This window comes from Siniperca chuatsi, linkage group LG12 (genome assembly GCF_020085105.1).
Source record: "Siniperca chuatsi isolate FFG_IHB_CAS linkage group LG12, ASM2008510v1, whole genome shotgun sequence".
NCBI lineage: Eukaryota > Metazoa > Chordata > Actinopteri > Centrarchiformes > Sinipercidae > Siniperca > Siniperca chuatsi.
Window position 1 is genome coordinate 10,566,286 of NC_058053.1, and position 72,089 is coordinate 10,638,374.

The window sequence follows — 72,089 nt, forward strand, 5'->3', positions numbered from 1 at the left end:
TTCACTCACACATTCATTGCAGTATATATCAATTGGTAAATATTTGTGATATTTGCTAAATTATTTAAATGATTATTTAAACAGTTAACATTATTTCAATAGTTATTTTCCAAAATAACTTTCAACTGTGAGATTCAATTGAAATCTGCATATGGTAGAAAGTAAGTGGAAGTTTGACTTTGAGAATATTTTGATATAACTCCAAAATAAGACTTTCTTTCCAGTCTGCAGGACACAATGACTTCCATTTTCACTGTGAAAATCTGTGGAACATTATTGGCCAAATCCCCTCCCTATCAGGGATTGGCTTCCAGTTAATCCACCTATTGTTATTCATTAGGCTGATCTCTTATCGCAGCTTCATCTGTGACCTTTGACTCCTCTGTCGAGATAGATTAGCTCATTGACTCTGATTAGGACATCATCTGCCCCACCTCGGGGGTCAAGTGCATTTTGCACCATCCTGATTACAGATTTGCCTTGTTTAATTGGATACGTTTGGTTGAGCTAACAAGGGGCATCTGAAGATAGATTAACAGTTAGATTCAAATAAGCAACCAAATCTTAACAAAGTAAGGGAAAGTCATGAAAAAGATCATATGGGTCAGTATAGCTTTGCTGATTTCAGTGGTATTGTGTTGAAAGGATGAGGATGACATTTTAGCTTGCAATAAGTAAGTCTCCACAGAGCACTACTGGGGCTAAATGAGTGTCATTGTGAAACATTTCCTTAGACCAATCATCAAAATAATTTAACCTTTCATCGAAGTGCTTCACCCTGGTTCCCTCATCTATTTCCAATTCCAGTTGCAAAGGCCCCCTCCATTTGGAGTTGGTAGATGTGAGTGGTGGCTATAACTCAAGGAGATGGAGTGAGAGGAGAAGAAAAGGAAAGGAGAGGGGCCCCAGCCCTTGTATGAACAGTAAAGTGAAACATACACCTGACGTTCAGAAAGGACCATTTCTTTTTTTGAATCTAGCTGGTAGAAATGGAATATATAATGAGGCTATATTTAGGGCTTGATAACATGACTGCACTGAGTAATGAAATAGCGAAGGTGGAGATTCATTACCTGCCACATTATGAGTTAATCAAACTGCATAAAATTATATTAATTCTTCTCGAACAAAGGGCTCCTTCATATCTGGCCTTTTCCTCCTTGAGCTGCAAGAGGTCCGCAGTGTTACTCTTGCCCCTATGGCTAAAGGTCTGTGGCAGGAAGAAGAGGGATCTTCTAATGAATGTGGTGAAAAAAGATGATTGAATTTTACTATGTAAAGTGTTGTTACACCAATATTAGTTTGCCTAATCATCTGGTTGTGTCAGCCTTTCATTACAAATCATACATCAGCCATTTAATACCATCAACCTTTGGCAGTACACAATTGAATCTACTATTTAATTACTGAATGGATATAAAAGTGGTGTATAGGAAGTCCATTACCTCCATTTGGACCTGATTCCACACAAGCATGTAAGAAAGAAACACCCTTCCACCCTTCTGTTATTACTACCAACGTTCATAACCCAGGATTGGTCAAAGATCGGCTGTTTCTCAGCCTACATTGTGTAAGCCATGTCTGTTTTGTTTTAAATCATCTACACAGACATACATTAGATATGTATAGACATGAACATGAATCTAGCTAGCCAGTAGCTCCTTGCATAGGTCAGCAGGGCAAATAGCTGGAAAATGGGTCTCACCTGTTAATGTGCTTAAGGGTTTCATTATTGCCCCTGTACAGTTTCCGTGACTGCTTGCTTTACTTTAATTTGACGGTAGATTTCTCAGATATGAATGACAATAAGTAGATTTGAATTAGCCCGGTAATCAGACTGAATTGACATTTTGTTTTACTATTCTTTCAGCCTGACATTGTGTTCATGTTAACCAATTTCTTGTTGGGAGGGGGGCTATTTTGTTAGATTTTGCCCTGACCAGTCACTAGTGAGTGACGTTTCCATCCCGTTTTTCACCATAGAAATATGTAAATGTAAGAGCTGTTATGTCTGTAAGTCAACGTATAACAACTTGACAACAACGTATAACTATAATAATTAGAGTGCATTAGCATCAGTGGTTCGCCCGCTCATTGACATTAGTTACTACAGCCTACAGGTTGCTAGCTAGCTATGCCTTCATCCAGCAAATGCATATTCCATGGATGCAAGAATTTACAAAACAGCTCTGTCTCCTTATTTAAATTTCCAAAGAATGATGAGATCATAAAGAGGAGGATTGATTTTGTGAAGAGCCACCTTAATGGAGACAACTGGGATTTACTGATAATCCACTGTTACTGATGAATGGGGCCAAACCAACTATCCCGCCCCAACCTTCATCCTCCTATCCCTCAAACATCTGGTTATTGTCAGCAGACCGGACCGACTATCTCCTGCTTCAGCCTTCATCCTCCCAACCAGACCGACTATCTCCTGGCCTGGCCTTCACCCTCCCATCCCGTGCCCACCAATTAGTGTAAGTTGTCTTGTGTGCTTATGTTATATTTATAGTAGGAAGTCCACAGTAACTCTAAATTTTGTAACCCTCTAACGTGATTTTACATCGTGTAACGTTAGCTTAGCAAAATTTTCATTTAAGCTAGCTAACGTCACTGCATGTAATGTTATATTGCCCTTGCCCTCAGCAGACGTGCCCCCAGCATTTGAGAGCAGAGAATACTGCTTATTTTTTCCACATTTTGATAACTTATTTTATGTACTTGGCGATTTTTTTAATCATTCAAATTTGGCTGGGTGGTTAATAACACATTTTTTTCTGTGGTGTGACAAACTCACAACACATTTTTATTATTGCTTTACACAGAGTTTAACTAATGGGACGGCTGACACTCATAGCTTGAACTAGCTGTTTCAGCTCTTAAGAAACAGCCACACCAGTAGCTGAGAGCAGTGTATAACTTGTTACTCCAACTTTATGGTATATAACTGCCGTCTTCCACATTAGACAAATACAAAAGTACCTTGTTACAACTAAGCAAACTACATCTCCTGATGAAGATCATGTGATGCAACCAAAAGTTCCATAACTGCCACTAAATGGACCTTGAGGTTGGATTGTTCTGTCAACTACGGCTTCCAAATGCCTGTTTGTTTCAGAATTGCCTGCAAGGTCATGGACAAAATTTGTCATAGTATCATATCATAGTGCTCTATAAATAAAGTTTATTATTATTATTATATCAAGAGTTACACGCTGACTCCTAGCCCTACATGTATGTATCAGCATGCCTCCTTGTGCCGAGTAAAGATATCTGCCAAAGAAGGTTGTTTGTTCTTACAACTGACCCTGTTATGCTTGCTGCCACTGCAATACCTCATTGAGATGCACACTTTGCAAGGTAAACAACGTTTTAAAGGATCCTAAATGAGGTAATCCAAACTCGGCCTCTCCTCCTCTTGCCCCAGGCAGGGTTTTGAATGCGAGAACTGTTACACACCCTCTTTTATGTTAATCTGCTCCTCTGGCTGCAAAATAAGAACCACATGTCTGGCAGAGAGTGCTTCAGAGTGCACTGACAGACTGGTCTTTCATGGAGTGGATGCAGTAGGACCTGGCAGGGACACCATCAGACTGACTGAAAGGCTGAGGCAGACAATCTTATTTGGAGAGATCTTCCAAGATATTGAAAGATGTGGTTATTTAATAAACTTGACATTTGGCAATCTTGTTTAAGAGGGCCTTGTAGCAATCAAAACAAGGGCCTTGTAGCAATCAAAACAAATCTATGAGAACTCAGAGAGTGCTACCTCTTTCTCCCTGTTACCTATTCACTCTCACACACCTACACAGACACTCACTCATACTTTCTCCCCCTGACTTTCTACCCTCATTGCATTTTATTGAATCAAAAGAAACACACCATCACCTTGATTTGACACACACTTTGTTAATGTCCAAACTAAACAAAGTTTATAGAAGGGGTGTGAATGGGCTGCCCCTCCCTGGACTGTGGATGTACTACTCAAGTATCCCACATGTCATGTTACAGACCGAGAGAGAACAAAATGGAAGGAAAATGGTGGTGCTGACAAAATACTGATTAACAAGATTAAGAGTCTGCAGTCATGTTAGCAGCACTGTTACCCCCATTCCACCTATGCAAACCTAGTGCTAGTTCTGGGCTGGTGCCAGCTCTGGAGTTGGTTCAACTTGCAAAGCTTCTAAGAACCGGTTTGCTATTCCACAGGCTAGAGAGCGACCATACAGCCACGTCATTATGTCACACCTAAGAAATAGCTACATAGCTGGCTGGCAACAAGTTTAAAACACAGTTTTAGTTGGTCTTGTTGGTCACGATAATCCCAACTCAAGCCCCTGACGTAAGAGGTTCTTGGTTCTAGACCAGTAAAGTGTTGGTGCAGCTCTGGAACCAGTTTTCCTGGCCGAGAGCCAGTTCTTTGGCTGTCAAAACGACAACCTGCCTTGGTGGAAAAGGGGTATGTGACGCTGTACTAAGGCACAGTGGTGCTTTGAGCTAAATGTTAACATCAACCTGATAATATGCTCACAATGATAATGCTAGCATGTTTAGCAGGTAATGTTCACCATGTTCATCATCTTAGTTTAGCATGTTAGCATGCTGACATTTGCCAGTTAGCACAAAACACAGCACAGCTGAGGCTGGGAATGGCATCAGTTTTGCATTAATATGGTCATAAACTAAAGTATTGGACAAAATAAAAAAATTACCTGATGTTGGTGCTAGACAAAAAGTCAGAGGATCACCAAAATGATGACAATGCATCCTAAAGGGGACATGAATGTTTCCAAAATTGCATGGCAAACCAACATTGTCAAGACATTTTTCTCCAAAAACAAAAATGTAAACCTCATCGTGGTGCTAGAGGAAGATCACCAAAGACATTAGGCTTCATTCTCTGGGGAGCATGAATGTCTGTACAGCAATTTGTGCCAATCCATGTGAATGTAAATGCTGAGCTATATCACAGAATAAGTGAAAACTTTAACCTGCTGGTGGCACTAGATGAAAAGTCAGTGGATCAACAGTCATTAAAATTCCTCCTTTGTGCACCATTGTTATCTGTGCCAAATTGCATGGCAATTCATCAAATAGTTGATGACATTTCACTAAAATGCATCAAAGTCAGTAGGATTAATCCTACGCAATTGATCTAGTAGTTGTTGAGATATTTCAGTTTGGACCATACTATTCAATCACTAGAGCCATGTGGCTAGTGTTTTCTCTTTTTTTTAATCATTGGGCAACATTTGAGCCCACACCACCCGTCCTAGACCAATGTTTTATCTGCAGTTAAATTACTTATTGCTTATATTTTATTAGACAGACAAAATGTGTCATTATTGCTGTGTCACAGAAATGCATTGGATTTGAACATTTATGTGTGATGGAACTATTTTAGATACAGGGCATTTAAGTGAACTGACAATCCTGACTGTGACTCTGTGACCATTTTCAATAAATCTGTCTTTCTCCTCGTCCCTCCATCTCACTTTGTCTTTCAACGCTTTTAAACGAACCAGGCCAAAGCATTGATTTGCCATCCACCTGTCTGTTACGACGGAGCCTTGTTCAAGCAACTATAACCAACCAGATGTGTTATTCTAATTAAATCTATAGTGTAGTTTACTTCTTTGACAGCCCATTCTCTAAGTTATCCATCTTGCCCTCGAAACAGAGTGGTATTCACTCTGTGTAATTGAAAGATTTCCCTGGAACTGCTCCAGACTTTAATGTGTCTGGTATTTGCAGCTCGTGGCTGTTTGCCTATTTATTTTTTGCACTTCTAATACATTAGTCATTTTGTTGTGATTCAGTGAGCAATAGAGCTTTCAAAAGGCCAAACAATTGGCCATTACAGTTATTGTTTCCTTGAATGCTGTGCACTTGCCATATATGCTTAATGACTAAAAAGTGGAAAAACTGTCTACTCTCATGTGTTCTTAAAGTGGCACATTAATAGCTGTTATTGTAAATAACTGTTTTATAGGTAAGATTTTACAGTTTGTTTCTTGTTTTATTCACTTTACTTCATTGAATAGCAGCAATAGTGTACATTATATATTAGCTTTATTTCTATTGAAACATGTTGAAAAACAAATGTCTTATCCTCATTAACCACTTTTACACATTCCTACAGCTAATCACTGTCTGTATTGTGAACCACTAACCAATTGTGTCAAACAGAAGTATGACAAATTCCTTTCCAGGTAATTATGAGACATTTATACAGTCTCCTATATCTCAGTTAAAACAGCATCCAACCACTCAGTGATGCACAAGGGAGGGCAACGCAGCGCAACCTGATCCCTACTGTAGGTTTACTTAACCAGCACTATAAGCACTGTGCAATTATACCTATTTTCATGTGATAATACCATCTGTAACGCTCATACAGGCTCACTGTTTCCTGAGTCCTCTCACTTAAAATTATTACCAGACCAAATCGACAAATTCAAGGAAGAAAGGCAATACTGTTTGTTTAGCCTGCGACCAACCATGGCCAACTCTCTGTGCACCGAGCGTGGAGCCACATGAGAAAGGAGTGGGAGCTAATGGAGAAAGGGATCGCCGATGTGAGAGGGTAGCGGTAGGCTGAGAGTATACATATGTAAACCATTTCACAGAGCCACGCCATGGGAAATATCTACCTTACTCTCAGCTCCTATTTCCATAAGATTAATTCAGGGAGAAATAATAACAAAAGTGCAGCACTTGTTAATTGGGTCGTATTTCAACACTTACACAAACCCGTCCATTAATGATATTAAAACACACAAAAGTGAATGGTTTTTCTTATAGCAAGCCAAGGTAGGGGCTTCCCCATGTGCACAAAAAAAGAACCTTGGGGGTGAAAAAGATTGTCTTGAGTCCAAAACAACCTGCTCAAGCACAAGCCTAAATCCAGTCCACAGAGAAGTTAGGAAAAGTATTCACATCTTTGTGGGAATGTACAGTAGAAAATGGAGTGGATCACTTGCTCATTTCCTCTTCCTGTTTCTTTTCCTCAGGTGTATGTGTGTATGTGTGTCACACTACGTCCCTGTCTGAGCCTGGGTAGTGGTCATTAACAACGGAGGGCGTTATTGAATGGATCAGTGGTCATTTCCCTTCCTAATACCAGCATTTACCACTTGAGCCTTTAATTTCCACTCCTTAGCCAAATATACACTCACCGACACACACAAACATACACACACACACAGACACACACAGAAAACCACCTGTATTAGAATGCATCCACTTTTTTGTTACAGAAAATTGACTTATACAGTGAATATATGAACCACCAATGCATTACACATAATGAGCACACTTTTTAAAAATTTCTCAATAGAAAAATTCTATTTTTACACACTGGTTGGTGATCAGGACGGTGTTTTCTCAAGAAAAGTTTTGCAAATATGAGAACATGAGTGATTGGACTCTAGCAATCCAGCCAGCCATGCAATTACTAACCAGTGAGCCATTCTTTTATGGCTGGCCTTTACTCTGCTATAGCCATGAAATGTATTTACACGCATTTTTTACATCTCTGTTACATACATTGTCAAATGGTGTGCACATGTACAAGGGATTCACAGGAAACAACGCATACACATGCTGGATGAAATTCGGTGGTCAGCAGCCTCCTCTGACATTAAAGTCTGTACATTTGCTCGAGCAGGGATTAAAATACTGTTCTAGAATGGGGCTACTGTACCGTACTTGTTATGCTGGGGCTAAGTTTGGAGTTCTGGAACTCAGGGGTCAGTCTCATCTGACAAACAATAGGCCTAAACTCCCATTAGCCATGCAAATCCAATCTGTGAGTGTTGATTGTCCAAAGAAGATAAAGAAGCTGGAGGTCTTAACCAGGATCCAGTTCAGCCTTCAACCTTTCTTTGCCTCTCTTTCTCCCCCTCTCTGTCACCCTGTATTGCTCATCTCCTACATTGTGAGTGTCTCTGTGCATGTCTCCCCTCACTGTAGCCTGGTTTAACCGAAAACATTGTCCTGGCTCCTAAGTAATTTCTCTCCCTGCCACAGTCACACAATGCCCCCATACCAACAACTGTGTTACGGCTGCTCAACTGTACAGGCACTGCAATGCCAGCACAGATTGAGACCATGCTACAAGAATTAGGCACACACACAAACACACAACGAGTGTTACATGCACGCACACAAGATGCACATAAATACACACACAAAGAAAAGCCCACTATTACTGCCAAGTGAATCGTTGGATTTGCATCTCATTTCACCGGTGTGTGTGCATTAGTTTTAGTGTGTGTGATTTTTTTATAGCTCTTTGAATACCTTGGTGGCACACAAAGGATTTCTCTCTCTCTCTCTTTCTCTGGAAAGGCCTGTACCATTGCAATAGGGAACAGATTTAGATGCGCAGTGACAGCTTAATAAACTGGATGTCTTTGAATGCCTCCATCTGCAGGAGGAGGTGTCTGGATGGCTCGGGGAGCTGCTCAAAATGCATCAATAGGAGGAGGATCTTTCTCTGGTGGTGCTAAGGCCTACACAAAGCCCACAGTGGCTGACCTACAAAATGGTGGTCAAGATGGGGCTTTATGTTTAAGGGCTGAAAGGGAGGAGAGGTCTGATTAGTAGGTTAGGGAGAGTTCAGTGGCTCTGTAAGGCTCTGGAAGACCTGCCGACTGGGGTTTGAATAGGCCTGGTGGCATGGCAAACAGGCTGTATAGGAATCCAAGGCGATGGGAGTGGAGCAATAGCGGTAGGTGGGAGGGGAAACGCTTGTCTGGGTTCAGGGAACCCTCACAGGATCTGTGTAGAGGGCACTAGCCCTAAGTCTGGGGCCCATTGAGGCTGGCGCTCTGTGAAAATGGGGCTCCATGGCATGATGTTAAACCAATCCCACTTCACAGCTAACCTCCCATTTATTCATCATGAAAGCAGGAGAAGAGCTCATGATCATAAGAGCCTTGGAGCAAACTCAGATAAGTTGTGTATCATTTTTATTACAGTAAGTACTTAGAACAAGGGAGTACACAGGAAAACCCTCTATATCAAATTTGAACACATTGTCTCCATTGTCTCTGTTTTTTTACATCTATCCTGTGCATGCTTACAGTGCTAATGAGGTATGGACAAAAGAGAAACCCAAACCAAAAAACATCAACAATGTCGGTCCTTTATAAACTGTTCAACTTATTGGTCGGTGCCAACCAATTGACAAATTATCCTGAATGAAACCTCATTTTCTCTTTCCAGCCCTCTCTCTCAACACTTTTACTCCTCTATCTGCCTACATTTCATCACTACTGTACACATCTCTGGTTTTGTTTTTAACATTGTCCAACAAAAATTGGTCTGGGACTCTCTGGGGTCCCGTTTGAGTCCTATGCAATGTAGTGTTTTCTCCTCTTTCATTAAATTCAAAATAGGACCCACCTCAGGAGGAGAGGAGGGTAGAGGGAGGGAGAGAGACAGAAAGACTGCTTCCAACTATTCTGCTCAGGCACATATGGAAGTGGAGATCTCTCTCTCTCTTTCTCTCTGTCAAGCATTGTGATACTGGGAGGGTCAAACTTGTTGTAAAACTTCCTTATTAGGATATTTATGAGTAGCAGACATGCGGTTGTTCTCTCTACAGTTGCCATATTCATTTGCTTTCTTCACTCATTTTAATCTAACACTGAATAATTGAAGTGATCATTCACTGCAGTGCAGTCGAACTAGTGCTGCTGTTCTTCATCCATGCAGTTCTGTATCCTCTCTAACCACTTTACCAAGAGATCCCTCCATCCTCTTTCCCCATCCCAGGGCCATTCATGGAGTTCAGCACCAGTCCTCCCAGCTCTATCAGAGTGAATTGGGTGAGCTGGAATGGGGATTGCTCAGTACCTTCTGCTGTGCTCCGGTGTCCAGCAATTAAGCTAATGCTAAGCGCTGGCCCTGTATGTGTAGCCCCGGGGCAGAGCATGTGGACCACTCCCCATTCAGGGGCTTAACCCCAATCTAATGCTCCATTAGTGCCACAATACTATTGCTCTCAGTTTGAATGCTAACTGGCTGTTTTTTATATTTTTTTGCAGACATGCCATAAGCACACACAGAAGTCTTTAAGTAATCCACTCACTTGGTCTCAACATGTGTTTGTTTGAGTGGGTTTCCATGAGATGAGAATGAACAATAGTGTGGTACCATTCACATTTTAGTTCTATGCAACTGAAGACATATTGAACAAGGAACTGTGAATGGAAACTTCAAATTTGGGCTTGATTTTTCTCATACGTTTTTTGGAAAGTGTCTGTTGGGGGAAAAAATGTAAAAAATCCTTTTACAAAGTATAAAGATACCTATATCCTTTGGCCCTCTGTGTGTGTGTGTACTTGTGTATTTGGTTGTGTGAGTACACTGGCCTGTGAGTTTGGTGAGAAAGATGTCTGTTGTGCATTATGGGTATCATGCCTCTGTCTAAGCTTTGTTTGAGGGAGCATGGTTTGCTTCTCACTCTTTACTGGAACAACTGAATCAGTCAAAACACTTCAATGTCATAGAGCTCTATGAAAAAAAATAACTTGCAGTAATCTGCTCCCTTCAATACAGTACATCCATTATTCAAATGAAATTTTATCCACGCTGCCTGTGTATTAGCATTGTCATGAATCAAAAATCTCAGCCTGTGTGGACATCTCCTAATGAGTCTGTCTGGGCCTGTTTTCCCATAATATCCTTGGATGCTACCTAACACTGTGACAACACCAGTCTGGAGCCATAGCTTTTTCTACAGAGCGAGACAGAGTGGAAACCGTTATTAAATTCCAACAGAGATTCTCATTCTGAGCCATACTTAGCTCATTAAATTAAAACGACGAGGATCTTTGTTTGCTGCAACAACAGAAGAGCCTGCTAATTGCCTTTTTGATATGAGGAGCACTCAACTCCAAAATAAATCAATCCCACTTTTTAAATAAGCCACAGGAGCTGAGAGACACTGATTTTGAACACAGTATGTGAACTTGCACCCATGTAGAAGAGTAAATTGATTGTTGATGTTCAGCTTGAAAAAAGAAGCGTAGTGTCTTCTGCTGGCTCTGCCCGGTGTTCATGTGAAAGGTTCTCACCAGTGCAAGTCTGATATTATTCTGACCTCTGCAGCTCAGAGAAAGAAAAAAAAAAGATGCTAAACCTTTCATAATAGAAGACGAAGGGTAAAAGATAATACTTGATAGTGTAATATGTAAGTCTGATCAAGCCTGTTAAAAGCCTCACCCCTGCACGGCCTTCCTCGTTTGTTTTGGACGAACCAGAGTTCACTGTGGTTAAGCTGAACCCTCTAGCCCACATCTCTTGGCTCACAGAGCACTCCAGTGTGTGTGTGTGTGTGTGTGTGTGTGCGCGCGCGTGAAAACAGGATTTATCTAGCATGCCGTACACAAGGCTGTGGTGACTGGCAATCTGGATGACCACAGTGGGAAACTAAGCCTCACAATATAGAGTAAACTCTCTCTCTCTGTACACACACACACACACAAACACACACACAAAAGACAGTGAGAGAAAGATGCTAGAAAATCCTATTTGCTTTGTGCTTGGACATGGTATCCTAGACCCACACAAACACACTGCTACAAACACTAAGCCTTCTTGTTCTGCCACACACACAGTGATAGTCAACACACACAGAGACACACTATGTTGGGTCATGTTCAACATCTTTAAACCATAGTGATTATATGGTTAGCACCGCTGATAATGAGACAGATTGTGAGGAGTGAATGTGAGAATGTTAAAGCAGACGAGGTGTGCAGGTATGCTTTATTGCATTCTATTTACGTTTCCATAAAAATATTTATTTTCTAATTCTGACACATTAGAGAGGCTGAAAAGTGATATATATTTTTCTCCCACCTATCTGATGTAAAAAAGGTGAAAAGCTGGATGTATTTCTTAATTTTACTTTTCTTGTATAATATTTGGCTAGACAGAAAAAAACAACTCGCACATAATTAATGAGTTCCTAAGTATTTATTTTCTTTTTGGTGGATGAATTTTGAATTTTGACCCATTTCTTTGTTTAGGAAGCTTCTACTTAGCTGCTACAAAGTCATTATTTTTCCACTATTTCAAGAATCTTCTCAAAAACTCACTTGACAGCTGGGTGGAAACATACTCTCTGTCTCGCTATACAGTACCCTGACTTCTCTATTTGTCCGACTAAATATATGCCATGTTTATAAGAGCAGCTCAAATCAACAGTCATCAATTACCATTTCAGTCTTCCCTCTCCTCGCTCGCTGTCTCGCCCCTGCAGTCAGCTATCTCACACACACACACACACACACACACACACACACACACACTCTTTCAGAGAGTTTTGGCCAACGCAAGCAGAAACGCACCTCTCCACAAGGACAAAGTAGTTGTTTTCCACCCTTTCCTGCTCCAGTCAGCAGCAAAAAATTGATATTCTCTCACGTCAAGCCGCACTTTAGGAACATGTGAAAGGAAAAGGGTGTATTTATAGAGACGGCTTTGACATGCAATTTTTTTTTTCAGTTCCTTCCTATAGCCATATAGCTCTACCACTCATTGTCTTTAAATCCAATTCTGTCTCAGGTGATCTATCTATCTATCTATCTATCTATCTATCTATCTATCTATCTATCTATCTATCTATCTATCTATCTATCTATCTATCTATCTATCTATCTATCTATCTATCTATCTATCTATCTATCTATCTATCTATCTATCATATATCATAACAATGCAAATAAAAATGGCATCTAAATATCCCCATTGGGAATTACATGGGCTTAATATCTACAACAAATTCATGAACAAAGCAAACATGATGTAAACCATCTCAGTTTAGCGTCTTAGCATCCTAACATTTGCAAATTTGCACTAAACACAAAGTTCAGCTGAGGGTGACGGGAATGTCATTAGTTTTGTAGGTATTTGGTCGTAAACCAAAATATTGGACAAATTGTTCACCTCATGGTGGCGCTAGAGCAGGGGTTTTCAGTGTGCCTCGCCAGGCGGTCACGGGAGAGTTGCATGGGCTGTGCAGAGGGAGAGATGGGAGGCAATGAGACTGCATGAAGCGAAAGGGACAATGGGACGTTAGTTATTGAATTTGTCCCATTCAATAATGCAGTTGTCTTGATTTTGTCTGAGGGGAGCCAACAGTGTCTGACTTTGAAAAACACTTTGCTACAAGAAAAGTCAGGGGATCACCAAAGTCAGTACTATAGTAACACATTTTTGTGCCAATCCATCTACTAGGTGTTGAGATACTTCAGTCTGAACCAAAAAGGTGGACCGACAGACCAACATTGCCATCCCACCACACCGCTAATGTGGCTACTTTGGGGATATAAAAGAAATGTTCCTTTTCTCTCAAGCCTCTGGGTGGGTGTGGCGCTGTATTTGATTGACAACAAAGTTGACAGGCTGAACCCTGGTAGAGGCACAGAGAGACAAAGTAAACCAGCTTGCACTGGTAAGTGTACCCTGCAATTTAATTTCCATTTTATATCCATTTCCAAATTATAAAACTTTATAGCAGTCAAAGTCAGAACCACTGCCACTACAAAGCCGGAGTTGCAATGGCATAGGCTTTAGCTGGTGAAATGGTATTTTTATCAGGAGCACAAGTTTTTGCCTTTTTTATGTGCCTGTTTTGTGGAGTATGTTTGAGTACAGTTTAGTGAGTAGTATTAAAGCATTTGAAGAAATTATCGATGGGTGTTTTTCTTGTGAGGGCAGTCTGTTTTTTTATACTCTGTTAACCTTACAGTAAGGCCCTACCCAGTCATGGCTTTTATTGCGGCCCTGCCTGTGAATTTTCAAATAATGCATGACGTAAGCATGACTTATAACTCTGTTTACCTTAGGAAGCAAATTGCTTACTTAGCTTGACATGTTACCACCTTAAAAATATTGTGAAAAATAAACTGAAATGTTATTCAAGCTAATGCTAAACCCTTCGGGATAAATGAGACTGTTGAGCTGAACACTGGCTTGTGTTTGGGAATATGAATGGAATGTAGCTGCATCTAAAGAAGACAAAGCAAATAAAGATTTACGCAGGAAGCACATAACTGTTGGTTGCAATTTGCATCTATTGTTCACTCTTCAAAGTGAATCATGTCTGATGTGCCCTTGTCTTGCTCCCTACAGCCTATATGGAGATGGAGACACAGAGAATCAAAGAAAACATTTATCTTTCTCCATTTCTCACCCTCCATTTATTCCTCCCCTCCCTCATTCTAACAAAGGATGGGACCATTACAAATGTCACGTTGACAGGTGGGAACTATCCATCACTCTATAAGAGCTCTGGTTTGTGAGATTTGCAGCCACCCAGTTCACAGCACTGCTAAAGTGTGGGTGGGCTAAACAAGCTGCACAATTAGTCCAACTCATTGGTGGCAAGGACCACAAATGTGTGCAAATGCAGATGTAAAAGTAGTTTTCAAGTACCACTTTCGAGACCAGGACTTTGCTTAAATGTTACTTGCAGCAAGAAGTAAAATTTTGATTTAGATTTAAAATATAGGCCTAGGTTGCCTAATGCATGGGGTAAATATTAACATGTTTGAAATCTTTAAAATGTGAATACTGTACATCTAAGATGAGTAATCTCTAATTACTCAGGAAAATTGTGTGCGTGCCAATGGCGGAGCATCAGGGGATGTGGGGAAGCGGTCGCACCCAGGCTCAGAACCTAGGCGGGCAGTTTTTGTACAGTACAAAAAATTCACAATAATACAGCAAAATTAAGAAACATTATGTGTTATGGTTACAGAATCTGTCTTGCACTCCATTTAAAACATTTAGTCAAAAACTGGTTCATGACAGCCAATACAGATATCACATTGACTGGCAGGCATCAATTTTTTTAAAGGACAATATTGCCCTGATATATCGCTCAAACTTAATTCCTACCGCTCCACTCGTATGAGAGGTAAGAGAGATTGGTAATGGAGGTCACAATGTTCTGATTAAAACCAGGCGATGAGAAAGAGCACCCTGATGAAAGCTAAATGGCCCTGGGTGATGGACTGAGCAAAACAAACAGCAAGAGATGGTCAACTAACTGAGCGCTAATGAAATTCTCTGTGGTCATGGTCGTTAGGATAAGGAACAGTTGAGGTCTGCAGGAAAATCACCTCAATATGCATAATTTATGATTTAGAAACTGTCATACAAATTTGCACAAATCTACATATGTACACACATACAGCACACACGTCCCAGTAGAGCTGTTTGGTTGTTGTCATTTTGCTTGTTTGGAAAGTGTTGAGCTTTGTCCAGCTCATCTTCTCTGTGTTTGTGTGTTCATGTGTCTACTGACTTGTTATAATACCCATCAACTACTGTAAGAATCTAATATTGAGTCCTGACAAATCGTTTGTTACTGTGACTGACAAAGAACATGACAAGGAGTTCTGCAGATACCAAACATCTCCACAGTCTCAATGACAGAGAAAAAATACTTCATGAAAAGCAAAGTATCTCAGAGAATGTTACAGTTTTTCTCAGTCGCTTTGGTACATATCTCAGATCAGAATTGAAATTCTCAAAACTACCTGTTCAATTCTCACATCATTGTGTCACTTGTGCACATCAAAAAAGCAGTTTCTCATTTCTTTGAACAAGTTGCAAATGCTTTGGTACATCCATGCAAATGATTATGTACAATTCTCTGTTGTTTCCTACATTATCAGTTGCTTATGTCATGTTGATCAAAATGTATTATATTGGGTCTCTGTTGAATAGTCTCACCCCCCACAACACTTAGGCACAAGCTCATAGCATAAGTCTTTACATGCAAAATGGTTGAACAAGTTATCATAATATGTCAAGCATATTTATATACTGTCTATATTTCCATTAGACTTTTTTCTAAATCTGTCCTGAATTGGTAAATTGCTCCCAGGTGAATCTTGACTTTCTCTAACGAAGGTGCTTCTCATGAAGCATCAACTAGCAGGTATATATATAGCTGGAGCAACAGAATGTTACAATGTTTGACAATGGAAGGACAATGAATTGGACGGGGTCAACAGCCAGAGAGAAGACAAAGAAGAGGAGTGAGGCTGCGTGGTGGAGGAGTTGGAAGGCAAAACCGAGGAAGAGGCAGAAGAGGCCGAGGACATATACGCGTTCCTGATGAGATTAGAGCCACACTCGTAGACCACGTTCTCAATCATGGGCTTACAATGGCCAAGGCTGGTCGAAGGGTGCAGCCAAATGTTGGAAGAACAATTGTGTCCTCGATTATTCAGACTTTTCGTCGACAGAATAGGTATGTAATCTAACAATAGGCATTGTACACTGTACTTTCCTTACAAATTTTTTTCCCACATAGGACTGCAAGACAAATTCACAGGGGTGGCAGAGTGCCCCTTTTCACACGTGAACAGGAGGAGGCCATTTGCACCATGGTAATAGAAAACAATGCAATAAGACTAAGGGAGATAAAAAGTGCCATTATACAGGACAACAACATCTTTCAAAACAACAGTCAGCATCTCAACCATTGATAGGGTGCTGAAAAGACACCAAATGAATATGAAGCAGCTCTACACTGTTCCGTTTGAAAGAAATGGTGAAAGAGTGAAGGAGCTGCGTTACCAATATGTACAGGTAAAACATGTATGAGCATGCAGCAACTGTACCTCAGAGTAAACAGTACAACATTGTATAGTGATATACAGTACAGTAAGTGTGAACTTGACACATTGCATCTTCTTTTCTACAGCCATAGCAAATATGTGCTGTATACATTTGATGTAACTGTATCTTGGCCAAAATGAAAATGCATGTAATTCATGAAACTCATTTTGTGTCTTCTGGATATAGCGTATAATGGAACTGGAAGCAAGTGAACCACCGCACAGCTTCCTCTACATGGATGAAGCTGGCTTCAACCTAACAAAACGTAGAAGGCGTGGTCGAAATATCATCGGCCACAGAGCTACAGTTGATGTGCCAGGCCAACGGGGCGGAATCATAACCATGGGTTGTGCAATCTCTGAGAATGGTGTGCTAACGCATATTCCCATTATTGGGCCATACAATACAGAGCGTCTTGTCACCTTTTTAGACACTCTCTACAGGGATCTCATCCCTGAACAAGAGAGGGGTCAGATTGGAGATGACCTGCCAAAGTATGTGATCGTTTGGGACAATGTCAGTTTCCATCGTTCCAACATCATCAGGCAATGGTTTGCTGCCCATGACAGGATGCTGATGGAGTTCCTCCCACCCTACTCTCCATTCCTTAACCCCATTGAGGAATTTTTCTCAGCATGGAGATGGAAAGTATACGATCGTCAGCCACATACACAAATCACCCTTCTGGCTGCCATGGATGCAGCATGTGACGACATCACAGCAGATGCCTGCAGAGGCTGGATAAGACACTCAAAAAGATTCTTTCCACGCTGCATTGCAAGAGAAGATGTTTGTTGTGATGTGGATGAGAATTTGTGGCCTAACAGACAGGATCGTCAAGAGGTGTAGGAAGATTGTAATTCCTTAATGTAATTTCTACAGCACCGCATGTTCAGTTTTTCCTATGTTCACATTTATTCTTTAGGTTTTTTTTGTGTGCTATTCAGTGCTGTCTTTTCATTTCTGTATCTCAATGACATGTTCTGTCAATAAAATACAGTACAAACAGTAAGAGTGTAAATTTGAATATTTTCCATTCTCTTGCAATTACACTCACACATACACTGAGATGTTACAATTGACAATAATTGTCATCAAAACTTTAGCCATAGTTTCCATCAGAACATCCCTCCAGAGTAAACTGTTATAGTGACAACATGACTAAACAATTTGACTGTCTTATCCGTACACAATGACACAAGGACTTGTCATTCTGATGGCACTGACATGTTCATTGACACAGATATTACTTTTGAGAGATGAACTAAGGATTTTGAGTAAGAGATTGGCTTTTGCAGGTTATCCATGGTGTTTTGCTATTTGTACAAATTGTTTTGAGAAATGCACTTACTGTTTTGCAAATTGTGAGTTTGATTCGAGAAATGTACCAAAGCGACTGAGAAAAACTGTAAAACTCAAAAAGCATGTGTTTGTTGTCTAAATGTACTTCTTTGTTCGCTAAAAAATAACATTCACATTCAGTTTTTTGATACCTTGGGAGACAATACATTAATGCTAATTGTGCTTTCAAGGCTTGCAAATATCCTTGGTGGAGGTCACTGAGGCCTTTGCTCCTAGCCATCCGGTCTTTGTATAACTGGAGTGAGAGGTGAGTCTACATTTTACATTTTTCAGTAAGTGTTCTAAGTGGATGTTGGACACTGAGCTGGGTTGTATTTCCATGGACAGAATCTCAAGACACAGCCAAGGAGTGGAGTGTCCAGTTTGGCAACCTCACCTTACCTATGATGTAGGTCTGTTTGATTGTGAATCGTACCTGGATCTCTAGAGCACACTGAAGTGGTTTGTAGCCCAGAGATGAGAATCAGCTTCCCTGTCCAAGACTATTATACTCATGAGATTGACTGTTATACAGTTTGCATACAGTTTGCAGAGAACTAAAAGTGGAAAGGGGTTATCACTTGCTACATGCCAACTCCTGACTATAGTCATTAGCACTTGGTAGTAAAGAATACGATCACAGATAAAAGTAGCCAAAAGGAGTTTTCTTCATAGGGTATCTTGGCAAGAGTTCAGATATCTGGAAAGAGCTTACAATAGAAGCGATGCTCTTTCATGGTCAATGTCAGTCAGTTCAGGCATCTGATCAGGATACCTCCTAGATGTTTCCCTGTATGAGTAAAGCTTGAAGAGTGGAGAGGTATATGGTATAGGTATACACACATATGTGTGTGTCTTATTCAGATTGCCAATGCTTTAGTAATGAAGGTTTAAGAGCGACCCAAATTAAGGAATTAAGAAATTTAATATGCAGGAGGGCAGGCTATTCCTTCATCTGATGCTGTGTCTGCCCCACCCAACTTCCCCTCCATTTATCTTATCCTTCATTCACTTTCTTTTCCTTCTCAGTTGCTTATTTCCTTCTTTTCTGTCTCTTTTCTCACAACTTTTCATTCAGCTTCGTTATTTTCAGTAGTAATATACATTGCATTGGTGATACATTTTAGATTTCATCTACATCTTTTGGGAATTGAATTGAATCTTTGTTCTCAATCTTAACCACACCACACCTGCTTTCTACTGTGTGTCGCTGGCCCAGCTGGCAAAGACAGGGTAACTCCAGGGTCTTGTTTCCAGGGATGTGATCCTTCACTACAGACGAGAATCACTAAGCTTCCCTCTGGAGGCCGAGGCAACACAGAGGAAAGGGCACAGGGAGATTGAAAGGTAATGAGTGTATTAATTAAAAGGTTTTTCAAAACCGGCTGCAAACTCTGCCACACACATTCACATGCACACATACTCAAAAAACCACAGTCCCTAAGGTTTGCAGATGCAACACAGGTGACTGGTCAATTCCTGCCCTCCTCTTCCCATTAACCATCTGACTGGTGACCTCTGATTTAGATGAGGTGCATGAATTCGATTGTCCTTGTCTATGTGCAGTTAAATAAAACACACATTCACATTAGAGGCAGGTGTTGCATCTAATCCAGTCCACAGCTCCCCACTCGAGGAGAGAATTGAACAGCAGCAGCAGCAGCAGCTATATCATATGCTGGTCTGCACATGAGCCTCATTAGACCTTTGATCTCAGTGTGGAAACCAATGGTGTCCATCCACCCTTACACACATGTACAACATAGTCCCTAAGGTTTGCAGATTGGCAGAGGTGACCTGTCATTTCCAGTTCTTCTGGAGTGTCTGATCATTGAGTTTCGATTTATCTGCCACTGATATAAGGTGTGTGTTGATGTGTGTGTGCTTAGTCTTGGGGTAATAAAGGAATAGACAGATAGGCTCTGTAGTCATTGATTAGGCCCAAGCAGTCCTGACCCTCTTATATCCAGCAACCAAAAATCAGCAACGTGGCTCCACTGATGTCACACACACACACACAGAAAACCACACACTCCATCGATCACTGTGACATACACTGAAGATGACAGATACACTGACAGTAATCAGCACTGAATGTGAAGAAAGACTTTCTGGAGAGCAAACCAATTTATTACTGACTGTGATGGAGTGATGGACAGATAGACACACTGATGCATGAAGACAGGTGAAAACATGAAAGGATAGTTGGGGGAAGAAGGAAAAGATCAGGGGAGCCAAATGGAGACTTGTATGACGAACCGACAAAGCCAAGACAGAAAGGACGAAGAAAATGATGCATGTTGGAGGTCAGACAGGAGCATCTCCCCCTATTGGTGGCCTCTATCTGGGGTATAGGGTTACACACACACACATACACATGCACTCTACCTCCACAAGGAGGCTGAGATTGGATTATTGATCGCATTGAGACAGACGGATCTCAAAGGACAGCAGAGGTCTCTTTAGAGAGGGACTTGTCTGGTGGTAGTCACCGCTAACAGGAAAAAAATAGGTGACCTTAACTCACGATTGATCAAATCAACCCTCACCTCAGTGATTGTCATACAAGAACATGGTTCAAATACAGATCTCACATGTACTGTTTTTACTATATTTTTCATTACACTGGCCCTTGATAGCTAGATACTAAACAGTAGCAACCCAAATTTTGTTTTGTAAGTGAGAATTTATTCCATTTGAATGACAGTTGGGATAATTCTCCCCTGATGTTACTGCAAAAGAAAAACAATTCTTAATCTGTTATTTATGTTTGAATCCTCAATATCATGTACTATGGATAACAATTATAATGATAATGCAAAATGATAAAGGTTCCGTAAATGAGATTCTGAATATTTGAAAGTGTGTTTAACAATGGTCTGCAAGGTAAAATTATTGTTTTTTTCAATGGACTTTGGTGCGCTGTAGCGCTCATTTGTTTTGGTCTGAAGTGCTGGTGCTGAAGTGCAAAACAAATCAATTTTAAACAGGCAGACTAATCATGGTGGATTATTTATTTTTTAAGAAAATCAATATAAGATTATGTAGAAATGTATGTATGTATAGTAAGCATATTTTGATGGCGATTTCTTTGTATTGTAGCATGGTTAAGATAAACTTTTGTTTGAAATACAAAAAGCCTATCTGCACAGCTAACATGGTTTTAGTTTTTTTGTTGTGAATCTTAAAATCCACTTCTATACCATTATAATAACCACAAAGGATTTTTTCTTTTCAAAAGAATTTAAGACCGATCAATTTGGATTTATGAATCTATGTTCTGATGTAACGGACACTAAATAATTTGATTTAAGTAATTAAACATTATATAATTTGCAACCTAAAAAAAAACATGTCTCCCACATCTTATGCCCTTAGGCTATTGGGTTATGAGGAGTGTTCACCCATATCATGTAACACACATGTACGCAAACATGAGAGCAGAAGAGAGCAGAAGGGGACAAAAACCCTTCACCACCGGCTTCCACCAAGACCAGGGGACTAACCTCTGTGATCCACAACCAATTGAGAAAGATTACTGAGTTCTGAGAGAAAGATAAGATGAAACGTTAGTTGTCCCTGAGGGGAAACTTGGTCTTTTTAGCTGCAAAATAGGATACAACAAAGAAAAATAGAATAGGGTTTGTCAAAGTAAGTCGTGTATAAAGAAACCACTGTCGGCTTCACAAGAAAGTGTTCATGTGCAATGTGAGAATGAACAAAAGTGAATTGATGACATATACCATATACAGGGTGTGCAAAAAAAAGTGCTGCATTAACAAAAACAAAAACAAAACAACAAAGTAGTACTCAGTGCTTTCATCTGAATCATTTAATCGCCAGCATTAACATTTGAGTGCATAGAATTCATAATAAATAGTGACATTCCATGAGGATAGAGTGGGGAGACGCTGATACTCTGGCAACAGGAGGTCTCTATTTAGCCATTTCAAGGTGAGTTAGAGCCCCTGACCTCGGCTGCTTTCCCATGAAGAGGCCTTAATGGTTCTTCTCAGGTCTTGGTAGTTATAGGAAGTATGGAATAATAGGAATAAGCAGTACTGTACATTTATTGCTGGTCATGCTTTGCATTTTGGTATTACCTCAAGTTGCAATGACCATTCACTAAGCTCTCTCCCGTTAGTTAAGGTCGCCATGCCAGTCAGGCTTCACATGTGTTTATGCACTTTCCAGTTTTAAAGATATCAGATTTGTCACTTGAAATTTGAAGTAATTTTGGAGCAATGGGCCTTTAAGACAGAAGTTAACAAGACTAATTTACATTTTGCACATGGCTAAAATGATAAATTCTGGAGGCAAGTGCTAGCTAGTTTATTAATGTAATTATGCATTATGTAAGTTGGTTGAAAACACTGGTTGACTTTTTAATCTTTCCAGCAGACTTGTTTGAAAAAATCTTGCAAAAGGCTCCTTAATATGCCTTTGAATGCTAGATACATGATATCATGCTAACTCAGGACCCTAAGAATAGAAAAAGTCTTAAAGGGCAAGTGTGTAGGATTTAGTGGCATCTAGCGGTGAAATTGCAGATTGCAACCATTTGAATACCGCTCGCATCACCCTGCCGTTCCAAGCATACTACGATGGCCTTGAAACTCGTGACAAATGCAAACAGAGCCAGTGTTTGGTTTGTCTGTTCTGGGCTACTGTAGAAACATGGCGGTTCAACATGGTGACCTCCGTGGAAGAGGACCTGCTCCCATGGAGATCAAAACGGCTTATTCTAAGGTGATGAAAACACAACAATTCTTATTTTCAGGTGATAATAAACTAATAAAAACATACCTATAAATATTAGATTTCATTTCTGCCAGTAGATCCTCCTAAATGTTACACACTGGACCTTTAAGCTAAAATTTACAGGACGAAGGCAAAGAAACAGCATCCACCAGTTGATGATCCATGTGAAAGACATGGAAATAAAGCAGCAGAATGTCTTTTGTGTATCAGGATTGAGCTAAAAATGTGAACACAAATGACTAGTAGTTGCTTTGTAACAGAACCCTGTTTGGATGCTTACTATAGAAAAACATACTTGGGCAAGCAGTACAAGTTAAATTTTTGTTTTATTGTTTGTACTTTAAAACAACATGTCTCACAAAACATGGCATAGCCAAACAGGGCAATGTAGCGGGTAGTTAACAACTAGGGCTGTTACTATACTATTGCTATCAAGGCCTGGTTGAAACCACCCAGAAATATGTTGGATGACAGTCCTCCACCTACTTGATAATAATGGCTTGCATCCAGTTAAGCATCCCACACTCCAAAAAGAGTCAAGTCCTAATTATGACAATCAATACTGCCTTTCATCTACATGTAGTGGGGGATTTTCTCATAATTTTAATCTTTGAATGTTTACCTTTGTCAAAGCATTAACAATACCTTTGTACATGTATTGATAGTAATTGAATTCTGCTTGTTTACTTTGTCAAATGCATTTAATAGTAGTATAATTTAGTCCTATTCAGCAAAGTCAACAGAGTCTGTCCCTGTCATTTGTTTTAGCCTGGAGGTGTCTTCTTAACCCTTTAAGGGCAAATCCTGAACTGGTGTCATACTTCAGCAACCCCCAGACAAAAACAAACCAGCATGGAGATCATCTGAGGCAATGGGTTCATTCATCATCATTTACTGGCTGTGATATGGTGCCATTTATCAGCATGTCGCAATGGCTTTCTCTTGGTCTCCTAACAAACCAGATGTTATCTACAGAATACTGTTCTTCCTTTGGAAGTTGTTTCTCATCATTAGGTATACATGCGGGTCGATAAGTTGAAGAAAAGCATATGGAGATGCAGAGGAATCGGACATGCATTCCTGGGTTGAAGCCACGTCTGTACAAACATGGTCCATGTGGTAGGAATGATCAGCCTGTGAGAGGTCACTATTTGCCCCTTATCCCATTGTTTGGACAGGACTCCAACAATCACATAGAGCTCAGCTCACCAGGACATTTAAACAAGTGCCCTGCATGACAAAGCTGCGACCCACATTTGTTAGGTATTAACTTGCCATACAGCGATTCCCAACCCCATGTTGGCTAAATATTTAGAAGATCTTTAAGATAACTGGTGATCTCAAGGAACATGCTGGATGCATTTGAAAGTGTGTATTTTATTTAGAAAGTATTGACCTAAGATCTTGGAAAGGCTAACAATGACAACATGCTCAGGAGTCTGACGGACAGCCATTATTAGATTCTGATCACTGAATCATTTTCTGACCTGAGAGGAAAATTAGCAAGAGAGGTCCTGGTTTTTAATACTTTTTTTCAGGCTTGTTTAAGCTTGAAAACATGAAAACTAAGGTCACACTTGGAAATGTGTTCTTTTTACCTAGATGGAGTAATACCAGAGGGTTACACCACTGTAACAACAATGTTGGCATTTTAAACATGTTGTTCACATAAAGGTGAGATGCTAACAAAATATTTAGAAGATATTGTGATAAGTTAAAATGACAAATAAATCACAGTTTATTTTATTTCATATCAACTATATTAAAATATTGCTGTAGCCATTAAGGGGAGCCCTTAACCTAAATTGAATCCGTTTGAATGTCGTTGACGAGGAATATTCTGGGAAAAACACACAATTTTTAAAGTTCAAAGCACAAACATTGCCAAAACAAAGATATCTCTTGTCCTTAGCTTCAATGTAGTTAGTAGTTAGTTTTATAGTGTTTTACTTCAAAAGCCTATATTAGTCAAACCTTAACAGATATATACAATATGTCAGATGTCATGAACTCATAGACTAAGGTTTAGGGTTAGTCATTAAAACAAACACTCTTCTCTCACCACTGTTTACTATCACACTTTCCCCCCCTGTTCGTTAGCGCCCTCTCTTCTCTCATCTCTAGCATTGATGTGTGGCGGTGTGTCTCTCTGCTCTCAGCCAACGCAGTCCTCAATCGGTGCCAGGCTCTGGCCCAGTATTGGCTAAGCTATTGGAAGGGAAGGTTCATGAATCTATTTCAGTGTTTCCATCCACTGACAAAAAGGTAGGGGTGGGCAAGGGGATTGGGAACCCTCAGAGTGTCCTTATTCAGACATTCATCCAGCAGCACCCACTATCCTCGGCCCGATGGAAGAACAGGCAGTATCTTCCTCTACAACAGACATCGTGACATCAGGCAGGATGGAAAAACACAAAAACAGAACGGCAGCTAGAGAGCAAATTGAGAATAAGATTGTCAGGAAGAGGAATGCAGCCGATTTTGGCCAGAGTGGAGGGAGGAATCTTTAATTAGAATGTGTTGAGAGATCATAGTTTCCCTTGGAGCTGTCGGGCCTTTTCATGTTTATATAATGCATATGCATGGGCTGGAGCAATCATTTGAAACCAGATACCCAATTCCACATAGTGTACCTAGGTTCACTGAGCAATACATTTTTGGACCTGACACGTAGGTAAAGGTTGAGGTTTGAAACAAATATGTGGTCAGCATCTGAGCTTTGAGACATGCAATATCTATAAAATATGAACAAAGCGTCTTATAAATCATTTCCCCCAAAACACTGAGATCATAGAAAATCATCAAGTCATGGCAGAATGCATTATGGGATGTGGGTAATTCACACAACTGTGCGTCATCTTCTAAAAGACGAGCGAATACTGTACCACTGGTGTGAAAGCATGTCATCTCACGGCCCCAAGCCTAAGAGCTTTGACGTCTGCCAGCATAGTCAGAATCAGAGCAGATCCCCGAAGACGATCCGACAGCAATCACAGCGAATAACTCCCCCACCCTCTTTCCTCATCTGAACCAGCAATAATATGATGCTGGATTAATTTTTGTTCCTCTCGGTAAGCCATGAAGGAGAAGAAAAAAAAATGCTTAGTGTCCAAAATAATGAAACATTCCATGGCACGTCCTTATCAGCCAAATGAAAAAAATCACATTATCTTCAAAAGGGGTTTTAAATGCCCGCCCTCCCGTTTGCTCACTACCTCGAGCTGCACAGGGAATATCAACTGTGAGACAGTAATTCGCTCAAGCGCTTAATATTCAGTTCTCAGCTATGTAATATGCAAATTTGTGGGGGTCATGCAGAAGTCACATTGAAAAAAAAAATCCTTAAACTTAATTTGAGAGGCAATTGGAGATTTTTCCAAGAAAATCAGTCAGTTATGGATAGGGTTCAGTAAAAGTCAAACTGCCAGCCTCCTCTAGGGAGCGCAGAGGTCCCTGCAGTCCTGACACAAGTTGATCTCTTCAGATTTACTGTCTGCACTCTTATAAACCCCACAGCTACCACATTAACACTGGGCATCTCCATCAGTTTCCCCATAGGAATCTACTGCAGAAGTGGTGAGCCTGTCCTACAAATGAGATAGTGAAGCCTGTGAGGCCTGTGGAAAGAAAACACACATACACTTTCATATTTACTTGCACTCGACAGATTACAGTATCCATACATGTGAAGTCATGCGGGGGCTCTTTATCTCTCCTCTAGCTTGTACATGCACACACATATAAAACTCAACAGGCCACTAGAGAAATCATGCACACCGTATTGATCTATATCAACATAAATCCATGAAACTAAATTCAATTCACATGCATACATTGATGCTTGTTGTATGAGAGCTCATCTCACTACAAAGCTGCTAACTGAAAGAAATGTCATTATTCAGCAGCTTTCCAAGTGTGATCTGTTGGCTGTTAAAAAGGATAGGCCTGCTACACACTCGATGCCTCAGAGAATGGGATATCGATCTATCTCCAATGGCTCCAGATGTGTCATTTTGTTGTGGCTGCACGCTTTGTAAAATCTATTCTGATCTGATATCGCATGTCCGGTAACAACCGGGGACTGTTGTCCTGATGATGGCCCAGATGATGCCGAAAAAGGGACAGAGGAAGCTGCGCCACACAGGCCACGCTAATCGCTGCCAGAGAGGAAGAATTAGCAATTTGAAGATGGGCAGGACTGATAGAGGGATCATGGAGCTATTAACCTCTAAACAAGCTGCTGAGAGCCCAGCAGATGGCGGGGCTGATGGTGAGCGTGCTGCCAGATTGGGCTGTGAGCAGAACGACAGCCCAGACTTCTCATGGATGCTGATAGAGTGGTCCTCCCGGGCAGCACAGCATGTGTTTGCACAATGTGTGTATGCATGGATGTGTGAAGGAGTGCAAATATGTAAAGGGTTCGTGGTTATGTCTGCATGCTATAAATATGTGAGAGTTCTCAAAGTCAGTGCCATGTCTGTCACACTCTCTCTCACCAGTACTGGTCTTTAAAATATTATGCCCATTTATAAACAAGCAGACAATCTTGCCTGTTATGAAGCAGTTGGTTTTGCAATATATTTTTGTAAATTAAAAGCACTAAGTGTATTCCAGTACCAAACCCCAAAGCCTGTGCACATCCATGACAAGAAAACCACAAATGTAACAGGGCGCTCACATTTTCCTGACTCCCACCATCATCTTAATAATATTTTAAACCACACACATCTATGGAATTTGTGCACACCACAATTGAGACCATCAAGCATCTATCATTACTCTGCTCCAACTCTGTTGTGTGTGTGTATGATTGTGTTTGACTTCTGCCAGCCGTTTGTTTACTCTTAATAACAAAAAAATTGGCTCAAGTTGACAGCGGTTAAGCTAGTAGGATAGAGACAATCAAAGAGGACTGAGACATAAATTCAGGAAAAACATGAAAGCTCAGTCGAGGTCTGTGTGGAAGACGATTTCTCCCAGATGAAGGCGGAAGGGTGGAAGCTGCACACGCATGTCTTGAGTCTGGAGTAACGGTACAAAGATACAGAGGAGCAGCATTGTGCTAATAGGCGCTAGTTGTGGAGGCTCTGATGTTAGTTGACAGAATTGTAAGGCACAGTGCTGGGATTCGACCGCACCACTGAATATGAGTGTGGAAACTGTGTTTGATGTCTGGCAAAGGGTTGAGGCTGGGAATAACACAAATTCTCTCTCACACACACACATAGTCTTCATGTCACCCACCAATAATATGTTTACATACAAAAATGTGTTTCAGGTATCAACTTTGTTTTGCACAAAAGATGCATGAACTCTAAAAACATATTAAAATGAAACAATCCAATAAGGGAGCATCACTCTTAGGTTGAACTGCTCATAGTTCATTGACATGCATGTGACAAAGGGTCATAAGTAGATATTGTTTGGCTATAAAGGGTCACTAGCCAAAATCCTTGGGAACTATTTAATTCTTAATTTAATCTAAACCCAGAACTAGCCGTTCCAAGTACAGTGTCCTCTACATTGGAGAGAATTCCTCATCTTTTCTGTGCTTGTGAGGACAAGAACATCCATAAGGTCCAAAGACATGATTTAACATCTGTGCAATAAAATCTTTACATGACTCCTCTATGACTTCACACATTGATCACCAATCTTTCTAAACTGAGACGGGTGTAGTCATCATGTTTATAGCAATATGATAGTCAGTTGGTGGTCATACAATTATAATTTATGAGACTTAAGACTGCAAACATGGCATTGAAAATGAAAGGCACTGCTTTTTCATTGAAACGTATGCAGGAGCCTAAATATTTACAGTTACATAACTGAGTTATCTCTCTATACATGACTTAAATTATTATAGCATGCTTAAGTGTGATGGGGCTGCAATTTTCTCACAAATACAAGGTGATGAACACAAACATGGCTGTGACTAATGTAACTGTAAAAAAGGAAATTCTATCCTAGAGGGGAACAACTCCAAATCCAAATATAGCCGCAAGCAGCAAATCCGGGGTTCAAGCCAATACAGACTGTTAGAAGTTTAGCTGGACGTGAGTGAGAAATTTCAAGTCATTCGGACTTACGGTGTGAGGGGCGTGGCCTGTTCAAAATTGCATTTTTGGGTCTTAATTACAGCACCACCATGTGGCTGATTAGACTCACATTTCCGTATAAGCACATGCACTCATTTCCAGTTATTTGGATAAGTTTTATAAATGGTAAAAGGTAAATGGACAGTACTTGTATAGCACCTTTCTAGTCTTCTGACTGCTCAAAGCGCTTCACACTACTGCTACTACTTTTGTGTTTTTAGCTCATTCAAGCTCACGGCAATTTGAGCTGCGGCATAAGACAAATATGCACAAACACAATAGGGTCTCAGCCCCTTTGGGGCTTGAACCCCTAAACAGGGCTTTAGTATCACAGATTGATTCTTGTATGTAAATACACACAAATCCATGAAAAACCATACAATTTCTTTTTTGTTTTGTTTTTTATTTGACAAGAAAAGTGGACCCGTTATGTACATTATATATGGGGTAGGATGCATCATTGGTGTGACCATGTACTGTAGCTGACCAAATGGAGATATACTATTTAATCCATGTTCCATTTTAAGATATAAGAGAAAACATTTTAAACAAAAGTAGACCCAGAAACACGAACGCAGATTCACTCCAACACCAAAATGTAACTCAGGAAACCACTGAGCCTGAACATCTGATCACAGAGAAAACTGCAAATGTAATAGTTATATATATTGTAATAGTTATATATGTTATGTTCTCTTTAGATTTATATTAGTTTACTATCCAGTGTTCAAAACCACCACGACCCCTGATTCCTCTTGCGACAGTGTGAGAAATCATTTCTATCAACGGCTGATGAAATATTTGAAACTGAATGCCACATCCATGCACTGGAGGGGCTTTTCACACAGTGTTATAATCTTACTCGTGCCATGTTTAATTCAAATGTGCTTAACAAGAGTCCCCTGTTAAAAATGCAATTGCTTAGGCAAAAAAAAAAAAAAATAGTGAAGGTGAGGCCATGTTTTAAAATGCTAAAATGTAGGTTAAGATTTCAACGAAGCGATAGCTACAAGGTGAAAGCAGAAACCAAAGTAAGGTTAGGGGGGAAACAAGTCTTGTGGGAGACAGTGGAGGGATTCTCCATGAACAGCATACTTTTACTGGTGTTTCTAGAGGCTTCAGCCTTTAGCTACGCCTTAAGGTACAAAACAGTCAGAGAAATTAATAAAGACCGGTGCTTTTGAAATTACATACGTGCTCTCAGGACCAGTGCAGTGTTCGTGCAGGTCAGCAGGATGTGAAAAAGGTCATTGAGTGTGTGGATGGTTTGGGAGGGGAGAAGTGAGTTAATTAGCTCATACTTTCATAAAGGCATGTGGTGCTCTTATCCCTATAGATCCCTATAGAGCTCTGCTCAAAGCTCTGGGTAGCACATGTAATCTTCACAGCTGAGAAGTGAGTCATCACACACACACACACACACACACACACAGAAAATGTGTTTTATGACGCCAGTGAGGACTTCATGATCACTACATTTATTCTATAACCCCCTCACCCTAACCCTTGCTACTTGTGTGGGCATGGTGAAAAAGATGACAAGACTACACAGATTTGTGTTGACAGGTGTTATTGTTTAAAAGTTCAATTTATTTTAGCTTTGATTACAGTAAATACCTCATTGGTAGTCAATGTTTAATAATAAAAAACACATTATGGATATCATCTCTAAAGCTTGCTGACCCAAAAGAATGTCAGACTACATGTCATCATGCTGCAAAGCTGCAACATCAGGATAATATGGCTTTTTTTCCCCAAATGTAAATATGTGAAGTTCCCTTAACTACAAGAGTGGCTGGAAATAACATAAATACAGTCACAAACACAGTCTTAGTCTTGAGTAGAACATTTTGAATAAATGAAGTCAATAATTTTAACTCTAGGGATAAGAATTGAAAAATACATTTGGCTATAAATGCTACAGTCTATGTTATGTTATTGTATTCAGTGCATATTCTATGATTCTATGATGATGTATTGTCCCTAAAATGAAATAAAATTGTTTTTCTAATGTAAATAGCCAGTTTACCTTTAAAGGGACAGTTCACTCCAAAATCAAAATATATATATTATACATATTTTCCCTCTTACCTGTAGTGCTATTTATCCATCTAGATTGTTTTGGGTTGAGTTGCTGAGTTTTGGAGATATCGGCCGTAGAGATGATTTTTTGAATATTATGGAACTATATGGCACTCGGCTTGTGGTGTTCAAAGAGCCAAAAAAATACATTTGAGAAACTCAACAGCAATGTCTCTTTATTGCTCTCTCTATGCCCTGCCGTTGTCCTCAGTGTTTCCCACCTTTCACCATCACCTCAACTGTTTCACATCCTGTCATCAACTCCTAAGTATGTATACTTACTATATCAGCCCCTTATTGTTCTCTCAACTTCTCAACCCAGCCTTAGCATTCCATTTTCTTTCTTCCCGCATGCTTATTTCTGTGTGAGTCAGGTTGCTATATTAGAGATAAGTACAACATAAAAAACACACAACAAGATTATTATTTTACACTTTATAATCCTTTAAATATTTAATCACATTTAACCTAGCCATCTCAACCTTCTCAAGGTCTGACACAGGAAATCACTTTTTTCCTGTTGCTATTCCGCCCATCACGCCGATCAAGCAGCACCACTTTCACCTCGTCTACTTCAAACACAGGCATCACTGGAAGTAATATAGGACAACTGAATAAACACCGTCATTGCTGGCCACACACACACACATCTAAAGTGCACATAAATGGGTCCTATAGCATAGGAAATGAGAGTGTGTTTGGGATCCAGCGTGCTGTTAACAAGGTAAACAGTGTTGGGGGTCACTGTGGGGTAATAGTGCTGTTTATTGGGGGGGACCGAGCAGGTTGGCTTTTGACATCTGTGACGAGATTAAGACAGATGGGGAGGAGCGGGTAGCAAGTAGTGAGTTGGAGGAGGAGGAGGAAGAGTTGCCTCAACAAGGTGGTTAATATTGACATACAGAGACAAAACAAACAATACAGAATTATTTTAAAAGGCAGAGGGAAAAATGTTTGTTAGATAAATCCCTCCCATTGCTCTCCATAGATCTTATTCTATTTAATTTTCTAATTCTTCACACTAACATGATCACTCTGTGGGCATCTTGGCTTGTCATAGCAGGAAAAGCACAGGTGGAACATTAATGATGACTGCATTACATTGAAGTGTTCCAGGGATCCAGCATGCACAATACCAGATCCCTGGAACTGGCACACCTTAATGGAATGCAGCTATTTTTGATGTTATTAATCCTCAAAATGTCTGCATGAAAAAGGCTAAATTAATGCTATTTCTTTTCAAATTTGACAGATTCTTAATGGGGGTGACACAAAGGTCAATGCTGCACATACACTCTTCTTAGTGTAGTTTGCATGTTCTCTGTGGTTTTTTAATGAGTTTCTTTCAAGTGCTCCAGTTTTGATATGCAAGCCAGGTGAACTGGAAGCTCTATGTTGCCCCGGAGGTGACTTTAAATAGAAAACAGCTAGTACTAATCACCCTGCCAGTTTTACCTACATTCATTGTGATGAGAATATAGGCTAATATTTGCCTTTATTATATATTTGTGGAGAGAAACAGCAACATAGATAAGACTTTGTCTGCTGATAAAAGTATGTCCTTAAATGTTCATGTTGTTCCAGACCATCATTGTGTGTCACCTTTTCAGAAAGACCAATAAAAGAAATGCTCTAAGAGAAAATGCTTGAAGTAAAGGCTAGTCAAACAGAAGCAAGCCCAAGGACTGTGGTTCTCTATCTATCTATATACCATCCACTGGCCCTGTATGTGGTGTTGATGTGAAATTTAGACAGACCTTCCACCTATGCAATTCAGTTCCTCTTGTACAGCACATTCACCATGTGGTGGTAGGCTAATAAAAGCTTTATAGAGTATTATAGTGAAACATTTACAATGAAGTGTGATCAACACAAACAGCCCTCCTTGTTAAAGTGCAATATATTAATAACTGCATAGTGTTAAGCCAAGTCTAAATGAATTGTGTGTCAAATGAATCGACACCTTGTCAAGTTGCAGGACGAAATTAACAATGGACAAAGTGTTATTGGGTTTTTGTGACAAAGCAGGGATACTAACCTAACTGGGATTTACCGTTTTTTCAGTGTCATGGCTTCAAGTTCAAACCAAGTTCTGTTGCCATGGTAAAAAGTAGCAATTTTGTTCAAGCTTCTGAAAACACAAAAAACAGAAAAAAAGACCATCTCCTCACTGTCAATCCCACAGGATCCCAAAATGGAAGAGCTTACTGCATCTGCATTTAAGTGACAAGTACTAGAGTACTCTTTATGAAAGATGATGTTTCTAATACATTTCTTTCCCTGTCCCACAATAGACTACTTAACATGTTTCAGGTCTTTTCACTTTCACTTGTTGTGAGGAGAGCAAAAAAAAGTATACAAGTAATTTATGGTTGTGCATTCTGTGTCACCTTTCACTACACGTACAGTTTTGAAGAAAATAAACAATTTTTAAAATTGTTTGGTTTTGGATCAGATCCATCCTTTATGTTGGAGAAATGCAAAAAAAAATTAAGCAGAGACAAGCATCAAAACATGCTGAAGAATCAGTTGTCAGTGATGTCAAAAATCAGTTTTCCTCTTTGTATCTTTGTTTTGTTGTCTTACCACCTTTACCTCTCAGTCACTCTACCTCTCTCTCTGTTTCTCTTTTGCGGTCTCTGTTTAATTATCTTTACCCTCACAATTCCTTTTTCATTCTTTCCTTCCTTTTCACTCTGCTACCCTCTCTGTGCATCCATTCTCTTTCTACATTTCTGTCTCTCTACCTGCCTGCAGCACAGTTGTATGTTAACCTGTTGGAGGAGGAGTGCAAGGTGCATTGGATTTAATCATCCTGAGGGCTGGATGGGTGGATGCTGGAAGCTCGTCTGCTGAGACTAATTGGAACAAAACATTCCCTTGTTCTCAGAGGAAAAAAAGAGAGACAGAGACGGATAAAGAATAATGTCTGCAACTGCAGGTAACTGGAGGAGATAAGAAGAGAAAGAGGTGGAAAAGAGAGTATCAGTATGTGTGTGTGTGTGTGTGTGTGTGTGTGTGTGTGTGTGTGTGGGGGGGGTGCATACATACATACACTAATAGCCCAAGATGAATGAATGTGAGTGTGTCTGAGTGTGATAAACAAAGATGTTTAAATCTGTGTCCATTTGTGTGTGCATTTATGTACATATAAATGCACATACGTCTGTATGAATTTGTGTCTGTGTGTGTGTCTTCAGCCCGCATGCCTGTGTGTGCAGCAGTGCATATCCTACGGTGACACATTAGTAAGCCCTCGGCTGGCAGATGTGATTAAAGCAAAGGTGTAATTCTCCTCTCTTTCTCTAACTCTATCAGTGTAACAACTGCAGCTTGTAACGCCACTCTAGTGTCACTTTCCCCTTTAAGATGCCTCTAAGTGGATTTTCATGCAGTGAAAGAAAACACGGAGGCCAGTTCTCACCTTGCTAATAGAATCAGTGTATTGTGGAACACAGCAAAGGGCAAATGATCCCAACCTCAAAGCCTATCAGTACTAAGACTTTAGTTTTATCCTAACATGAAGTTCAGCCAAGCAGCTGGAATCACAAAGTAAAATATGGGGGCCTTTGTTGACCTTTTATTCAAAATAATATATTGGCCACAATTATTGGCAGTAGCCACCTTTAGTTTAATAAGATATGGCTGTTTTAGTACGGCCATATCTTAGTAGTAGAGAATTAGTGTCAATCAAACAGTACACACCCACACAGTCCTGAGTCTGTGCAGGTGTACCATGGGTATGCAGGGCCTTTAAAGGAATAGTTCAGCATTTTGGGAAACACGCTTATTTGCTTTCTGGTGGAGTATTGGATGAGAAGATCGATACCATTGTCATAGTTAAATATAAGGCTACAGCCAGCTTAGCACAAAGACTGCAAACCTAAAGTTCAAGACATCTTGAGTGGTAGAGCACCCCTCCACTTAAGTTTTGAGTGCAAAAGCTACAAAGAGAATATACACAAAGTATTTGTGTACAATTTAGTCATCCTTAATAATAACCACAAAACTGCAATATCTAGGCTAGACTTAATTTAATATTGACAGTATACAACAATGTGGTATAAAGCAATTAATATAAACTAGGGCCAAACAGCTGACCTCAGACAAAGCTGGCACGGTGACAGCTACTCCTTCCTCTCATCTTTCCTCCTCTGTATCAAACTCCGCTGTTTAATTCCTATTGTCCTGTATCGATCTCCTTTTCTTCTACACCTGCCCACCAGTTGTCTCCATAGAGTACACACATCAGCTGAGCCACTCACCTGTCTTTACAGCTGCTCCTCAATCCCCAGTCGGCCGCTGTTTAAATACATCTTCACCAGGGTTTGCCAACACAAAACCAGCAGAGGAGAAAAAGTGCAGTGGAGCTTCTCCTGGGAGGGGTTTGAATTTCCTCACACACCTACTCAATTCAGTGACATTCTTCACGTTTGGCACAGATATGGATATGACTGCCAGCACTAGTGCCTGTATAACCTATAGTTACACATATTAAATATATCAAAACAATACACCAGTTACACATCAAGCCTTGAATCAATTTGACTGCAACATTTCGCAACTGTATGATTGCTAAGTAAATGTACAAATGAAGATAAATAGTGGTTTAAAAGAAGAGGAGCTTTATTTGCACTGCCTAAAAAGTTCAAGCAGCATCATATCCATGTCCACCTGCACGAGAGCACCTTGAATACTGACGTGATGACATGACAGTGAACTGTGCCACATCCTCTCACTGCTCATAATTGCTCTCCACTTGCCTTTAATTAAAAGACATAATCCCATTAACAAGCAGAAATAGGATTAATACTGCCTCAGACTCCAGCTGCTGCTCTGTAATGAGTGTGTGTGTGTGTGTGTGTGTGTGTGTGTGTGTGTGTGTGTGTGTGTGTGTGTGTGTGTGTGTGTGTGTAAGAGAATGTGTCTGGTCCCCTGACTCAGAGATATCACCAGTACCACATGGGTGATGTGGGTGAGAGGAAGCCAGCAAGAAAGAGATATTTAAGGACAGAGAGAGAAAAGGATATTGGAAAGAGAGACTGTCGAACTGAACATGAAATTGAAAGACCAAAACCAATCTACAATCCAGTGGGTGAGTAATTTGCATTGCTACATGTTCTCAGTTTTGGAACTGTGTATTGACTGCTTCAGGTTATTTCAAAACAATATTAATGCTGATTTCAGTATTGTTTCTATGTATAAATAGGAAGATATTTTGCATCCACTTGAGAAAAAATATTTTGTTATACACACTCATGACACCAATGTATCCTAAATTTTAAATTTGGAGAGAGAAAAGGGTTGAAACAAAGAGAAAGAGAGAGTCATTTAATGACAAACGAATGTGACAAGAGGTCACAGTCTTATCCACAGAGACATCCTCCCTTGCCACTGAGCTGAAGGTGAGAAACAATGACCGTGAAAGGATGACATGCCAGCACAACACCACTATTGTAGAAATAACAAAGGCTGCTGCTGAGCAACAAGGATAAGAGGACACGGTAACAGGGGAGCATTCAATGTTCTTGAGTCGATTATGTTGTTGTTACCTCACAGCAACGCCTCCCTACATTGGTCCTGTCCTCTAATGTACCTCTCACAAGCTAACACCATCTTTATTCTCACGTCTGCTCCATCATTATCGCATTTTCTGCTTCCCTCTACCCCCATTGCAGTTGTCAGTTGGGAATATTAACATGTGACTCTTGCTATGTCTTGTGCTAAGTGAATCGAGATAAGAATTTATGTTTTTATCATTGTAATGGAGAGGAATAATCAAGTGAAAGACTCCAGAAATTAAGGGAGCGTTCAAAGACCAGCATTCTTTCTAAGCTGATAGTTTGGTGACACTGCTTCACTTCATCTACAGAAGTTTAGTAAATTTAAAGTGGCTATTATCAATAATTCTATAATAACAATGTAAGAAATGACAATGAAAACAATGTGACAATGTAAAAGGGGTCGCTCGTGGTGATGAACCTACAGAGAATTCAGCCAAATCTGCAGCTCCCCTCAGCTTTATGGAGCTTCATAGTACACATACACTACCTGCTCAGCACCTAACAGCAGACAGACACAGCTAGCCACTATCTGGTGAACATAGTGGTGCATTTAGCAGCTAACCGGCCAGATATTACCATCAGGAGTTGGTAGAGACCAAAAACAGAGCTAAAAGAGTGAATATTAGACTTCATTCATCAGGTGGCCAGAAACACGACTCTAAATGAACGCTGATTTTGCTCTGTAACTGCTGGATGTGTAAATAAGCAACTGTTTGCTAACAAGTTTGCCGACTTAAAAGCGACTTAAACATCATTTATTGCACGTACAATGTCACACAGTGTGTTGAGAGTAATAAAAAAGTAAGTGACCTTGTGTATCATTTCCCATGGTCATCTACTGGTCAGTATTCCAACAGCCAACTCTGTCAATCTGTCAAGTGTGTGTGTGTGTGTGTGTGTTTGATGTGTCAGGGTTTGAACCAGTGAGTGGTAGGGTTCAGAGGTCTGTGCTCTCTCTGTGAGAGAGCACAGACAAGCACTTTACTGTCATGTCGCTGACATGACAGTAAAGTGACAGCGCCAAAGCACGGACACATCACTGACAACTAAGGTTAGACTGATAAATGGGGCCAAAAGTGGCCTTTTAATATGTGCCGCTTTTAAAACGGGACATACCTGTCAGTGTCATCCTCCATTAATATGATACATGTAATGTAGTTTGATTAACTGCATACTTATTGCAGACTTAATCAATGCTACACTAGTCCTTGAGAACCCCTTAACATGATCTGATTGCAACGTGTCAACATGCATGATTATGTTTGATCAGTATTTGTATTTTTATTAGGTAGTATAAGTACCAGATACTTGGAACTGTATTTGTGTGAAAATGGTGAGTTTATATATATATATATATTTCAAAATGTTGACTATCAACAGCTTCAGTCCAAAAATCTTAGTATCAAACCCCAGGCCCCACAACATCAGTGAGCGAAGTGAACTCTGGGCATCACAGAGCGATCAAACCTTCCTGACTTCTGAGTCTTAAAGCAGAGAGATCAGTGGTCACTGCACAAACAATCTAACACCACCAAATACTTGATCTGAAGGCGCCAGTATGTCAGAACTGCTTGTCGGATGATTGAATAGATTTAGAAACCCTCTCTTTATACACCTTCCCAATTTTGACTAAATTGACCAGACTGCTTTTCACCCCTCTTTGAGTGTGGCCATTTCGATAAGGTATAAACACTAGGTTGGACAACCAGTCATAAGATCTAGTTCTTTTCGAGGATAACCCGGCCCTTACTCTTGACCAACTCAGTTTTGTGTGTCTGTGTGTGTGAGGATGTAGTTTTGGAAATCACATTTAAAGATGGAGCTCCTGTGGTTCACATATTATTTGTAGCACACAAACAAGGAAGCAAATGCACATCACAACTGCACACGGCAGTATTGGTGGAGGTCATAAATGTAGCATGATACATGAAGACAAAAGAGAAGAAAAAGAAGACTGTAAGCTGAGGTAAACAATGTACACAATGTTCATGTGTGCGTGGAGCCAACAAGAAGTCAGCCAGCTTGGCCAGCACATGCTCTCAGCCGGAGAGAAGGACTCTAGTAAGCATGCTCTATGGGCCCAAAAATGCGGAATTGTGAGGAAGCCCGTGGAGGCTTTTTCACTGTATGTGCCTAGTGAACAATTTTTGCAGAACTGAATGGAGTGCCATCTTTGTACATCCAGTTCTTCTTATTACAGCTATGCTCTTAACAGAGAGGATTCAGTGTTTTGCTCAAAGACACTTGAAATGGCACAATAGTGTTCTGCCTTGAGATGGAAAGAAGAAATTTAGATAATCAACGAGTGTAAGAAATCTCGTAACAAGCTGATCGGGGTCTCACATCAGGTCTTATAATCTTACCATAAAACAAGATTTGCTAACAATGTGAAACAATCCTGCTCTGAAACAAAACTTAAATACTAACTGTTGAATTAAATGACCTGATTAGAGACATTTGCAATGGAAATAGTTTGACTTTATAGCAGAAAAGTTTAGAAAAAGAAGAAAAGAAATACAGTACAGGGTGACTCGCATAGAGCTCCATACAAATCTCTGCAAAAATTACAACCAGCAGTATCAACAGTCTAATCTCATAAAAATGGAAATTTCGCCACATTAGTAGAAGACTTGGATCACATGCCACCACTCATGTGGAATAAAGATAAATAAAAAGTTGGGTTGACTACTTTATGATTTCCAGTCTGTGATTTTAAAGCCCTTTATAACCACACAGTATTTACTGAAATGCATCAAATGATGAATCATTAGTTCTCTGAAAGATCCTTTGAATAATTTTCACCATGCCATTACTATGGCTGTATACAGTTTGTGTGTCAGTTGAGTTGAGGTTGGATTGCCCTTCTTTCATATCACTTAAGCTTACGTCTCTGCTGTGAGTGACATGATGGAATATATATCAGGATATGTCAATGCAAAGCCCGGAATATGAACTGAAAAAAATGCCTATGCTGTCTGCCTAGAAATGCCCCACACTGCAAGGCCTTGACATAGAGATTGTATAACAGCTCATACATAAACCATTAAGCTATGCATATGCAATGCACACACAGGCAGGCAGGCATATGGTGTAACCTCCGATTTCCTTTTTTTGTCCAGCCAAGGAACCACAAGTCCATCATGGAGCTGAGTGTTTGTACTGTATGTGCATTCTTGCCATGTGCACATGTTCGTGTCAGACAATGTGCCCTTCTTGGAGAGCTGCTTAATTGGGGAAGTTTTTCACTGCCCCCAATCTCTTTCTCAATCTTTCTCCCGCTCACAGTTTCTCTCCACCTCATCCTCTTACCGGACCACAGAGGAAGCCCACAGAGTCATGTTCATCAAGTCGAGGATTGCAGAGGACTCACAGGAGAGCGGATTTGGATTTTGTAGGCTGCAGTCCGAAGGCGATAGCAGGGGCCGAAGATGCAACCAGGATCATGTTTGCTTTTAGCACAGCACATGTGAGCTGATTTAAAAAATCGGGGAGAAAAAGTAGAACATTAAAGGCAACAAGACTTTCCTTCAAGTGTTTTTGTAAGTCACTTTGGTGTCTTTTTCGAAAACCAGATAATGATGGCACACAAAAAGGCCACAAGAGGACTTCAAAACTTCAGGCCATTCTGAAGTTTTGGGTGGGAGCACATTGAAAAAAGCTTGACAATCATTAAAAGTGGAAAAAACTTCAAAGTGAGATTTTTTTTTTAAAACTGGAGATAGTTTCGGGGATAATTATAAAACTTAGAGCTGAAATTTGTCCCATTTTTCCATGCGCCCAAGATCCAGAATCTTTCTCCTCCGCCTCCCTGTCCTCGAGTTCACCTCTCTGGCTTGTTTTTCCCAAGCTGTCCTCCTCGTTACCTAGCTAATCCCAGCCACTGTCAAGATTTAAATGCTGCTTTCAGCGTGTGCCATATTTTCAGCATTCAGCATTCAGCATCATTTCCCTGAGCCCGACAGACAAGGAGAGAGAGAGAGGGGGAGGAACTGGAGAGGAGATAAAGAGACACACTCCATGGATTACACACGCACGTACACACATAAATATGCATATAAACATGCAGGAACACATTGTATGAGTCTCTGTTTAATTAGCCCGGCGGTTTATCAGGGTGATCAGGAGTTCAACACAGTAAAGTTTCCTGTAGATAAAACAGTGTTTGGGGAAGCCGGGCCTAATGAATGCTGAGCAGCACAGAGGAGGAGGAGGAGAAAGAACTAAGGAGATGAGAAGAGGATGACAAGAGGGCGCTTCGGTTTAATTGCTTACCTGATACTTTCCTTTCCTCCTTATCGTCCTCTCCTCATCTATTACAGCAGATGAGAAAATTGCCTCTGACAGATGCATCCGACACAGAAATGCTTTCTTTTATTTGCCAGGAAAGAGTTGAAGGTTTATGATGACAGTTTAACTGCGATAGTAACTGATGGTGCATGCTTCCAACATTAGGACATCCGAGAGCTTTGTGTACCAAGGTAGGATTGTCTAGTATAAGTTGATTGAGGCAACTCGTTACATGTATCTATTGTACTGATATTCAGCTGATATTCAAATGACATTTTCACAACTATAATACATTTTATTACGTCATCGAGAAGCCCAGCATAGCGTTTTCTTGAAGTTTCACATGCTAACGAAATATCTAATAAATAGCATCTGTCTTGTTAGCGGGACACCTTTGTGTGGGTGTGTTTATGGTTTTGCTGATGTGGCCATGGGCTTCTCTGTTCTGAGTGTTTAAATAAATTCTTAAACAGAAATTCTTATTATCCATTGGGACAAACTGCATGCTCAAATCCAGTCACATCTTGTCCTATTGTCAGCAATGTCAAGCATGGGTGTGCTTTTTTGATTCTAGCTTGAAGATGTATTGAAAACTGGTTTAATGTCTGGGCAACAAAAGCTTTCAGACAGTCACACAGGTTGTAAACAAACCAAAAGGCTAGCTAAATTATAGAAAACAAAGGTGAAAGGTCAAATTACAACCCAATCTGTCCGTTGTAAATACTCACCACAGTCAACTGACTTCCTGTTTCAACTTTGACCTACGATACTTGCCGTAGTTGTACGCACTCAAAGTTTTCCAGTGTAATAAGGGATTATTAGCAACATTATCTGTGCATTCATTTGTTGTACCTCCAAATAAGTATTGGCTTGTTTACAACCTGTATGAACATCTGACCGCTTGTGTTCGCTCTCTTGTCGGATCTTTAGCGATGTCACCACATTCCAAGATCTCAGCAGTTTCTTTGGTGAGTATCGAATTGATGGCGGAGCAGATAAGTTGTAATACACTGTTTAAGATTAGATAACTTCTGATGTTTGGAAAATTGTTATGTAGCATCCTCAAATCCTGCAATGGTCTTTTAACAGGAATGACCTAATGGCTGTTGAGGCTATTGCCTCCAACATGTAGGATGCTGCTGCTAGACTAGAACAAAAACCAGGAACAATATGATGCGAGTCCACTTACTCCACTATTTGAAACCTGCTTGAACAGAGAAGACAGTGAACATTTTGGACTGTGATATAGTAGATTGTAAAAAAAAAAAAGTGAACAAAAGATGCCTCATTTCTAAATTTTGAAGTGATTTTGGAGTGTTTCCATTTTGGACAGTGTCTGTTGTGCCACCGTCAAGAGCATGTATCGTTCTGGACCAGACAAGACAACAAAGTTTTGTCCATTTGACAACATACAGAAACAGCAGGCCTAATTAATGAGTAACTATGTATGTTGTTTCATCAGAACTGATTTCATTTAAGGTAAACATCAGCCTCATATTTTGCTGTATTCTCTTGTTTGGGAGCAGAAAATTATCCCACCCACTGTCACAGTTGTGTCCAAACAATGCAGTGATCCTACTTGATTATACACGAATTCTCTGCCAACTTTTATTCAAAGAAAATTAATTCAATAAGAGGTAATTTGTGGTAGAACAAGCACCCAGATTCACCCCTGCCAGCGAGTGGGATCATTCCCTCCCAGTTATAATGTAATCACATCCAATTAGGGAAATGACAAAGCGGCCTTCAGCGTTTCGATGGGAGGGGAAGTGTCATCTTACTGCCTGTGTGTTCATGGGGATAAGCTAGTTCCATCGTTCCCTATCGTCCTGCCAGTGTTTTCCTTTTTACCCCCCAAAGATTTTACTTTCCAATTTTCCACTGGCTGTCTGGCCAAATCATCAGAGAGCCCAGCAAGGGAGGAAAAACTCAACCATATTGACTATCCTTCTGCTGTAGGGGAATGCTGGGATTGTGATCGGGGGGGCATCAAGGCCTGGGAGTGGCATGGAGCTGTATTTCTAATTTATAATGGACAGGCAGGGCATTTGTTTTTGTTTTTATTTATTATATATTATATATTTATATATCTATTTTAAGTCTACTTTATATGTCTGTTTGAAGGTTTTCATGGAAAATAATAAGATGCAGTAACTTTGGACTTCAGGATTTGGTGAGTCAAAGTCATATGAGAATTATAACAAATGTTTAATCCATCCATGACGGTCAGTCTGGTTTTCCCTTTATTCCTTCAGTACAATACAAAGGCAACACAAAGATCTTAAAAAACGGAGAATAAAAATGAGAACAAAGCATGAAAGAGAAGGCCTCTCATGGAAATCAATCATAATGGTCAATTTCAGTCAATCTGTTACCTTCTTCAGAAAAACAATGGCATCATTTGCATTGGAGCACATACATATAATTTAAAAATGAGGAGAGGGAGCCGCAGAACCATGACCAGAAGATCTCATCCAAAGTAAAAATGGGATATTGACTTCAAAAACAGCAATATAGTGTTTGCGGAGGCTTTGATGAGCAGTTCACAAAAAGAGCCTTGAAAGCCTGAGATTCCTTTCAGACGGAGAACTGGCGCACAGAGGAGGGAGAGAGAGGCAGCCAACATACACCGTCTGGTTCCAGCACACGGTAGGCAATGAGCACACACACGCACGCAAATGGTCGGGCAAGCACAACAAAAGAGGAATGTGGATTATTCATGAGTCTACAATATTACTGAACAGCTGGATTGAAATATATCAACCATAACGCACACACACACAGCATAGGCCTGGCAAGTCACACTATTGATGTCATTCATTGTTCTCCTCTCAGCACTGTTACCCCATGAACAAACCAATAGGTGTGCCGGTAGTGAGACTTTAGTGACCCCATCTGGCAGGGGATTGGTTAAAACTCCGAGCCAAAGAGAGAGGAGTATGAAAAGAGGCAGACCACCCACCAACAACAGCAGTTCCGATTGGATAATCCACTGCTCGGTCCAATTGTTGGTCATCTTTCTCAGTCACAGAAGTTGGTCTTTGTTGTTGAAGGGTGTCTCGGTAGTGTGTGGGCTTGAGCGTGCGGCAAGGAGGAAATTGAAAATTGCTGATCTCTGTTTGGTGAATAAAGAGCAGCAGCCCACAGCAGGCTGTCAGCTTGGTTATGCCACCCACTCTGACAGCTCTGCCTCTTCAATGGAACACGGGAGTTTCACTGAGATTGATTTTGAGGCCTTCGGCTGGATCTGATGTAAGCTTTCTGCCTGCTTTGGTGTGTAGTCGCATGTGGACGCGTATGCCTGTGAGGAAGTCCAAAATGTACTGTATGTGCTTGTTTACATTGGTATGCAAAACAACTGCAAAATCAACACATGCTGAAAATGTTAGTACTGCTGGTTTTGAATATTTCATTCATTACTAAATGTTTTCCATAGCACATAAAACTCTATGTAGAACCATTTTAGCATAGCGCCATAGAGCACTGCACCCAAGCCTGGGAACCTCAAATGGTCACAAGATAAATCTGAAGATTATATGAAATGAATAAATGACTGGGAAAGAAGAAGAAAATAAGCTAAACTTTCTGCCACACAAAATTATACCAATTTGTTCTTTTATTTTTTTCTATGTATTTCATTATTATGAAATAATAGTTTAACTGTACTTCAGGCCTCAAAAATATTCCAATAAAACAAAAATTAGGGGGAAAAAAATACCCTTTTAATTCATAAATTGGGGACTTCCTTTTGAGGGGTCTGGTAATTTTTGGTAGATGAACTATAATGATTATTTATTGCATCAAAAAGGGTTTTTTCCATACAATCCAAAAGAACCATTTACTCATACTGTACACAGCAAAACTTTTGTTTGGACTGTACTACATGTCTGCATGGTTGTGTGTTGTTACATGTAAGGTTAGGTGTTACACTGTAGGTAAACATGTGTACCTACTCTCAACTACGTGCATATTCTTATGCGTGTATGTATATGTGAGGGTAAGTGGTGTGGACCATCCTGCCTGTGCAGTTGGCTGGCACTGTGACTCTGCTGTGGATCAGGAAAGGTTGTCTGAAGGTAGAGGAAGGATTAGAGCACTTCAAAGCAATGCTCACTTCTAAGCTGGCTGATGCAAAATCCGCTTTGTGTAAATGGACAGCCGGCACAAAAAATCCGAGCCCGGAGCAGAAGATGATTCGACTGTACTCTCAATATACTGATATTACTTGAAACAGTCTCAACTTAAACACTTCTAGGGAGGATGTGTGAGTATATGCACTCCAACTTCAAATGAACAAACTGACATAAATTCTATCAAATTATTATGATATTGTGGGATTAAGTTTCAAATAGTTATGACTTCATGCTATTTACAGTATTTTTACATGTCAAACTTACAGTTATATGGTGTTTGCTTGTTGCAAAGGAGCTTCTTGGGACACCGTAAAGAAAGCCTGATGGTAACTAATCATTATGCAACACATTTACAAAAAATTTCCATAGAAACCAACTTTAACCTTGAAAAATATGCAGTAAATATATTTTCAAACAAACTGCATTATAGCCTATTCACCCCATCAGACTGAACCAGATTCAATATTGGTCAGTTTATACTTACTTGAGACATTCAGATTTATCAGTATTGCTGATAAAACACACACACAAACACATAGAGAGATACAAAGAAAGGGGCTGAGCTCCTGGCTGTTTGTGTAGTGATATTAAGACTAGGAGGTGGGAGGGTGATGGAATGGCTGTGGTCAGAGTACAGTGGCTAGCAGGGCTGCTTCGGTAAGTCCTAAATCACCAGGAAACCAGACCGCTGCTGTGATGAATGTGCGTGGCACGCCCCATATCAGGAAACCTCCAGTCCGTCTCTAAGAAGAAATGTTTCAATACGGAGACACTGGGCTGGGTCATACACTTACTCCCCACACACGTAACACAAAATACAAATATACACGAACAGAAAACCACACAGAGAGACGCACACGTAGTAAAAAGAGCCAGCAGGCAGAAGCAGAGCAGTCCAACAGATTTATGTGAGCAGAGGCGCTGTGGTCAGGTGAATAGATTGGTTAGCTGGCAAGGTGGGTGGGTTCTGTAGCCTCAGTGGCCAAGACAAACCTTCTAATCATTCCAATAGGTTGGCTGATTTATGCTGATAAATTATATCTGGAGAAAAAACTCCACCCGCAATAACAGTTATGCCCAATCAGAAGATATTCAGAGTAGGGTTTCAGATCTTCTTACAGGAAAAGGGAGAATAAGTGAGCTGTAAAAAATAGTTTTTGTGTCAAAGACAAATCACAAGCAACAGTCTCCCTCGGATTTGGTGGGATTTTCATTTGAGTGCGAAACAAGGCTGTCTCAGCTAACTTTACCTTATTCATATGTCACTTAATATATATAAAAAAAACTTCGTCCTTCACCCTCCGCGGGTGGTCTCATCCTTCGAGCTCGGGTCCTCTACCAGAGGCCTGGGAGCTTGAGGGTTCTGCGCAGTATCTTTGCTGTTCCCAGTACTGCACTCTTCTGGACCGAGATGTCTGGTGTTCTTCCAGGGATCTGCTGTAGCCACTCCTCCAGTTTGGGGGTCACTGCCCCGAGTGCTCCGATGACCACGTGCACCACTCCGTTTTGTTCCAGTAGCCCATTTTTAATCACGGTGCTCTGGTTCCCCAGCACCTGACGCAGACCTTGTTTGGCCAGGCGACGTCTGAGGGTCTTGCCTAAGGACCCACACTGGATGATGGGTCATTGCTCATATATATATATATATATATATCAGGTTTTTTGTGAACACAAAAATTAAAGTAGAGGAAAAAACTGTTAAAACAGTCAAAAGTGTTTGTTTTTTTCAATTTTCTTTATTGAATTTAAGTTCAATTGTAAAAAAAGTGTTGACATAAGTGCAATTACCACAGAAGTAGATAATTAATTGTATTAAACTGACAAGTGAAAACACCACATCTAAATAATTATTATAAGTGTAATAGTTTCAGATGCTTTTTGAAAGTAATAAACCACAATATAATAACAACAAAAATATCTGATTTTAAAACTGGCCTGAAAATAGAACTGTTTTTTTTTTTTATGTATTCTTTGGCAACATTTATGTGGGCATTTCTTTGCTATGTCTTTTGTTGCAACTCACTTGATGTGGTAAAAAGAAATGTGACTAAATATGTAGTCAGCTGTTACTGAATGTTGAAGATGAGGTACGAACAAGCTGGCCCTCGAAAATCTGTGCTATTGCGAGTCAATACAGAGGAGCACTTGGCGTTGTCCACACTGGGTGCATGTTGTGTTTATCCAAACAGATTACATTTCTTCCAGAGGATCCCTGCCAGCTCCTCTCCTCTTATTCCACACTCTACTTTTTCAGCCATAATAACTGGAAACTTCTTTGTGCAGTAAACTATCCCATCCAGCTCAGGAAAGCTCCCATAATTAGTGTAGAACCACAACAAAAAAGGTTCTCCAGTGCACCAGAAAATGAATCTTTGGGTTTGTACCATAAGTGAATCATCATGGTGAACCCTTAAATGGTTCTCTATAGCACCATGTGCAAATGTTTTGACATTGAACTATTTTGGTGATGAGTAAATACATGAAATGAAACATTCTAAACAAGCAGCAATTTAAACCACATTTCATTAAATCATATTCAGGATTCAGTGATTTTTTTTCTCTTAATTCTAAAGAATCATTGACAACTTTAACTTCCACATCTGGTTTCTGTGAAAACATTATGGTTAGATATGGAAGCATAATGACTGAATAGCCCTCTCATTAATTAAATAAAAGGATGGAATTTCTACTAAATTATTTCTAAATAGTGATTTTGCAAAAACAAACAAACAAACCTTTTTGAGCTATATGTCAGACTGCCAGCAGCGTGTGCAGAGCAGCCAGGCCGAGTGGGACCACAGTGGACTGAGCAGGGCAGAACCCAACAGCTGACTGAATGGAGAGAAATGATGTCGGCGCTACGGACTTTTCCCAGCACTCGACAATAACAACCACACTGACTTTCAATTAGTAGCAATAGCTTTTATTATGGATTGTTGTTGTGATCTACATGTTATGTTGCGCCAATCTGGACGAATGATTTGTACAAGAAGAATGAAAATAAATGTGTGTATGCCAGATGTTTTAATTAAGTTAGAAAACGGCTACTGGAAGCTCTTTTTTACACTCTTGTAAAAATGTAATTGTCCCTAGAACAAGATTTAACAGAATACGATCCCATAATCAGGGATGTAATAGAGCAGGGAAAACCATCTAAACCCAATTATTATCTCAGCATTTTATTGGCAGCAATATTTCCTCCACCTTTTCACTCTGGATTCCTTCACTTTTATTGACTGTAAATATACTTGATTTCAGGTTGTCTTGGTGGTTGTTTGCCTCTGATGATCACCAACTTGAAGTCACAGTTGACCTACTTATTAATTCCTCTCTAAACTTCCGTGAGTAGATGTAAATTTGTTTCTCGGCTGTTTTTCTAAAAGTGTGCGTCTGTTTGGAGAGCCCAGCCTGTCTGTCCCACCAGTCTGAACTGTCTGAGACAGCTGGCCACTCTAAAGCAATCTGAGAGATCACTGGGCGTGTCATCCTATTTCTCTTCATGTCAGGCCACAGAATGAAGAAATCCATGGGATTAGTCCATGGTTTGTATTTGCTGACAGACTGGTGACAGGCCAGATCGAGAGGCAGGGTTTCATATTCAGTGTACCACGCCCGGCAGACATATGCACTATATTTTGTCTTTTAAAGTGCATATTCAAGGAATATACTTTAAAATGTACTGATTTATCTTGCCCAAAACGATGAATGAAACCCCATAATTCTCTCGTTATTCATTAGTTTTTCAGAGAGCGAGAAAGCAATGACAGCATTGTATGAGTTGGGGACTAAATTAATGCAGTTATGTGTTGCCAATCCTACATCACAGACTGTCACTGAATCATTTCGCCTCTCCCATTGAGTTAAGGTTTTTTTTTGTTTTTTTTTGGCATTTTAACATTTTGTCCTGTATTTGAGAGTTTGATGGGAATTTTTTGGCATTTGGGCCTTCATTGGATAGTTTGATGGTGAAAATACAGACACGAGAAAGGGGAACGACATGCAACAAAGGTTCCCCTGCTGAAATCAAACTGAGGCCATTGTGGTCATGTGGTATGCATCTTAACCACAAGGACAGCAGGACGCCCCTAAAAGGGAAAAAAAATAAAAATAAATAAGACTTGACTGCTCTGTGGTCACAAGGAGATTGATCGGCCTTAAGGCCCTGCTTGTAACTTTCCACTTTTTGTTTGCTTGTTATTTTTTTCATTGTATAAATTGACACATTTTCTGTTCCAGTCATTGCAAGGTAATATTTAGATCTATAATAAGTAGAGCTGCAAATATGTGCACATTCAGTACTGGCATATGTACACTGAGCATGTACGATACATTTTCCCAGTGGTTTATTTTGCTGGTTCCAAAATCCTTAGCGGAGTAGGGAAGCACTTAAAACACATTTTTGAGATGCCACATGTCATGTTGATGCCAACATATCAAAGAGTAATTATACTAACGTGATTTTAAATGGTTGCAGATGTCACTTTGTATGATATTGATCCGTGGTGCGGCTCGGTGCTCTGCGTCTCTACCAGCAGGTATGCAGCACCAACCTTTCCCTGAGTCAGCGTGTGCATGACTGCATTGATTAGGTGTGACTACTCAGGTCAGGGGCCAATTTGGGGTCGCCAGAGGGTCAAGCGTGTTGTCCAATAAAACAGCGGGACCTCCAGACTGGATCCGGACAGTATCCTGGCAACAGGCACCGCCCCCCCATCCCGAACCATGAGAGCACCCGTTCAGTGGTGATTGAGACTGCGGGGCTCCATTCTCTTTTCATCAGCTTCAATTCATCTGTTCCTATAACTTGGCCCAGTTGAATTAACCTAAACAATAGAAACAGGGGGTCAGTAAAGCGTTCGCCATTGTCGGCACGGAGAGCAATTAAACAGAATGTTCAATTTGCACTGTTTCTGGGGGAAAACAGTTTTAATGCCAAAACATTTGTGATCATACTGCGCAGAAAAAGCAATGGGAAATTTGGAACCTTCTTTTCATTTGAATAACTGTAATGCACATACAGTATATTGTCCACACACACATGTAGGGTACATTTATATTCTATGGATTCAAATTCCATTTTTTTCACATCAAGGAAATATGTGCATGACCTAATAAACAGTTCCACCTTTGTTTGTGCGTGTCCACTCTATAATTTCTGAATTAAATGTCACTGAACTTAATGCGACCTTATTGCATCACAGGCCAGTACCCTCACAGACAGGAACGCTAAGTAAATTCAATGCAGCACCATCAAAATGTCCCGCTGATATGTTTTCAAGCTATTCAAATAAGTCATTATATTAGAATAACATATGACTTGGTATCTAATAATGTCAAGTGAATTACAAAGTGATTTGCAATGAAGAGGAGTCAGCGATTCCAGGATTACATGCTTAGTTGAATTCAATAAGCCGGTGTATACTGTAATAGGAAACCACAGAAAAATCCATACTTACCACATCATCTGATAAAAATGTCTGCTTGCTGCTCTGCAGGACTCTGTTAAATCTATTAAAAACACTTTGTTCTCCTGTTAATTTCAAAATAATATGCTGATTACAAAAGAGCAATAACAGACAACAGTGGTAAATCATCTTGCACCAATCAAATAGTTATTAAAAACACCATGAACTACGGATCATTAACATTGTGTGTCTGTAGGGACAAAAATATGAGAAACAGACTGAGCAGCAAATGCATTTGTTTCGATGATCTTTCCATACAGAAGATTGTTAAAGTCAGAGGGAGAGAAGGGGAAGGGGAACTTCACATTTACAATATCACACACACTTCTCTGGTTCTATGGAGAGCTGTGGAAACTCGGCAGTGCGGTGTTACTTTCCTGTGACCAATTTAGCTTATTGACCAATTTTCAAACTGATAATAACACACCCATTTTTCTTTCTTTTTTAAAATTACATTATATATTAACTTCTGATATGAGATGCCTGATGGATAAGATGTTATCAAAGGTTTTATTTCAAGTAAAAAAGTGACGATCATTCCAGGCACTGTCTGCTGAACTCTTCAGAAGCAAGGAGTTATTTTTGGACAAACTCAACACAACTCTGAAAAGTGCTGTTTGCACAAAATGCAAGTAGCTTACATGAAGTCAGCATGTTGTATATACAGTCTGTTGCAGTGATTCCTGGCCTGGGGCTCAGGACACCCAAAAGTGTCACAAGATATAGCTGAGGGATCACAAAATGACCCATTGGAGGACACAAATTTATATTTATTTTTTAAGACATTCCTCTGATCTTTGTTATTTTCTTGCGAATTACTGGATAATTTTACATTCAGGCCTGAAAAAATATTCAGATAAAACTGAAACTGAAAAAAAAAATCTCTCTTTGGTTGAACATGTCATAATCCACAGACATCTGCAATTATAACAATGGGTCACAAGTAGATGCTTCTTTTTAAGGGATTACAAGGCAAATGGGGTCGAAACCACTGATCTATTGGGCCAATGGATGTTGCAAAAATGTCACTTGTTACTGTAATTTTTACAGTTTTTACAATTTTTATGAGCTAATACAGTCACTTTGCTACACTAATTCAATATGAATATTTATATTTTGAAATTAATTATTTTAATTTGATTAAGGACACTGTACATTTTGTACTTTGTGCTACAGTTAACTAACTGCAATATTTTCAAATGCTCCAGTTTATCAATTACTGTAGTTTGATTGAAACTAATAGCAACAAGTTATCCATTTAGCTACACTATTCAGTCTTAACAAAAATAACAAAAAAAAATGTATAAACAACCTCATCACCGTGAAAACCAAGACAATAGTCAAAAATAAAATAATATAACTTAATACACAAAACCTATGACAGAATGTTTTGACATGTTTTGTCTACAAATAAATATGCCATGCAGCAGATGCACATAGTCGTGCTATTGTTTACTGTCTCAAACAACAGAGAACATAGGTAAAAGTCAGCAGAGGATGACTAAAGATGACAAGACTAAAAACATGTTGACAAGCTTTTTTATTTATTTTTTATCTTTGAATAGAATGGACATACGGCAACATTCACTTTCAGTATCACACAGAGAAGAGAAAGTAATCAAACTAGCAGTGTGTTTGTTGGATGAGGAATTATACAGCTTTCTGGGGCTCCTGATGAGACACAACACAATACAATTGTAGCCCAGCACTTTCACTCTACACCCAACACAATGGCCATATGATGCAGTGGTGGTAGTGTTGAATGGTCTCCATAGCAACAGTCATCAATGGGCCCACATAGCAAAGGTAGTAAACACGGAAGTGAGGCGCTTAGGAACAAAATGTATGCTTTTTTGTAAATTGATATTTTCCCCACTTCTTCTTTAAATTAAGTGCCAGCAATGCAGCAACACCTTCACTTGAGTAAAGCACTTGGCAGCAGGCCAAGTGTGCAAATTAATACAGTACATCCTCCCCATGAACTACAGTTGTCCCTGCTTCGTAGCAGGTTGCTTAACACAGACAGTCCACGGAGAGCACTTCCAGGACACCTCCAGAGACCCCTAGGGAGGGGCCCAACTGAGCACCAGGCCCTGCCCCTGGGGACTCATGACCAGGATCATCCATCCCCTGGATCATGACACTAATGACTGTAGTGTGTGTCAAGCGGTTTACACAGCAGTGACTGCAACCTATCCGGCCAGAGCCTTCTTCCCAAACACCTCCACGGCTGTAAGTAAGGCTGGTGTCCTCCCTCGTGTCCACTTGATGTGTGTGTAGGTGTGTGTGTGTGTGTGTGTGTGTGTGAGAGAGAGAGAGAGAGAGAGAGAGAGAGAGAGAGAGAGAGAGAGAGAGAGAGAGACAACTGGAGGAGTTACTCTTTCTGCATAAAGACTGTGATTTGCACTTCTGTATTCCAAATATTTACTCTCCCTGTATCTGGTAATGAAGTTTATGTTCTCCCAGTTTTTCTCAGATTGCAGAGAATAGGTGTGCGTGACTGAGTGTGTAACATGCATATGTGTATGTGTGTGTGTCCATGTAAGCCTCAGTAATTGGGCCAGCTCTGCTCTCCCTTGGAGCCCCGGGAGGTAGAAAAACTCAACGTGCCATTACATCCTCCTCCTCGCTCCCGTCATTCAATTTGTCACACACCTCCTCTTCTCCCTGCAAGTGTTTGCACCTGTGTGTGTGTGTGTGTGTGTGTGTGTGTGTGTGTGTGTGTGTGTGTGTGTGTGTGTGTGTGTGTGTGTGGTGTGTGTGTGTGTGTGTGTGTGTGTGTGTGTGTGTGTGTGTGTGTGTGGGTGGGTGTGTGTGTGTGTGTGTGTGTGTGTGTGTGGGGTGGGTGTGTGTGCGCACATGCGTATTCAAGTGTGTGTATCATTATGAGTTGGTCGAGACTGGTGTGTCCTCATGCATAGTATGTGTGTGTTTGTGTGTGTGTCTCATAATGAAGCCATATGGCCTGTCTGTTAGTATGCGAGCTGCCAGCACTGGGAGCTGTGACGCTGGCAAAGAGCGCTGAGATGATACGTGAGTGGCATACTCCTTTCTTCTTTTCTTTTCTCCTCTCATCTCCTTTCTTCCTCTTGTCTGTCCTTTATTTTCTTTTCCACTCTGCAACTCCTCCTTCCTCTTGTTGTCTTCTGCCCATCCCTCTGTCCTCGCCTAGCCTCGCCTCTCCTCTCCTCCCCTTTCTTCTCCTCAAATGTACTTTCTTTTCTCTTCTGACCATCTGCACCCCTCTTATTAACTCCTTCTTTCCCTTTCCTCTCTACTTCTCTTCCCTTCTCTATTTTGTCATTACATCCACTCTTCAGTCCTCTTCCTCCTCTTCTCTCCTCTCCCTTCTCCTCCACATTAGTCCCTGTTGTTTTCGCTTCTCCCTCGCTCTCTCCCAATAAGATTAAGTGGTGTGAAACAATCCATTTCCACATTTTCCTATGAAGCCCGGAGAGGAGACTGTGGCCTGACCTAAATTTACATGTTAGGGAGGGAATCTAGATGACAGCACATGGAGGAGAGAGAGAGAGAAAGACCAAGAGATGGGGAGGGGGCGTCTCTGTCCGTCAGGAACTTTCTTTGGACAGTAAGAAAGAAATGTATCTATGTTTCTGTTCAGAACTTCAAAAGTGAAATTATGATTCCCAGTTATGTCTGTAATTTAATTTTCTTACTTTTGAGATAAAAAAACTCTGATCCAGCCTGTATTACATTTGGGTTTAACAATGTCGATGGATAATATTAGTTGATCAACATTATTAAAGAAAGACTCAATTTAAAAAAAAAATTTAGAAAACTATTTATTCAGATTGGTTGGTGTCTAAATAAATTAATAAATAATTGTAATATTAGTGTATAAATGATAATGTAACTAAATACATATTGTAAATATGAAAACAATGGAATAAAGAAACAATGGAAATTTATGGCATGTCATTTTTAAAGTAGACACTAAGATTAAAAAAATAATAATTTTGAATCTGTATTTTATTCTCAAAATTCTCACTAGCTCACAGTAGTTGTTTTGAGATGCTGGAGATTTGTCTCTTGCATTTTATTGAATATTTTTAGTTAAAACAATTTGTATATTTAACACATTTATAGTGCAGCATAGAGTTGGAAAAGCAGCTTTTTAAAATATTATATATTATATTATATCTATAAGGATGAGGAGTGAGTTTTGCAATAGGACAACTCCATGTAACTCTGAAACAAACCATTTCAATATTAGCACAGCTGCGATGTTGCTTTAGGTTGTATCATTCCTTTTTCATTACTAGGTTGTTATTTAATTGCACAGTATTTTTTTCTACTATAAAAAATGTGTAAATAAACACATCATTTAAATAACTTTTTTTTTAATTCTTATTTTTTCTTTGTTATGCAAGTTTGGTGTGGCCTCAGAATGTTTAATTACACAACACTAAGATCTATGTCAACATAGTGGTTAGTAGGTTACTTTATAAACTTATCAGGAGCACTTTAAAAAGTATTGCAAATTTTGAAGTGACTTTTGGGCACCAAATAATACGGAGAGAAGTGTAATTATAATATAGCATTATATATTGTCATTTGGGAGAGATTCATTTATTTTAAGATTATACAATGATGAATTGCCAATTAAAATGACAAAATAGCCACTGAATGTTTAAAAATGTTAGATAATACCTTAGTGAGAAATTGAAGAATTCATTTGCAAAAACAGATACCTCCAATTTTTATTTATTTTCCTAAATTGTGTTGTTTTTATATCATGGGAATATCAACCAAACTGATGTTGATTTATTCATTTTAAGAATGCCGTTTATCTGTTTTTGCAAATGAACTCTTCAACTGTTCAGCTGGTGAGAAAACAACAACAACTTATAATTAAACCGTAGAGTAATTTTGGGTTTTTCTAACTGTGTGCTCACCCTGTTGCAGACACAATTAGGTCATCATCATATATCCATCCACTATTTTATTATTAAGTTCAACATTAATTGGCTAATTGGAGCCACAGAACTTTCCATGAATAAACCTGAACTATCAAAAATGAATCAACCTGGACTCACGCACACTCACTGTCTGCAACCAGTAACAGAAAGAACATTTTCAAAATCATACCCACATACATACTAGCTAGCATGCAAGCAAATCATGCTAGCAGAAGATATTGGATTGACTTCTGTACTGGTGACAGATTAATTGATTGGGCAAACTAATCCTCTAAATACATGAAGTAATTTCCAGGCATTAGCGCTATATTTTATCACCTGAAATCCCATGTAAGAGGTGAAGGATACATTTCTGTAACATATTACTGTAGAGGTTGAAATTATAATGAATTCCTATGTTTGTTTGTTTTTTTGTTTTTTTTAGTGTGAGGTACTGTTGTGCGAAGAGAGAAAATAATTCAGTAGTAGAACATTATCCAGGAACTATCTCTTTTTTTTTATCTGTTCATCTTGGGCTCTCCCTCTTCCTCTATTTTTGTCTGCCATGTGTCCTCCGCAGGGAGCAGAGGAGGTAGACTGCTTCCGCATGCATGGGTGTGAGAGGAAGATTCAACACCCCTTCACTTGCTGAGACACACATGGATGGCTCAGTTCAGTGTGTGTTTGTGTGAAAAACACTCACGCAACGGCACGAGACAGTTTGTCCCAGAGTGTTAGCTGAAGAGAGTGGGCCTTCCGCTCTACGTGTGTGTGTGTGTGTGTGTGTGTGTGTGTGTGTGTGTGTGTGTGTTGAATATTTGTCACTATGACACTGCACTTGTGTGTCTGCATGTGTGTGTTTCTGTTCCAGCTAGGTGGCATGAGTTAGGCCTCTGTGTTTGCCAGTGTTCCCGTATGTGGGATGGCAGCAGCTTGCGTGATCAGAACAAAGCAAGAGAGCATGACAGAAAATCCCTCAATACCCGGCCTTTAAAAAATGCAGGAGGCCAACGCACGCAGAAGCAAGTAAGGTAAATGTATAAATTATGGACCAAAAAAGTCTGCTTCAAAAAGAGGGAGAGATCCCCCACATGAGGCAGCAAACTTTATTGCATGTGAAGAGCGAGTGGATGCAGCTGCTGAGTGTTTGCTGGACTTCCTTTTCTTCCGTCTTGCTAAATAATGAGCCAGCACCTTTCTAATAAATGGACCATGAAGAGCTCTGCTGCCAAATATTTGACATTAAGCCAGAATGGTTTGCGTACAGGTTGGCCGGCACAAAAAAAGCTGTACTGATAAAAGGTATTTTCACTTCATGTTTATTTAGAAATATTTCAAGCAGATTTAGAGGTTTTGTATAATGATCTCTAATGCATTGCTTTGTGTTGCTGACATCCTGGAATCACACATGAACATCATTGTTATAAAGTCAAGTGATTAATCATTTTGTATATAAGGAATTATTTACAATATAAGCATAAAAGCAAAATAAATTCCAATATGAGGGAAATATGCATAATCACATATCACAGGCAATGACAAAATAAATTAAGCAAGCATATATTTTTTATGTATTTAAGCAAAAATGTCATATTATACTCATATTCTTTATATTAATTATATTAAAATAAGTGAGAATATTTTTAATGCTCAAATGAAAAGTACCATTTTTTCTGATTCTCTTGTTGGTAATTTATTGCCCCCTCATTTGTGGATTATTACTTTTAATTCTCTCTCTTTACCAAGAAATATCAACATCACAAAACAAAGTTATATTTAAACAGAAGAGTGAAACAAAAGTGGCCTTAAGAGATGTAAATTAGTTTAAGACTGATGTAAGCATTAAAACATATTTTTTTCCACCAGAGGCAGTGAACAGCAATGTAGAAGATAATAGTTAACATTATAAAAAATAATGTGTTTTGGTTTTTTTATGTTAGTAACAGCATTGAATTTTTTCAACTTTATTTACAGTGCTGATTGACTATTCCATTACATAGCTATGCTAACAAGTAAGTTATCACCTCGTAGTTTAATTAGAGTTGAGTTGACCTCACCGCAGAGGATGTGGATCCCCCATGAAATGCTTTTTTTAAATTTTCTGATTCATAATCATTATAACAAGTTGTATTTGTTATGATATATATATATATATATATATATATATATATATATATATATATATGTAAATTGTATATAACTATATAACATGCATAACCTTTTTTTTTCTCCATAAAAAAGTTATACCCTGAAATCATCACTGGTACAGCCTTTCCGGATTGCCATGACTCTAACTGACTGTATGACTATACTAATATTTACCAGGACCAGTTCTTTGACTATTTAACTGTTTATATTAAATATACTAAATAAAGTTCTTTGTGTGTTTTGAAAAGGTTTCAACCTTGTGTCTAACTCTATAAAACACCAGTACAGGGAACACAGTCATGGTTCAGCCTTCACTGAAGGTCCAAAGAGGCTACAGGCCTAATGTTTAAAGTCATAACCTAGATGAGTGATTCTTTGCAAATTTATGTAAAATTTAAATGGGTTTTAATTTAAAAAGTGAAGAATTTCCATACGCTTTTTAGCGCTTTTTTGGCATACCAGTAATTGTGTCAACCATCATGTTTTAACTTACACTGGGACACGCATTTTAAAAGCAAAGTCATGAATAAAATAGTGGATTATAATATGATGCAATGAAACACATGCTATTTATCTTTCATTTGGAACCTGTCATTTTTATTTTTTTTTTACAAAGGGTGTCCTGATTCTGAGCTGCTATTTTTTAATGCTATAATTTAACAGTGTTTATGAATTCTGTAACTGCACAAGGAAACTGTTCTGAAGTCACCTCATAGAAGCACATGACCAAGGTTTCATGTCAGACTACCAAATGATGCAGCTGCTTTCCTTTTAAGCACTCAGCGGCTGTGTGCTATTTTGTGCAAATGTGCAAAAAGTGTGTCTTTTCTGTGTGTGTGTGTGTGTGTGTGTGTGTGTGTGTGTGTGTGTGTGTGTGTGTTTGTGTGTATGTTTTTGTGTGTGTGAAGTGCGCATGCGCATTCGACAAGCTTCCTGGAGTCCTCTTTAAACTGTGCATCAAAGCATGACTAACAAGTCAGCACACGAGTCGGTCCTTGCCCGCCATTACATCGTGGCGTCATCGCTGGGATTTAGACGTTCCCTGTCATTGCTCAGGCTGGGTCTGAAAATCTTCACCACACAGAAATTGCATAGTAACATACAGTAGCAATGCGAGACATGGTCGAGACATGTCTTTACTCCTAGTGGGGATGAGATGTTGCATCACATCAGCTGGTCAACCCGAGTCAAACTCTATTTATGTGTGTCACTTCCAAATAAAAACAAAGCTTTACATAAAAAACTATGAAACAAAGAGTAATGCAAACAACCCATAAGAACACTTTTAGCAGATGAAAAATGTATATATGCTGTGTAGAGATTTTAAATGTTTTGCATAGACATTACAATATAAAATAGATAATAGAGACAATACACATAAATATCACATTGAGAAACAATGCATTATATCTACATGAAGGCACACAGGATGCAATGTAACTTGATCGAGCTCTCTGGAGTCAACATTAGAGAAGCATACCACCAGTTGAGGCACACTGATATTATAGTGTAAGTGGCAGTGTATATTAAGGAGAGAATGGAAGTTCTCTACAGTATGAGGGCATGACTCATGACATTCAGCAGCAAGAGCAGCTCACTTACAGTGACGTTCACACTGCTACCTGAAGCTGGACAGATTAGAAACACACATAAACACTTCATCACAATGTCGCCTTCCTTTAGACTAAATACAGTATGGAACAGCAGCCCTCCCCTCACCTATTTGTAGGTGCAAGTTGCAAAAATATTTGTTTGATACGAAAGGCGGTGAATTATTCAGGGATTATTTAATAATGCAAAGAAGTGAGGGGGAGACTCAAAACCATGGCAGTGAAAACTGCTCAGCCTGGCTGCCTGGAAGCTCTTGCCACAGATAGAGAACACGCCATATGTATTGCCCTGTTTGTTTCTAATTGGCAGCCGTACCTAGTCTTCTCAGACACACAACCTTCATCCACACTTCATTTTGCACTTACATAGTCCCTTACATATGTCCCATTACGGAGCAAAGTAGAGAAAATGTAAATTTGCTCATTTGCTTTTCCCATAAGCTGGAAGTCCCCTAGATGCACCCAGAATAGCACATAACTCAGTAACATTAAGTGCACAGATTGTGTTTGAGTGTGTGTATGTGAGTGTGTGTGTGTGTGTGTGTGTGTGTGTGTTTGCATTAATCTGGGGATCCTGCAGATACCAGTTCGACTATCGTTAGAAAACAGCTGCACTTGTCAACAAACAGAGAAGGCCCTAGCAAAGTAGAACTAAAACCAAGATGACATCCCCAAACACACACACACACACACACACACACACACATACACACTCAGTCTACTGGGCTGATCTGTTTAGGTGAGTCACCACTTCTTAAAGCAGCAGTGGGTGGTTATGGCACCAGCTTTAAATAGACAGCATACAGCACAGAGTCAATCTGTAGAGTAACAGAGACTGACAGAGAGAGAGAGAGAGATGGAGAATAAGACAGGGAACACAGCAAAATGAGAGAGAGAGATTGGGAGAGTGTATTTGAGTTGTGCTGAGTGTGTCATGCTGAGCTGGAGGGCTAGGAATCATCTCACATCCGTCATGGAGGCTGGTTGCAGGGTCAAACTCAGTGCTGTGGCGAATGGCTGTGTTATCACACAGCTTTACATTCGCTGCGCTGCCTTTACTCAAAGGCAGCAAAACAGGGCTGGAAGACAACCAAAAATAGAGACGCCCAATTAGAACTGCTCCCAATGCTTTGATGGAATTAGCAATGAAAGGGGGCTTGCATAACCCACCCTCCCAGAAAACGACAAAATGTGCAGACAGCATATGCAATGCTTGTCCTATTTACTGGAAATGAGTCCTGGGTCAATTTTCTGGTGTCGTGAAAAAAAATTACATAAACAAACTGTGCAGAAGGTATCTTCCTCTTTCTTGTTGTCCCTTTTTGTAAAACCGATTTTTGCCTACTGTTACATTAAGTTTGGCCCTGTGAGAAATTGTCCAAAAGTTGGTGTGTAGCCTACAGATATGCAGATATGCATCCTGGTATATTTCCTCCACATCAGCAGCAACCTGCCTGCCTGCCTCAGGCTATACAGCCTCACACTGCAGAAGGGAGAAGCTTACAGTTTTTTCATCAGGCTACTTTATATATATCACATTTTCTTAAGCCTCCCAGTTCCAAACACTGTCAGACACAGCCCAAGTCACCACCAGCATTTGAATTAAATAATACTTTGTAGAAATCAGATGAATAAATATTGAAAGAGCATATTTGAAATGTATGATGAATGCCTTTAAATTTTCAGGCTTGTGCACAAAAAAGGAGGTCTTTGTAAAAGAGTTTAAATTAAAACTGACTACGACTATGAATTTGAGCAAAGTCTATCAAAATAATGTCACCTAATGTATTTTCAAGTAAGACACATGCTACTGTTCAATATCTAAGTGAATACCTTTAGAAATCTTTTTGAATATAATTAGATGAAACAAGCCCTTGACATTTTCCAAAGATGGTATTGTCAGGTATGAAGCTGACTATGTTTGAATGGCTGCTTACAGCTTATGAGTTTGTCTTTGCATTTTTGTAAAGGTTTTTCCTTTATATGGCTTTATAATTATACTTCTCTGAGTTCACAATAGGAAAGGATCTTCTTTCATGAGGTGACACTGCTGTAAATATAGCATTCTTCTAGCTTAGTACACGAACACATACACAAATACACACACACACAGTGCCAGTGTGGAGACAGTCTGTCCCCAGGGGTTTGATCATAGCAGCCAATAACTCAGCTGCTGACTGGACTAAGTGTCAACAGCAGAAACACATCGGCAATCCAGCCATACTGGAAAACAACAAACTGGCCTATATCACCACTTTGAATATTCTGGGACTCTTCATCCAGTCATCATGTAAAGAACATAGAAAATCTAGTCTAACTTGAATATAAAACATTAAAATGATACGTTTCTTGTTGCCTTACCAAAGACAGAATGATGAATCAGAAACAATGCTAGAATTAATATTTTAGATTATCTCTTACAATTTTAACAACAGGAGCTTTGAAAAGCTGCCACATTTTTGCTTAATGGCATTACACAGTTCATGTTAAGTTCCAAATAAAAAAAAGTTTCATATATATATATGCACACACACCATTATGGCCAGTCTGTCAGCTGCAATTGTACTGGTTGATCTCTGCGTAACCATCAATGATTGGACCTCACTGGACCTTATTATGTCGTCTTGCTGGCAGTCACATACACAGAACCAATCATAAGTGGTTGTAGGCTTTTGATATTTTTTGACCGATTTTTGCATCAAAGCTGCCAATAACTAAGAATTATTTTAAACCAGTAATTTTTATCTTTGACTGTGACCATTTTCATGCCGAACATTTTGACTGTTTTGGGATTTTGAGCTAGCTGAATTTAGGTGTGTAAACAGTTCCTTAAAGGATAAGGCTGGCTTTATTCTATATTTTTCTTATTGTCAACAAATCCCATGAAAAGACCAAAACCAACAATGAACTGATCCTACTAACAAATATTGTTGGTGTAACTAAACCCCGATATATCTTAATCCTCTGTGCTATTGAGCTCCACTGTTGTTCAAAAATAAATAAAACGCATCAATGAGCCACACTGTTGCATTTGGTGTCGTGTTCATAACGATGAACATAGGGATTTTAGCTTATTTGGAGCTGATCCCAAATATAATACTGCTAAGTACTGCAATACTGCACCACATGTGTGTTAATCCACGGTTGAAAGTAGTCCCCAACAGATTAAGGGTTAATTGCAGGTTTTACAGACTGTCAGATATTCTGTGTAAAAATAATAAGACATTTCAATTAATTGTGATCAAGACAAACTCATTAAAGACGCAAATGTGATAAAACAATATATCAGTCTTACCCTCCTAATAACTTGCCATAGTGAGGAAAAGACTGGACAGGCCCATGCAGATGTCAGAGACAGAGAGAGAACAAGGGGGGAGAGACTATGGCAATTAATGGGTTAAGTCTATGAAGCAAGTCCCCTCCTGCTCCCTACCGAGCAGACAGAGAGAGAGGCTGGCGATTGTTGGGCGCTTCACCCTCCTCTTAAGTAAGGAGTCGGATAGGGGTGGAGCGAGTCGGGGGGGACGGAGAGCGCCACCGAGCATGCCTAATCGGACAGGACAGTTCCTGCTTATTATAGAACCAAGCACGGATAATAAAATCTGAATCAAACTGCCAGTTGAGAGCCACGAGAGAACCTCCTCTATTTTTAATTTTTGAAGTTATGGAAGCGCTTGACACTGAGGTGGATCAAATAACACCAGTTTGCGTGCAAATACTTACTTAGCGAGCCAGCACGGCCCAAATCTGCACAACCGACATGCAGGTGAGCGGCACTGCAGCTCCAGCTAATTACACCACAGCCTCACTACCCCCACCCCACAATTGCTCCAACCACTCCCACGCCCCGCCAACTCACCAACTGTCACAATCACCCCCTTGAGTGGGCACAGTTCATTTCTTTCCATTAGTTTTCATGAGAGTGAGTGAATGTTTTGGCCAGTGGGAACGGTGGCAATCACGGAAATACCGAAACACCGAAACATACAGGAGACAGAAGCTGAGGAGAGAGCAGAGAGAGAGCCAGACAGGGACAGCCAAGGCTGGCATCTCTGAGCAAGCTGCAGGCCAACCTCTTACAAATTACGGTCATATGCAGCTGATTTGCATTAGCAAAATACATTTTGGGGGAAATATGATGCTGCCTGGATTAAGTTTTTCAGACAGAATGTTAATATTGAATATGCTGCCTTCAAATGGAACTCATGAGCTCGTGGTTACGACATGGGAAGTCGTGTACACGATATGCTTGGTTAAATCATGAGAACACCACTGCTAGACAATGGCAACAAATTTCTACTTAAGAGATCGTGACTACCACAAGAGGGGAGCGTTCATATGGACTCTTCTCATGAACACGGTAAACACGACCCCATTTGAAGGCAGCATATATCTGCCAAATTGTCAATGCCCAACTTTTGAAACAACATTGTTTGTGCCAGGTCTAGTAAGGTTAATGTAGGTTACATTCAAGTTGGTTAAATGACTAAATATATTTTTTTTTAAAAACAAGTCAGTGCCAACTACTTTGGAACTCAAACTTGGGTTGCCAGTGTTGAAGACAATTTGTACACCCATCCACCAGGCACTAGTCTACACCTGTTCTTTTCACTGCTCACAAGTTTCAGGACATTACACATACATATATTTGCTTCATATTGCTACTGTATAGACTGGAGTGCATGGTAGCGAACATAGCGATCAGCCAGAAGGCTACTGTATACCTGAGAGTGCATTGCCTGTTCAATATGGTTAGTTACCACACATTAGTCAACATGGCCTCCATTTCAAGTTTCCTGAAGTTATGTCTTTTGCACATTGTGGTCAGTCGAGAAGGGGGCAACCATTGCCTTCGCTCTTTGCTTATTTCGATTTTTAACTTCACACTTTCCTGCAGTGATGTACAACATCATTGTTGGGTGTGTTTACAGGTGCAACAAAGGACCCTTCTGACCACACCCAACCACACCCATCAGTGATGCTGGTTTGCCACATACAGCTTGGCGCTTAAATAATACAGAAGTGCTTGAAAACCAAACAAACACAGACGCCTCACATCAGTCATCTACACCTAGAACCTTAAATGTATCATTATTTCCAACAGTCACAGCTGCAGTCAAATAAGATTCACATGGTCAGCAAGTGAATCAAGAAGTAAATGTTGAGTAATAAGTAAAACTCACTTACAAATTCTTGCAAGTTAAACCATTGGTCTATAAAAACTGCTGAGTAGTGCCAAGTGAAACAGGCACAGCTCTGAATCCCTGCCCTGATTTAAAATGTGGAGTGTGTAAATAATTATGCATAATCAACTTTCTGAAATGTTTATATTTTCAAGTCGCCTCATGATTTGAATGGGTTGATTGGGTCGGTGGTGTGAGGATTTAACTTCCCTAATGTAAACTGAGCAGGGGGTTGGTAAATATTAGCTCCTTGATTTGCTCAGAAAGCTTCCCAATTTGCTTTCTGAGTCATCCTGGAAGGGAAAAAAATGTTTATCTTGTAATAATCCAAAACCAGCAACTCTGCAACAGTAAATTAAATCCAGTTACACTTGATCTGATGCAAAGAAACTTATTACATTTAAGATGTACAGTAGTTGCCCTGCAGCAGTGGTCTAACAGTAGTAGTATACTATGGAGTACAGCAGGTGTCATGGAGAAAAATAAAAAACAATTTGTGCTCTCAAATTCATAACTTGTGTGCATGAATTAACAGAACATAGCAAACAATAGTTGACATTTTAACATACAGGATGTCAAAGATAAAAATTGCTGTTTATTTTGCACAGAATTAGGCTACACAGTGGTAGCTAACTGATAGCAGCCAAAGCTGGCCTATATTGTAGAAACAGCATCCACTATAGCATCACAACTGTATGAAAAAGAGTGTTGAAGGGACAAGGACAAATGTAATGAATGTGTGAATGTGACAGGCCAAGGATAATAATATGAAGGAATGAATTCAGTGTTTTTCGGGACCTGAATAGCAAAACACAGCCGCTAGCCGGTTGTTAACACTCCTCCCTACCTGCTCTTAAGTTTTGATTTATGATGAAGATACATCGACATACTTAAGATTATGCCAGGTAAACTATCTTCAACATGTAAAATGTCAACAATGCTATGTTCTCTTTGTGTCTGTGCGCAAAATATTATTTTGAGAGCAAAAATTTATGAGCTTTAATTATTCATTTGTGTGCACAAATTAGTTTTCCTCTCCATGACACCCAGCTGCCTCCATAGTATTCACACACTCTGTATTTGATGATCAACCTTTGCCTACCTGACAGTAGGTGTACCATCTGTGCTTGCAGCCCCCATCTGTAGTGCTTAGTCACACTCAAACCATATGTTTGGTCATTGCTCTGTGTCTTATTTCCTCATCTGCGGCCCCTGACTTCATCTCTACGCCACAAATCTGACTGCTTGTCTACTGGTGTATGTCTGATGCCTGTAAAAGTTGCCAAAAAGCACATAACCTTTATTTATTCAGTTTCACAGAGAGCCAGGCTTTTGCAGGAATGTCCTGTTCACACTGCCACAGCACATAATTACAAGCAGATAAGGCTTTCCTTCTGCGGTGTAGTTCAGTTACGTGAAACCTTTCAGTATGAAGGAGTGCATCTCAAAATAAAAGTAAAAACTCCCCTTGCCTGGTCTATTTCACCAGGCCCTTCTTTCTGTCTACATCAGACAACAAATTACTGAGTAATTCATCAGAGTAAACTAAAGACGCTGGAGGAAAGTATAAAGAACTTAAGTTCCTGGAAGTGAGATGTTGTGCGTAAGTATACTGAAAATGCTTATTAGGTGCATTTGTACAGCAGTGCAATGTGCAAATAAAGTGAAGCGAAGTTTGTGTTCAGTGTGAACATAGATTTTGAGCTTAAGTAGAATTTGGAGCATAAATTGTCATATACATGGCTTCCCTGACCATTCATACAAAAGCACAAGGTAATCATTTTTGGATGGATGCAATCACAAAAACTCAAAAGCCTTTTGTCCATGGTCACATTAAAGAGCATAATGCAAGCCAATACTTATCATTTGCCCCAGTCCAAGCTTTGTTTTGGGGGATTTGCTTAGGACACCTCACACATCCACGCAGCTGTGGTGTGTTTTGAAAAGTGTGTTACAGGGAGGATAAGAAGAGTAATGAGTCGCTGTATGGTATCATTAGGTTTGTGATGTACATAACAATAATGAATTTAAAATGTACTTATCCCTTTGGGGAGACAACCCTTTCTTGTGCCTTGCAAAGGTCATGATCTGCTACATGTCAGTACCCCGGCAACTGGTGTGGATCCAGTGTCATTATTCAGACCACAGCGGATTAAATGCTTGCAAACAAACACAGCCATTAAATCAGGGTGTATGGTTTAAGTGCAATTCATTTAGTCAAACCCCCAGTAGCCTATATACTGTATTGAAGACAGAGACTCTACTCACACGTGACTCACTAAAAAGCCCCTGATTTCTAATTGGTTATTTCATAAGCAACCAAAAAGTGAAAAAAACACATGTGAAGCGTTTTTATTTAAGTGAGGGCAAAAAATTGATATTGATATAAATTATAACATTGTAATTCACTATGAAAAATAGCTCTTGGTATTGTAAAAATACTATAAAAAAGTTAGTATATAATAGTATATATAGTATATAGAGTAACTTCATAATATATAGCTTTTTTTGTTTGCTTGGGAAATCTGCACCCATTAATATTCATGCATTACACTATTAGACTCAACAGGCCTTGAGACGAAAAGTTCCATATTCAAACTGAGTTCATTACGCTGAGACCAGACACTATGGCAATGTAAGACCGATGCATACAAACACACGCAAGCTTCCCCCACACACACACACACACACACACACACACAGGGATGTACTGTATGAACACACATTCACATTGTGTCAACTGCTCTCAGCAGTAATTTAGCAGTCTGTGATGAGATCTGGCAGAGCCAACATGACAGGATAATGACTAGGCTGACAAGTATGAGCAGTACAAGAAACAGAAATGGGCAAAAAAAAAAAGAAGAGGATTTGGCTGTGTGCATGTGTGTGTGTGTGTGTGTGTGTGTGTGTGTGTGTGTGTGTGTGTGTGAGTGTGAGTGTGTGTGTGTGGCTGTCATTGTGATAGAGAAAGTGAGAAGGTTTGTCACGTTAGTCGACAGGTGGGGTTGACAATAGAAGGACGGATATGGAGGGCTCATCAGGTAGGCAGAGATGATTATGCCTTGAAAAGTAGTGTGTGTGTTTGTGTGTCTGGGCATTTATATGTACACATTCTCTGTTATTGTCCGTTGATGCTAACCTGTCTTTGTGTCACAGTTTCCACTAACACTTCATTATGAAGAACATAGACTTAAACTGCTTGCATTTTAATTTGGAATGTTATCAAGCAAAACCATGAAACCAAATTAAAATATACAGAGAGAGCCGGTCCAAGTTCTGAATAATTTTAATGAGATGAGTGTTTCAAACGTTATTTAATGGAAGCTTCTAAGGTCTGACTGAAGCCTCCAAATAAGAAAAAAAAAGTTAGATAAACACTGAATAAATAACTGGTTTATAAAAACATCCAAAGTAGTACATCCTGTCTGGCTGTAAGATATATGTCTTTGGGTTTATCTCAACACACTGAAAAGGTTTCCTTTCGTGACATGTTACCCAAAATGTAAAAGAGGTAACTGACAAGAGAAAGAACTGATGTAAGAGGAAACACAAAACAAAACAGACAAGAAATTAGATGAGACAAGACAAGAGAAGATGAGCTAGAACAAGGTAAGATGAGACATTTAGAAATGAGCTGACAGCATCAGACAAAACAAGATCAGAACAGATGATTTAGATAATAGAGTTGAGGAATGTAAATCAGACAAGGGAAAATATCCTGACAAAAATTATGAAATGAGATAAGATGAGGAATTAGAAATCAGAACGATACAAGAGATTAAATATGAGACAAGGCAAAAATGTGTGAGACAAGATGAGATGACATGACATGAGGCAACAGAAATCAAGATGGGACAAGGGGAAATGAAATATGAGACAATGCGAAATGTGTGACACATGATGGCACAGCATGACATGGCATTAGATTAGGCAACAGAAATTGAGATGGGACAAGAAGAAATGAAATGTGAGACAAGGCAAAATGAGATGACATGACCTGAGATGAGGCAACGGGAATCAAGATGAAGCAAGAAGAGATGAAATATGAGACAAGGAAAAATATACGAGACAAGTTTAGATGAGATTGCATGAGACAAGATGACATGCAATTGTTGATGAGGCAACAATAAGCAAGTTGAGACATAAAGTGGTGAACTATGAGACAAGGCAAAATGTGTCAAGTAACATGCAACTAAATGAGATAATATATAACGTGTGTATAATGAAGTGAGACTGGACAATGAGCCAGAATGAGATGACATAAATTGTCTACATTAGATGAGGTAGCCCAAGGTGAGACAACACTGAAGGGCAAAATAGAGATGAAATGAGAAGAAATAAGTTGAGATGGGCATCTGGGTGGCTTGGCTAAAGTGCATATCATGTATCATGTCATCCTGGGATTGAGTCTGGATTGGGACCTTTTTTTTTTTGCATGAAATGTGTTTCTCTTATACAAACCAAGACTAGATGAGACTAAATGGTAGATGAGAAAATATTATGATGATGAAACAGCAAACAGAAAACACTTCTATTAGGATGCAGCCCTGGTCTTTGTTTTCCTGATGCCTTATGAATTAAATAAGATTTGGGGACACGAGGAGTCAAAAAACAAAGTCAAGTGAACACAAAATGAGACACGATGAGAGGAGACAACTCAAGATAAGTCACAATGAGATGAAATGAGACCAGATGAAACAGCAAAAGGTGTTGGTATGCAGACTCCTGCAAGTTCACTGATCCCTTAATAAATGAGATGAGACAGGTCAAACTAATGAGACAAAATGAGAAATGACAAAAAATGAAACAAGATTAACCAAGGTGAGATAAAAAGAGACAGATGACACAGCAAAAAGAAGAAGTGTTGAAACAGTCTTTTCAGTCTAATAACTGAACAGAGTCTCCAAGAAGCCCGCAGATCCTTATCGGCAAACTGCGTCCTGTCCCCCTAATCACTGCAGATGTGATAACTGAATTATCCGTCTCCTCTGATCTTTCCATCTGATAGAAAAACTACACTTCCTCCTCTCCGGGGCACAATTCAACTCCAGTGAACTGCCACCATTTCCCAGCCTCGCATCTGCACACCAGCTCTGATCATATCTCTACAGTTCAGCAGGAGGAACAGGAGAGATCACACAGAGTCAATTGCCTGTCATGATACATTGGTTAAGAGCCAGCCTTGAAGACTGATGGTTGTAATGTATGTCATGGCTCATAAGCAGCACACATTCTAATCCAAGCATCACAGTGGTAAATGGTCAGAGGAGATCAAAAACAGGTATTGTATGAAAACACAAAATTTTAGCTTTGGCAATAACAAATCACATTACAATTACAATATTACTTTTTTTTAATGTTACAGTACCTTTGGCAGAGATCTTTGTAAGATGGAGTATTAGAGCCACTGTTAGGGGGAAAAATGAGATTTCAAGAATAAAGCCAAACTATTTTGACAATAAAAATATTTTAAAATAAAAACATCATTGAAGGCCTAATAATAATGAGATAATATGTGATGTAGTAAACAGGTGAAAGCAGTCTGTCAGCTTTTATGTGTCAAATGAGTAGATGACCTGAGGTTACAGGTTTCACCAATAAGCACCTTATTATCAAATATTTTACTGAATTGATAAAATGAAACCAGTTACATGATGTATGAGTCAATAACTGGATGTGTTATGAAGCAGCGGCTGGAGCACAGCAGGGACTTGGCTTCCTACAGCTGAGTCAAAGAGCGCAGTCGTGGCATCAGAAAGTGATTAAAGCTCAGTGGGCTTCATGAAAAACATATGGAAGGCAGCCAGAAGCTACCTGTGTCTTAAACTGTCAAAATATATTACTGCAAAACTCTTTATGTGTGTCTAATTTTACACACTCTAAATACTTGTATACTTCATCTAGAAGAAGTTTTCTTTTGCGGTGTTTGACCCATACAGATGCCAGTCGGACTTATGATTATTAGTTATGATCCTCATCTTGAGGATCACCGTTGGTTCTGGTTGTTATTTCTGGTCACGCCCACCAGTGAATCTGGGTGTGGTTAAAGGTGCAAGAGACTTGACACGTTTAACCAGAAGAGGTCAGTGAAACAATGTTGTTGTTTTTTTTAAAGTTACTCCATGTCTTGCCCTGGCACAGCACTACAGCATGTTGTGGACATACTGTATATCTGTCACTGTGAGACTTGGTGGTGGTTAACATTTTAATTGTTTCCTTACAGCACCATAAAAACTCTATAGAAGTTCTTGGGAGGGAACTAGCGAACCTCTTAAACTGTATTTTACAGCTCCGTAAAGAATTGTGAACACTTTTCTGTCATTATGCTGTGATAAAGAGTGTACATCTGTGCCTGACAGGCACCCTTTCAAAATACTGGGACCCACTGACCTGCTTTGAGGTCCAAAGGTTTGCTTTACTGAATGTTATTCTGCTCAGCTTGATAAAAATGCCACTGTTGTGTTACAGGAAAATTGATTATTGCTACATAGCCATCCACCTTTCTCATCCTTTTCAAAAGAGAGATGCAAAATGATAATAGATAGCCAGTTAATGAAGCATGAATGATTAAAGAGAGGTTGTCAAACACAGCAGACAGTAAACCTTTTTTATTTGTGTCATCCTCTGTTCACTTTCACCTGGGGGCAGGAGATACACAAAGAGAAAAAAAGAAAGGGAGGGAGATGTTGTGCCACAGGGTGAACTTGAAGGAGACCGGACATATTTGCAAAAAAAAAAAAAAAAATAAGATAAACAAAGAGAAGAAGAGACAGGATAAAAGGAAGGTTTATCTCACCATGAAAGAATTCTAAAGTAGGAGGTTTGGAGTAGAATTAGGATCTTATTAATTGTAAGGGCATATTTAAAAGACCCTGGCAAGTGACTAGCTCTAATATGAGTTCAGAATGGCATGAAAAACCAAAACATAATAATCTTCTCATCTTAATATGGGCCATTAGACCACCACATTAAACCCCGACACATACTGACACCCTTAACCCCACAACACACCTCAGATACACACCTACAGTGACTCAGCTCTGCAACGCCCTCTTTATTTCATGTCTCTCCCTGCGACCCTCCATCTCTCCCTCCTTCCTTTGATCAGGAGCCCTCGGTAAACAGAGGCAGGATTTACATCAGTGGAGGCAAGCTGCTCTTGTCGCTTTGCTGGGCCAAAACTTTTTCTATCAGCAGAACATTTGAGGCACCCAACATGGAAGAGAATTACATCAGCTCTTAGGGTGCAGCTTTTCTGTCAGCAATACTATGACTGTGTCTCAGAGCTCATAAAAAAATCCCTAAATGCTCCTCATTTGACCCCAGATTGATTCGTTGGAAGTAAATCTCATTGCTGTGCGCACGAAAAGTAAAATGCTCTCATAAAAATGTGAAAACAGTCTGTTGTAGCTTAGTGATTTAGTTTACGTCGACAAAACAAACACTAAGAAAACAATAAATGACTTAAACCTGCTTTGTAAATGGTGGTTTATGGAAATGAATACAATCCCCCTGTGATTTTCAAATAACAGTAGCATTTCTTTCATGTTGTAGATCAAACTGCTGCTCTGTTTATACAGCATATCATGTGGCTGCAATGTAAAGCCTCTTTAATTTCCTCACCATATACGATTTTATTAACCTTGAAAATTCATGAAATACCAAGTTTACAGATATTCTTCACAAGCCAAACATGTGATCTATCTCTGTAAACAAGACAGTTTTTCTTGTCTTCTCATTTTTGCTGTAAGTGTTTTATCTTTTCTCAACTTGTGTAAGTTTAAATTTTATAAATGAAAATGAATATCCACGGAAGTTCCATCTATCTAATCACCCATCCAT

The 72,089-nt window shown here is 39.7% G+C and overlaps 1 protein-coding gene across 1 annotated transcript; it reads left to right on the plus strand.

The window, feature by feature from the left end:
* Positions 1-16,372: 16,372 nt before the first annotated feature.
* On the plus strand, positions 16,373-17,631 carry LOC122885614. The gene is made up of 2 exons (XM_044216929.1): positions 16,373-16,626; positions 16,843-17,631. Exons 1-2 carry the CDS (start codon positions 16,546-16,548, stop codon positions 17,503-17,505), a joined length of 744 nt encoding a protein of 247 aa, XP_044072864.1. The 5' UTR covers positions 16,373-16,545; the 3' UTR covers positions 17,506-17,631.
* Positions 17,632-72,089: the final 54,458 nt, after the last annotated feature.

Coding starts and splice junctions, on each gene's coding strand:
- LOC122885614 (XM_044216929.1), top strand. CDS start 16,546: ATGAATATGAAGCAGCTCTACACTGTTCCGTTTGAAAGAAATGGTGAA. Junction 16,627..16,842: donor TGCGTTACCAATATGTACAG/GTAAAACATGTA, acceptor TTCTGGATATAG/CGTATAATGGAACTGGAAGC.